The sequence below is a fragment of the Rana temporaria genome, chromosome 1, assembly GCF_905171775.1.
Source record: "Rana temporaria chromosome 1, aRanTem1.1, whole genome shotgun sequence".
NCBI classification, from domain to species: domain Eukaryota; kingdom Metazoa; phylum Chordata; class Amphibia; order Anura; family Ranidae; genus Rana; species Rana temporaria.
Window position 1 is genome coordinate 424,774,749 of NC_053489.1, and position 70,092 is coordinate 424,844,840.

At 43.8% G+C, this 70,092-nt stretch overlaps 1 protein-coding gene and 2 long non-coding RNA genes across 7 annotated transcripts; 2 read left to right on the top strand and 1 right to left on the bottom strand.

Moving 5' to 3' along the window:
- Nucleotides 1–27,908: 27,908 nt before the first annotated feature.
- On the top strand, nucleotides 27,909–32,331 carry LOC120914652. The gene is made up of 5 exons (XM_040325323.1): nucleotides 27,909–28,295; nucleotides 28,528–28,697; nucleotides 28,832–28,900; nucleotides 30,485–30,544; nucleotides 31,663–32,331. Exons 1-5 carry the CDS (start codon nucleotides 28,054–28,056, stop codon nucleotides 32,037–32,039), a joined length of 918 nt encoding a protein of 305 aa, XP_040181257.1. The 5' UTR covers nucleotides 27,909–28,053; the 3' UTR covers nucleotides 32,040–32,331.
- LOC120914668 lies at nucleotides 28,473–35,900 on the bottom strand. Of its 5 annotated transcripts, none has more exons than XR_005743714.1 (6): nucleotides 34,930–35,900; nucleotides 34,733–34,840; nucleotides 34,180–34,337; nucleotides 31,204–31,326; nucleotides 30,451–30,754; nucleotides 28,473–28,691 (listed from the first exon to the last, which is right to left on the bottom strand). It is a non-coding gene; the product is annotated as an uncharacterized LOC120914668 (long non-coding RNA). The 5 variants fall into 5 exon arrangements; XR_005743712.1 differs by having other exon boundaries at nucleotides 30,451–30,557; nucleotides 30,683–30,754; nucleotides 34,733–35,900; XR_005743711.1 differs by having other exon boundaries at nucleotides 34,733–35,900.
- Nucleotides 35,901–42,288: 6,388 nt separating this feature from the next.
- LOC120924960 lies at nucleotides 42,289–43,182 on the top strand. Its single transcript, XR_005746493.1, has 3 exons — nucleotides 42,289–42,472; nucleotides 42,581–42,713; nucleotides 42,920–43,182. It is a non-coding gene; the product is annotated as an uncharacterized LOC120924960 (long non-coding RNA).
- The last annotated feature ends 26,910 nt before the right edge of the window (nucleotides 43,183–70,092 follow it).

Sequence of the window (70,092 nt, forward strand, 5' to 3'; positions counted from 1 at the left end):
GTCAGGATTTGTTTCATATTTATCCCATTGGGGTGATTGCCTCTCACTTTCTGTCCCATAGCCACAACAGAAAGTGAGAGGAAATCCCTTCAAAGTAAGGGAATTCCTGGTGTCACCAGGGCCACCTGAGCTAGTGTCCTCAGCAGTGTTTCCAACTCCCCTTTAATTTACGGGCAGCACAGAAATTTCAGCCCATTTTCAAGCTTTCTGTAAAAGCCTGTAAAAAAGATGGCTGTAGGCCGACAGTGCAACTGCGCATGTGCCTGCCAGGCTCGGGAAAGCTCGCCCTTGCGCAGTGATGCAGTGCCATTTTTTTAAATGGAAGACACTCGCCGCAGCAAACTCCTGTGAGTGTGAAGATGCCAGTAATATAAAGGGGACAGAGGAGGACACTCGCATACACACTGCTTGGGGGGGGGGGGGGGATGGGGACAGAGGATATTGATGTTGAAATTAAGGTGGAGAGTCAGAAAAGGACTCTACTGTGAAGGGGGCAGATGAGGACACTGATGGAGGTGGATGAATGGGGAAGAGGAGGACACTACTGTGAGGAGCCTGAGGGGAGGCAGAAGTAGACACTGATATGAAGGGGAAAAATGAAGGGGGCAGAGAAGGACAGTGCTGTGGGGGGGTATATGAAGGTGTACCATGTCTGCAGCCTCTAACCATCTTTTGTATCATGTCCTTAGTTTCTAACCATCTCTTGTATCATGTCCACAGCCTCTGACCACCTCCTGTACCATGTCTGCAGTCTCTGAACATCTCCTGTACCATGCCTGCATCCTCTGACCACCTCCTGTATGATGTTCCCAGTCTCTAACCATCTCCTGTATGATGCCCGTAGCCTCTAATCATCTCTTCTGTTATGTCATGTTCACAATCTCAGGCCATCTCTTGTCTTTTATCATGTCTGCAGTCTCTAAGGGGGGTCTGGAGAGGAGTCAAGAGTGGGAGCGCCGCCGGGATGGGGGTCACAGGAGGAGTCGGACATGTGTGGACTGTAGAGAGGAGACTATAGGATAAAACCACAGCCACTAATCTGGAGCCATCTGACTGAGCCCTGCATGGTGCACCTGAAAGGAGGTCAGTGACAGTGCCACCAGGCCAGTCTAAGGAGGGGGTCACTGATGTAAGGGGGGGAGTGACTACAATAATGTAAGGGGGCACTAATATAAAAGTTCCCCCTTATAGCAGGGACCCCCCCCACTTACCTTAGTGTATTCACTCTGTGGAAGGTGGTCTCTGATGACCAGACCCCCCCCCCCCCCCACACACACACACACACCAGAGTTCCTGGCATTCCTCTTTACATCAGAGCCTGCAGGATTCCCCCTTACAGTGCAAGGGCAATGCTGCAGACCCTGATGCAAGTGGTAACTCTGATATAAAAGAGAAAGCAGTGGACTCTGATATAAGGTGGTCTCTGGACATTAGAGCCTCCCCCCATACATCAGAGTTCCCCCTTAGATTACGATCTGCAGCGTTCCCCTTTACAAGAGTTCCTCTTGCACTGTAAGGGGGAATCCTGCATACTGATATATGGGGGAACTCTGTGCTGGCTGGGTTATATTAAAGGGGTTGTAAAGGTTTGTTTTTTATTTTCTAAATAGGTACCTTTAAGTTAGTGCATTGTTGGTTCACTAACCTTCGATTTCCCTTCTAAACAGCACAGCGTCTCCCCGCAGGGATGTAGTCACCAAGGAGGGTCTGAGCATGCTGACTAACCCCCAGCCAGAACAGCTCGGATTATGGGGGCAAGCTTACTGAGGAGAAACAGGAAGTGAGACATTCAGACAAAGAAAAAAAACATTTAGAAGGGAAATCGAAGGAAAAGGTTAGTGATCCAACAATGCACTAGCTTAAAGGACCCTATTTAGAAAATAAAAAACAAACCTTTACAACCCCTTTAACCTGACCTTCATATAAATGGAGAAATATGTTTTTTTACTTTTGTTTAACTTAAACACATAGCTAATAGCAGTAGCTATATGTTTATAGTTTAAATATTGATATTTTCACAGTTTAGCATGGAAAACTGTAATGTTAGGTACTTTTTTGCAGTGACAGTAAAAAATGTGGCTCTGTCAGTAAATGTTCATGTTTTTTACAGCAAAAAATGAATGCCGTTTGTAAATTTTGGCGTCCTGCCATTAAATTTCACTTCAGGGGGTTTGGCAACACTGGTCCCCGCTGGAAGATTTCCCCTCAATTATTGTTTTATGTACAGCTCAAAATTTGGGATTTTCTTTCACTTTCAGTCATAAAGGTAAACAGGACAAATTGAGGGGGGCACATCTTCCTAATAGGGATATCGACAACAATAAAAATCGACAGGTGTTCTTATCCCTCTCCACTCTATCCCAAACTAAAAAAGTTTTGCCTTTAGTTATACATATTTACAACTCTGTGGCCACATAGTTTAGTAATCTGATATTTAACTCTACTAAAGCGGTCATATCAAAGCTCAATATCAATATTGCTTTATTTCTTAATATTCCCAGGGTTGTTGTTGACGTTTTAGGACAATGAACCTGTTCCAAAGCAAAGGATGTCAATTTGAATTGGGCAATAGATTTCACGATTAAAAAAATAATTCTGGTGCTTGCTAAAAATAAGCATATAAACAAATGTGAAAGTTAATTTTTTTTTTTTTTATTTTGTTTTAAAGATTTGTCAGGGTTTTATTGCAGAGTGCAAGGGCTTCTTCTGATGAGATTTGTAATAATCAGCTTTTCCAGGATTTCACTAAAAGGTCTGTGACATCATCATCTCCAATGCATATTCTATACATTTTAGTGCAAGGTCTGCTTTAATTATCAATCTGCACAAAAACATCTATTAAAAGTAGAATTCAATAATTAACCGCTTACTCACCGCACTATAGACGTTATACGTCTACAAGGCGGTCGCTTAACTCTGGGAGGACGTCCATGGACGTCCTCCCAGAATCGCGCTCCCGGGCGCCCCATGCGGCGCGCACACGGGAATGTCGGTGACCGACGGGTCCGGAGGACCCGGCGCATCACAGATCACGGTAAATCGCCGCTGATAGCGGCGGTTTACCACGCGATCACTTGTAAACAAACCGGCGTCGTGTGATGATGCCGGTTCCTCCCTCCCCTCTCTGTACCGAACGGTACAGTGTGAGAGGAGAGGGGAGAGAGCGGATGCAGCATGAGTGCTGTGGGCTGGATCTGTGACAAATGCAGTCACAGATCCAGCCATCCATCCCTGCTCAGCCATCCCTGCCCCAAACTAATACTACTCTACTGTGCAATACTCTGCAATACCCCACAATACTCTTCAATACCCCACAATAATCTGCAATACCCCACACTACTCTGCAATACCCCACACTACTCTGCAATACCCCACAATACTCTGCAATACCCCCACAATACCCTGCAATACCCCACAATACCCTGCAACGTTGCCTATGGGGATTTTTAAGTAGCGAAGTTTGGCGCCATTCCACGACCGTGTGCAATTTTGAAGGGTGACATGTTGGGTATCTATTTACTTGGCGTAACTTCATCTTTCACTGCTCACTGACCCAGGGTATTATGTGACCACACTGGAGCAGACTAAAATAGGTAACAAATACAAAGAAAAAGTTTCTCTCACATGAGTAAATGAACAAAAAACTGTGAATCAATTAAAAGTCCAATGTGATGTATCCCAACACCAATGTTGCTTTCAGCATCACATTCCTGAAATCTTCACCACTTATGCCCAAAGTGTGGATGTAAACTCACCAGAGATGTTTGACCCCTTTTTACGTGTAGGTCAAAAAGAGCTTTTGCCATCAAATGCTGCATTTCCCCTGGTGTTATACTCTGATTTGGTCCTCCACTAATAAATTCTGGTCAAATGTATAGTTACCCAACAGGAGACAGGATGAAAGATACCGCACTGGTATGCAGGGCTGGACTGGGACAGAAATTTGGCCCTGGAATTCATCCAGACTGGCCCACCTTGACAGGTCTCTCCCATGGCAACCCCCCCCCCCGGCCACCCAAGCCCCCTCTCCCCCTTCACTAGCCGTTCTACTTTATTAGAGTAGAACGTCTGGTACTGGTACTCTTATAGGCAGTACCAGTAAGGAAGCTAGACATTATTTCACCCGGGGCAAAGAATCAGTTCGGTGCCCCCCCCCCCTTATGGGACAAGATTAGGCAGAAGTGAGAAACTCCCAGGCCATAGCTGTTGAGTCAGCTGTCTGTCCCCTCCCCCATACTCCTCTGTCGCCCCCCCTGCTCCTCTGGTCCTTTGTTCCCCCCAGGTGAGCGCTGCAGGGAGGGAGAGGAGGTGAGCGCTGCGGGAAGGGAGGGACAGAGGAACGGAGGGGGGCGGCGGTCCGCTGTCACTGAAGCCGGCCCACTGAGCCATCGGCCCACCCGGAAACTCCCTGTAGTCCCAATGGCCAGTCCATCCCTGCTGGTATGTACATCATGTGCAGATAAGATCGCTTTGCCGTAACTGCCGTGCATTCCAAGCCTCGCTCTGGATTCCAGCCCAGAAATGTAGTCACATGGGACCCGGACGTGACAGACCTCTGCTTCGACGTACATTTAACCAAGATGGCATCTTCAGGAAGTCCTAAAAATAGGTAAGTATATAGAGTATATGTTTTTTACACAGAGAGGATAGCTAGCAGGAAGGTGGGGGAACATGTTAAAGATATAGTTAGTATTAGACTGTAATAGAAAATATTTGGGACAAGTTATGTCTCAACTGGTGCCACACGGCTTAGAAAAGTACAATGTAACAGAAGATTGGCTGATCTAGGCAAATAATTCAGTTGAGACAAACTTTGTCTCAGACACTTCATACTAATCGCACAAGTATCTTTATCTCTTGCAAAAAAGAGACATTATAGTAGTATCCTCTATTTTTCTTTCTTGCTTACATTTAATATGTACTGTAAATAACAAACAAAAGAGAAGGTTTGGTAGGTGTATAATGACCCGGTCTGTCTAAATTAAACAACAAAGAAAAGAAAACCTGGTGCAAAAGGCACCGTTATACCCCTCAGCATTTTAATAGACAGACCAAGTGTGTATAAAAAGAGTACATTTATTACAAAAATATATTATAAATACAAATAGTATTCATAAAAAATATCTATATATCTATATCTATATCTATATATATATATATATATATATATATATATATATATATATATATATATATAATTACCCAAATATAGTCGTCTATATGTAGAACAAGCTGCCCCTCAAAGTGAAGTGGGCTAGCAAGGTAGCATACTGGCGATGACACCTAACATGTTTCGGACCTTAACAGTCCTTCTTCAGAGGTTTTAATGTCAATCGGTTCATAAAGATTCTACAATGTAGATACATAATAACAAATTAATAAAAAAAAATTTTTTTTAAAGTGTATTTTTGTGCGTGTACTCGAGGAAGGAGCCGGACTGCAGAAGTTGGGAGTAGGCAGGCCTCCCCCAGAGGCAATCTGCCACCTTTCTCCATGCCCCGGGTGGCAATGGCGGGTGTGTGAGGGGGTCCTCCCACACAGCCTGCCCTACCTGCTCCGCTTTGAAGCCCAACGGGGCAGAGGGACTCCCTATAAGGGAGTGAGAGGATCTAGCCCGCTCAACGAGCCCCGTTAGTCCTTCGCCTCTCTTTTTAGAGACCGCGTGGTCAAAGTGCGTGCATGTTAACCCAATTTCGAGTGCGTGTAAGTGTGGTGGTTTTTGTGGGAGGGGGGTGGGCGTACTAAGCGCAGGCTTACCTCGCATAGCACACCCACCGGGAGCCGGGCTGAGACCACCAAACTCAATTCACATGTAGCCGAGACTGGGATCCGAACCCCTAGCTGCAGAGGTGAATGGCTTGTCAGCGCAGTGCCAATCGCGTTGAGCCACCGCAGCTCCCTCCCCAAATTAATGAAATTAAAAACATATGTCAACATTTGAATAGATATACATGTCTAAGTCATATAGCTGGCAACAATTTTCACCATACTTACAAAATGCAGAAAGCAAATGGTATATCAGCCAGAGATGTGGTGGTAAATGCTTTGCAGGTCAGACAATGTGGACCCGGTGGTGGAACAAATGTGACACAGACGAGGGAAGAGGACATCGGATGCCACAGCTACAAGGACCCCAAAGGCGTGGAAAGTGAACACCCAAACACGATCATTAACATGTAGGGGAAACCCAAACAGAAGATTGGTCAGCAATTGTTGTATGTAAAGATAATATATAATAAACTGCATTAAATACCTCAAATGGTTGTGGCATCTGTGTGCGGTACATCCTCCCAGCAACTCCATGCTGTCAAAGTGAAGCGTGGAGTGTTGTTAGATATACCCATGTGGGGCCATACATTGCTCCAATCGCATATATAGCAATTGGAAGCATCTGACTCAGTGAATCCAAGGCATTACAATCTCTCATGCAAAACCAACATACAACAATTAAACCATCTTATACAATCCTGATTGATATCAATTTATACCCAAATCCTTGACAGCCAACTACAGTAGTGAACTGTACTTACTTGTCGTTAAGGCCTACTATTGCAATATTATTGACAAGAACAGATGAGAGTACATAAGAGTTAGTTTCCCACGTGAGGCCACTTTCTACGCCCTTCCAAAGGTGCACAAAAACTCTAAGAAAACTCCAGGCAGGTTCATAGTCTCAGGTAGAGGAAGCCTGACTGAAAACCTCAGCAAGTTCATTGACAGCCAATTATAACCTCTTGTGGAGGAGTTACCATCATATATGAGAGATACCATCCATTTCTTGCAGATGCTGGATGGCCTCAACGTCGATGGCCACGTTGCCTTAGTGATGATCGACTTGGAGGCCCTCTACAGCTCCATACCACATGATAGAAGACTTTCGGCTGTACAGCATGTACACCCCTGGCAGGGCCACTACGATTCTCAATTGGTCTAATTCATTTTGGCAACCCTTAAATTTATATTAAGACATAATTACTTTTCATTTTCTGGTTCCCACTACCTCCAGGTGCAGCGTGTGGCTATGGGAACTTGCTGCCCTTCTTCCTATGCCAACCTGTACCTGGGGGAGTGGGAGCAATTTTTTTTTCTGATGAGACAGCATTTATCTATACTAGACATGCCTTACCGTGGTATTGTTATATCGATGGGATGGCCCTATCACACTTGATCTGATGGGATGGCCCTATCACACTTTTGAATCAATTCCTTGACTTTATTAATCAGGAGAATTCATTCAACTTGAAATTCACCATGACTAACAAGCGTTACATTTTTTGATCTAACAATACTAAAACACCCTGATAGTCATCTTTATAGTGAGTTGTTTCATAAGCCAACAGCTGAGGCTTCTAGTTTTTACCCCAAACCACTACTAGCCTCAATTCTGTACGGGCAATATATTAGGGCTAGATGGAATTGCCCTTATCAAAAAAGAGGCTCAAATCTTGAGAACAAGACTGCATGAAATAACATTCTCAAAAAGGCTTATAAAAAAGCCAAAAGCAAAAGGCACAAGACGGAAGACAACAAAAGATACTACCACCATCAGAGTTATAACACGTTATTGCCGTCAACACAAACAAATCAGTTCCAATCGATAGAAATATTGGTACCTTTTGAGTGTGGATGCTAACTGGGGTCCTTTTGGTCTCCGAACAGCCTCAAATTACATACAAAATGGCCCCTCCCTATGGGATAAACTTGTCCACAGTGAATATAAGGGAGCTATGTCAAAGTGTCTAAGGCCAATAAAATTACGGGAACTTTTCGTTGTGCTCATTGCGGCTATTGCCAATACATGGGCACATGTAAACATATCACATTGTCTAATGGTGATCATTTCAAACCCAAACATTTTGTAAATTTCCGTAATATATCTACTGTCATACGAGTGTGGCTGTTAAAATGTGGGTAAAATTTAACTGGAATTTTGGCATAGAATCAACAGGGGCTGCTTTGGAGCTTTTTGGTCATAGGAGCCACAGGTTTCGGCTGGCTCCCTTCCTATTTGCATCTTATTTTGAGGAGCGGTGGCCACATGCGCCATCATCACACAGCGACACCGTCCTCACCACTCTGACCAGCTGCTTCCAATTGCTATCTATGCGATTGGAGCAATATATGGCCTCACATGGGTGTATATACCAGCACTCCGCTGGGAGGATGTACTGCACACAGATGCCACAACCATTTGAGTTATTTAATGCAGTTTATTATATATTATCTTTACATACAACAATTGCTGACCAGTCTTCTGTTCCCCTACATGTTAATGATCGTGTTTGGGTATGACCAATAAAATATTTTTAGATGCATATATCCATTGGTTATATACATAGCCACACTGCTTGCTACCTCACCATTGTATCCAAATCGTAATTTACTTTTCTGCTCTTGTATATACAGATGAGCATTTAACTACACCGCCTTTCCATCCATTACTCCTTGGGCCCCTGGTCACTCTTTGGCATGAACTCATGTTCCAACGCCTTTGGGGTTCTTGAAGCTACGGCACCTGCTGTCCTCTTCCCCCATCTGTGTCCCTTTTGTTCCACCACCGTGTTCACATTGGCCACACTATCTGACCTGCAGGAGCATTTACCACCACATCTCTGGCTGATATACCATTTGCTTTTTTCATTTTGTAAGTATGATGAAAATTGTTGCCAGCTATATGACTGAGACATGTACAGGTACATCTATTCAAATGTTGACATATGTTGTTATTACTTTCATTAATTCATCATTCTGTATCTACCTTGTAGAATCTTTATGACCCAATTGACATTAAAATCTCTAAAGAAGGACTATTGAGGTCTGAAACATGTTAGGTGTCATCGCCAGTATGCTACCTTGCTAGCCCACTTTATTTAAGGGGCAGCTTGTTCCACATACAGACAGCTATATTTGGGTACTATGTAAATTGATGTATTTTATGATGAATACCATTTGTATTTATAATATATACATAGTAGGTGAGGTTTAAAAAAGACACAAGACCTTGAAGTCCAACCTATGTGTGTGATTTTAGGTCACTATTACATTGTATAACCCTGTATGTTGTGGTCGTTCAGGTGCTTATCTAATAGTTTTTTGAAACTATCGATGCTCCCTACTGAAACCGCCTGTGGAAGGGAATTCCACATCCTTGCCGCTCTTACAGGAAAGAACCTTCTACGCAGTTTAAGTTTAAACCTCTTTTCTTCTAATTTTGATGAGTGGCCACATGTCTTCTTAAACTCCCTTTCGCTGAAAAGTTTTATCCCTATTGTGTGTGGGGCCACCAATATGGCATTTGTACATTGAAATCATATCCCCTCTCAAGTGTCTCTTCTCCAGAGAGAATAAGTCCAGTGCTCGTAACCTTTCTTCATAAATGTCCTCCAGTCCCTTTATTAGTTTTGTTGCCCTTCCCTGTACTTGTTCCGTTTCCAGCACATCCTTCCTGAGGACTGGTGCCCAGAACTAGACAGCATACTCCAGGTGAGACCAGAGCTGAGTCTTGTCGTGTGGGAGAATTGTCGCTTTATCTCTGAAGTTAATCCCCTTTTTAATGCATGCCAATATTCTGTTTGCTTTGTTAGCAGCAGCTTGGCATTGCGGGCCATTGCTGAGCATATTATCTACTAGGACCCCCGGGTCCTTTTCCATCCTTGATTCCCCCAGAGGTTCTCCCCCAGTGAGTAGATTACATTCATATTTTTGCCACCCAAATGCATTATTTTAAATTTTTCCGCATTAAACCTCATTTTCCATGTAGTTGCCCACTCCATTCATTTTTTTAAGATCTACTTGCAAGGTTTCCACATCCTGCAGAGAAGTTATTGTCCTGCTTAGCTTAGTATCGTCTGCAAATGCAGAGATTGAACTGTTTACCCCATCCTCCAGGTCGTTTATGAACAAATTAAATAGGATTGGTCCCAAGACAGAACCCTGGGGTACCCCACTTTCCACCCCTGACCATTACGAGTACTCCCCATTCATTACTACCCTCTGAACTCTCCCTTGTAGCCAGTTTTCAATCCATGTACTCACCCTATGGTCCATGCCAATGGACCTTACTTTGTACAGTAAACGTATATGAAGAACTGTGTCAAATGCTTTTGTAAAATCCAGATACACCACGTCTACGGGCCTTCCTTTATCTAGATGGCAGCTTACCTCGTTATGGAAGGTTAATAGATTGGTTTGGCAAGAACGATTCTTCATGAATTCATTCTGATTACTACTAATGATACAGTTTTCATTACTAAAATCTTATATATATAGTCCATTGTCATCCCCTCCAAGAGCTTGCATACAATTGATGTTAGGCTAACTGGTCTGTAATTCCCAGAGATGTATTTTGACTAAATTAATGTTAAGTTTTTCATGTCTATTTCTAATTCTGTCCTCTAGTAGCCATGACAGTGCTTCCTGTGATGTGTCATGAGGATAAACACTGCAGTTTTGGTTACTGAAGCATCCCTGATTCCCCCGTAAAGACTGAGGAGAAGAATAAAATCAATACTGTTGCCATCTCACCATCCTTTGAAACCAGATTCCCTTCTTCATTCTTAATGGGGCCAATATGGTCTGTCCGCCCTCTTAAAGAATTTCTTGGAATTTTTTTTTGCTCTCCTCCGCTATGTGTCTTTCGTGTTCTATCTAAGCTGCCCTAATTGCACCCTTACATTTCTTGTTGCACTCTTTGGAAAGTTTGAATGCTGCTGATGATCCCTCATCCTTGTAATTTTTGAAGACCTTCTCATTTGCTTGTATATGCATTTTTACATTGGAATTAGGCCACCCAGGACTTTTGTTTGCTCATTTTAAACTTATTTCCCATATTTCCCAATGGGATGCACTGGCTAATGCCCTCATTTAATACGCTCTTAAAGCAAACCCATCTCTCCTCCATGTTCTTTGTTCTTAAGATTGTATCCCAATTAATATATTCTAGCAAGGTTCATAGTTTAGGGAAGTTGGCTCTTTTGAAATTCAGTGTCTTTGTATTTCCCTTTATGTTTCCTATTTGTGTGATTTATACTGAAGCTAATTGACCTGTGATCGCTGTTTTCCTAAATTGCCCCATATTTCCACATCTGTGACCAGGTCTGTATTGTTGGTAATCAGTAGGTCTGGTAACGCTTTGTTTCTAGTTGGCACATCTACCATCTGACCCATGAAATTGTCTTGCAAGACATTTAGGAACTGGCGAGCCTTATGCCCCGTACACACCATCACTTTATGTGATGAAAAAAAATGACGTTTTTAAAAACGTCACTTTAATTGACCGTGTGTGGGGGAAAACGTCGTTTTATGTCTTCTAAAAAACGACCAAAAAAAATTGAAGCATGCTTCAATTTTATGTGTCGTTTTTCAAAACGTCAACTTTTACTTCACAGAAATTGACCGTGTGTAGTAAAAAACGTCGTTTAAAACAAAGTTTTTTCACCCGCGCATGCCCAGAAAGCTACTTATGAAGCGAGCTTCAATGGAAAAAGTGGTGAGAACGTAACCTCGCTTTGCTAGAACATTGTGAGAAAAACAATGGTGTGTAGGCAACTTCGTCTTTGAAAATTGAAGTTTCAAAAACGTCATTTTTTCCTTCACAGAAAATGTCGTTTTTTTTCATCACATAAAGTGATGGTGTGTACGCAGCATTAGACAAATGCGCAGTTCCTTCCGCCCAGTCTGTCTGGATAATTAAAATCTCCCATTATGGTGACACTTCCCATCCTTGCCGCTAATCCAAATTGTGATAGGAGGTCCATCTTCTCCTCCTCCCCAGGTTAGGGGACCTATAGCATTCTCCCAGTATTACTTTCCCCTTAGTTTGATCCCTTTGGCACCCTACCCATAAAGATTCCACCTCCTCCCTAGCTCAATTAGTGATGTCATTTTTCACAATATATATATATATATATATATATATATATATATATATATATATATATATATTAAGGGGTATTACAGGCTTGTACTCATTTGGTTAAAACACAACTCTTCTCTCTCCCTTGAAGCCTGGCTGGCAATATTTTATGCTTTTTTTTTCTTTCGCTTGTAAGTGATTCTCCTTCTCATCTCCTGGCTGTGGGTGCTCCTTGATGATGAATAGTGTGGCGCTGATGTGATGACATTTGCAATAAATATTGGGGTTGATTTACTAAAACTGGAGAGTGCAAAATCAGAGAGGTGCTGACTGTCAGTCAGTAGCTCCCTGCTCTGCCTCCTCCTCGTTTACTGGAGCGCTGAGCTGTGGAGGGGGCGGGGCGGCCAGCTCAGTCTCTCAGTGGCTCTGTGACTGAAGACCTCTAATGGGGTAAGAAAGATACTGAAAGAGACAACTCTAGGTTGATGGTAAGTATCACAGCCAGAGCTGCAGAGCTTCTTTTTTTTTTACCACTGCCTGGGGACATTTAAAAAAAAAATAACCTGTAGCTGGACTTTAATACATGTATTGAACAGAAACGTACAGTAATGAAGACCAGCAGCACATTGTATTATAACAATTATTACTGGTAGTTAATACATAGTATGCTTTTTTAATCTAAATATATCAGAAACATGGCAAGAAAGGTATTGTGTGCTGCCTACAGAGTGGTCCGTAAATGCCAGGCTAATCTACTGTTATTGTTCTGCCTTTTTACTAAAACCCGTCAAGAAGTGTAATTTTTGCACTTAGATTTCATGGAAGCACTTGTAAGACCCTAATTTGTGGACATAAGGCTTTTATTGAAAAACGGCAATGCAAAAAAAGCATGACCTTTTTCTCAAATCATACAAAATTATATAGTTTAATTTTTCTTTTTGTCCATTACTGGTATTGTTGAGAGGTACTCTATGCATTGGATTTTTTTTAAACACAGGAAACTAATTTACTGTACACAGTCTATACACTAGCTTAAAAATACAATGTTTTAATTTGCGTAAGAAATTAAAACAATAGTGCAAAATAAAAGACAATAAGACAAAATAAAAAACAAAGGCATTATGCCCCTGATTGACTACAACATGCCACTTTACAACTATTTGTCTATAGGCCGGGCTTTGTTATCCTGAGTGGACGTCATATGGTGTCCTCTCAGAAAGCACCGATCATGAGGCTGTGGGGCTGGGTAGCGGTGTGATCTGTGATTCACTGGACACAGCCCATGACTGATCACAGTAGCGGCTTCTAAAATGACGTCGGCAGAAACCCTCCCTCCCTCCAGGTGGACGTCCTGGGCTTCCCGGGCGGCTAGGGTACGTGCGCACGCAGCATCACTTGGGACCCGGTGAGCGTGCCCGGCGCCCGCGATGTCCGCCAGGCACCTGCGATCACAGCAGGACCGTGGATCTGTGTGTGTAAGCTCTAATAGGCTCCCAAAAATGTGAACAGCGGTTACAATGCTGGGTGTTCGCTGTTCACTCAGCTGTGTATTACCACAGCAAAATCAAATTTCTAAAGGAAAAAAGTAATTTAAAACTGATCGCTGCTGTAATGAATTGTTGGGTTCCGGCAATATACATAAAACTCATTGAAAAAAACGGCATGGGTCCCCCCCCCCCCCAGGTTATGAATATTAAGGGGAACCCTGAACCAAAAAGTAATAAAAAATGCTATGGGTCTCCCAAAATCCAAACCAGGTCCTTCAGGTCTGGTATGTATATTAAGGGGAACCCTGCGCCAAATTTTTTAAAAATATGGCGTAGGGGTCCCCCCCAAAGTCCATACCAGATCCTTATCCGAGCACGCAACCTGGCAGGCCGCAGGAAAAGATGAGAGCGCCATCACTCCTGAACCATACCAGGCCACATGCCCTCAACATGGGGTGGGTGCTTCGGGGTCTGTTGATGGGGACAAGGGCCTCATCCCCACAACCCTTGCCCAGTGGTTGTGGTGGTCTGCAGGTGGGGGGCTTATCGGAATATGGAAGCCCCTTTAAGGCCCCGTACACACGGTCGGACAAAACCGATGAGAATGGTCCGACGGACCGTTTTCATCGGTTCACCTCTGAAGTGGCCGTACGGCCTGATATGTGTACACACCGTCAGTCCAAAATCCAATCGGGTCAGAACGCGGTGACGTCAAACACACGACGTGCTGAATAAAACGAAGTTCAATGCTTCCAAGCATTCGTCGACTTGATTCTGAGCATGCGCGGGTTTTGAACCGATGCTTTTCTGTACTAACCATCGGTTTGGTCCGATGGGGCAGCGGTCCATCAGTTCGGTTTTGAAGCATGTTTTAAAATTTTGGACCGAAGGAAAACACACCGATAGCCTATACACACGGTCGGTTTGGTCCGATGAAAATTAACTTAGGTTCATTCTCATCGGACCAAACCGACCGGGTGTACGGGGCCTTACAAGGGGACCCCAGATCCCACCCCCCCTATTTGAATTGGAAACGGGGTACATTGTACCCCTACCAATTCACAAAAAAAGTGTAAAAAATTGTAAAAAAGAAAAGAGACAGCTTGGGACAAGTCCTTTATTAAAAAATAAAACAAATTAAATGTCCCGCGATGTAAATCAATGTCGCCCGATGAGCCAGAAAAATAAACAAGCCGCAACAGTTCCACCTCCATGGGAGGCTCCCGCCCACTGACGCTTCTCCCGCCGGTGACAGCTCTTATATAGCTAAGGGCGGGGCCAAACGGTTGACCCTGCCCCCTCTGACGCCAGTGAGGAAGCCCCCGTGGCATCAGAGGGGGTGGGGTCACCGTTTACGTCACCGGGTGGCCCCGCCCTCAGCTGTGTGAGAGCTGTCATCAAGAAGAAGTGTCAGTTGGCGGGAGCCTCCCATGGAGGCGGAACTGTTGCAGCTTTTTTTTTCTTTTTCGGCTCGTCAGGCGACGTGGATTTGCATTGTGGGACATTTTTTTTTGTAAAGGACTTTACAATTTTTTACAACTTTTTTGTCAATTGATAGGGGTAACATGAACCCATTACCAATTTTAATGGGGGGGGGCAGGATCTGGGGGTCCCCTTGTTAAAGGGGGCTTCCAGATTCTGATAGGCCCCCATCCGAAGACCCCCACAACCACCAGGCAAGGGTTGTGGGGATGAGGCCCTTGTCCCCATCAACAGACCCCGAAGCACCCACCCCATATTGAGGGCATATGGCCTTGTACGGTTCAGGAGTGGGGGCGCTCTCATCTTTTCCTGCGGCCTGCCAGGTTGCGTACTCGGATAAGGGTCTGTGAATTTGGCTGCATTGTTAACCACTTAAGGACCGCCTCCTGCACATATACTTAAGCAGAATGGCACGGCTGAGCAAATGTACGTACAGGTACGTCCTGTACATGTACCCAGCCGTGGGTCGCGGGCGTGCGCCTGCGGCGCTTCCGCGACCCGGTCCGAAGCTCGCCGCTGGGGTCCCACGATCGGTCCCCGGAGCTGAAGAACGGGGAGAGCTGCGTGTAAACACGGCTTCCCCGTTCTTCACTGTGGCGGCTGCATCGATTGTGGCATCCCTTTTATAGGGAGACACAATTGATGACGTCACTCCTACAGCCACACCCCCCTACAGTTGTAAACACACACTAGGTGAAACATAACTCCTTTCAGCGCCCCCTGTGGTTAACTCCCAAACTGCAACTGTCATTTCCACAGTAAACAATGCATTTTAAATGCATTTTTTGCTGTGAAAATGACAATGGTCCCAAAAATGTGTCAAAATTGTCCAAAGTGTCCACCATAATGTCGCAGTCACAAAAAAAATCGCTGATCGCCGCCATTAGTAGTAAAAAAAAAAAAAATTAATAAAAATGCAATAAAACTATATCCTATTTTGTAAACGCTATAAATTTTGCGCAAACCAACCGATAAACGCTTATTGCAATTTTTTTTACCAAAAATATGTAGAAGAATACGTATCAGCCTAAACTGAGGAAAAAAATGTTTTTTATATATTTTTGGGGGATATTTATTATAGCAAAAAGTAAAAAATATTGAATTTTTTTCAAAATTGTCGCTTTATTTTTGTTTATAGCGCAAAAAAAAACAAAAACGCAGAGGTGATCAAATACCACCAAAAGAAAGCTCTATTTGTGGGAAAAAAAGGACGCCAATTTTGTTTGGGAGCCACGTCGTACGACCGCGCAATTGTCAGTTAAAGTGACGCAGTGCCGAATCGCAAAAAGGGGCAAGGTCCTTTAGCTGCATTTTGGTCTGGGTCTTAAGTAGGGTTGAGCGAACCCGAACTGTAAAGTTCGGGTTCGGTACGGAAAGGTCTTTCCTCTTCTTGGGCTTACCCAGTGACGTAGCAGAGGGTACGTCATAAGGGGCGGGGTCACGTGACGGGTGGCTCTGCCTCCTCTATATAAGAAATGTCACAGCTTCAGCCGCTCATTCGCTGGGCTGCGCCCAGCGGTGAGAGGAGGTCCGGGATGCTGCTGCGCTGGATGAATGGATGTTCTCATCGCCGGAGCGGAGATCACCCGACGCAGGATCTTCTCATCGCGGGAGATCACCCGCAGCCGTCGCAGGATCAGGACAACGCAGGAAGCCGGGAACGAGTGGATTTCTCACCGCTGGATGTTTTTTTTTTTTTTAATAAAGGACTTTATTCTTTGGTGTCAGTGTGTTTTTTTACAAGACTTTACACTTCCTTCGTGAAATGGTAGAGGTACAGTGTACCCCATTACCATTTCACACAGGGGGGGGTCAGGATCTGGGGGTCCCCTTTGTTAAAGGGGTCTTCCAGATTCTGATAAACCTCCAGCCCGCATACCCCCACAACCACCGGGCAAGGGTTGTGGGGATGAGACCCTTGTCCCCATCAACATGGGGACATCCTCCCCATGTTGAGGGCATGTGGCCTGGTGCGGTTCAGGAGAGGGGGGGGCCGCACTCTGTCCCCCCCTCTTTTCTGTGGCCGGCCAGGTCAACGTGCTCGGATAACGGGTCTGGTTATGGATATTTAGGGGGAACCGCACGTCATTTTTGTTTTAAATTGACGGCGGGGTTCCCCTGAATATCCATACCAGACCTGAAGGGTCTGGTTATGGATATTTAGGGGGAACCGCACGTCATTTTTGTTTTAAATTGACGGCGGGGTTCCCCTGAATATCCATACCAGACCTAAAGGGTCTGGTTATTGAATTTGCGGGGACCTCCGCACATTTTTTTTTCTAAAAGTCCGTGTCCCATTGACTACAATGGGGTTCGGAGTTCGGGTTCGGACCCGAACCCGAACATCCAGGTGTCCGCTCAACTCTAGTCTTAAGTGGTTAAGGGGCACAGCAAGATCTGTGTAATCATGTGACTGCTCAGGTGAAGTGAAAAAAAAGGTAATTTACAAAGAAATATATTGAAAACAGCATCCAGCATGGGTATCAGCAATGGGGAGGCAATCTTTTCAACACTAGGTTAGCCTTTGCTTCTGATTTGGACCCTACACCAAAATTATTTAAATTAACAGACTTCTAACAAATCACATATCGTACAATTGTAGCATTACCCCCGGAGGAGCTGCTGGATGTTTGGGCGGCACATTACCTCATGGCTCCTCCGAAATCCTAGGGGTGAATGATGCGTTTTGCATATAGTAGAAGTAAACGAATGTCCACGACAGGTGCTCTTTGCTGTGCCCTTTATTACCCAGGCGGGTAAAAACAGTAAACTTGTGATGAGGAAAGTAGAGTAGAAGAAGGGAGAATAGCAGATTCAGGCGTGATGATAGGGAAACAGTCCTGCTCCCAAACGTAACACTTCACTGTGCCACTCCAGCCGGAGTGGGTTTAGTGTACCCGGACAGGCCTCGCTCACTGACCTGGCAGCCAGAGTATCACTCGGACAATTGTAGGATAACGTCTCTGCCACAGACCCTCCTTGGTGAACTTGAATATAAGGAAAAGTCTCTGCCACAGACCCTCCTTGGTGAGCCTCAGAAAGATACCTCTGCCACAGGCCCTCTCTGGATTGCATTCTTGGAGATATCCCTCCTTAGATGAGTTACGCCTGGATCTCCTTCAACTTGTCGCCCAGGTACTGACTGACAGGTGATTAATCCCTCAGTGTCCGGCTACCTCGATCCCCGGTGGTTTGTTCAGGCCTTTTGGACCGCCAGCCTCTCAATGGCGCTCCTCAGACCGAACAGCAGCACAGCTTGGGATCCTCAAAGGTGGGAACCCAGTCACTCACTTGGCCCTGTCACTGTTCAGATGCTTCGGGCCAGCGTGGCCCCGGGAACCAGGAACACCGTGTGGCACGCACACCCCAGCCAGGTAGGCCATAACGCCTGGGGCGCCGTGATGTGGCCACCCTAAAGGTGGATGCCACATTGGACAAAGAAGAACCAGAACTAATGGTGTCTGTCTCATAAATACCCCTCCCCAGCATGCACAGCAAGGTCAAAGCCTCCTGATTGGCTGCTGGGAAAGAGCACCCTTACCTCGACTCCATTGCTGCAACACTGGGGCTGGAAGAACACCCCAGTGCAGCAGAATAAGCCCACAACACAGCCAAGCTGAGACAGAGACCCTGTTTGTTTTGCACTTAACAATCTGGATCAGAGTCCAACTACACTCTGAACTACCCTTAAATTTAACTAGCAACGGTATCATAAAGTACACAGGCGCTACACAATATTTAAACAATTATCATAGAAAGAGAAGTTTTCTTTTCCAGGAAAATCAAGCAGAATGCTGCCAGGGTACTTGGTCCACAGAAGACATTAGGTATTTTTTCCCTCAGCCATTTGGTTCATTGACAACAGACCAGTGAACTCCTGGCACTTTGTTTTTGTAGGTGTTAGTATTACAATCTAGTGTAATTGTCTCCAAATGGCCTTGCAGGTTGCTATGACAATGTAGTGTATTGTTGACATTCCAAAGAGGAACTCAAAATGTAGAGAAAGAAATGTCCTGTTCCTAGAAATTTGAAATTGAAAAAACTAAACAAACAATGAGAGGAAAAATAAGAGGATAACCTTTAACTTAACTTTTACGTTTAGCCCAATCCTAAAACCTAACTTAAAACTAGCCCTTAACCTAGGATGACCAGATATCTCTGGTTTCCGGAGTGAGCACACTGTCCCCGGAGGAAGTCTGTCCCCGGATAGCAGGGCCAGGAACGTCTAGTCACCCTACTCTATATTTGCCTGGGCTGTGAAATTTCGATCCAGTGTGGCAGTGCCTCCCCCCCATTCTCCGTTAAGTCCGCTGAGCCCATTGGGTTTAGGGCTGTCTCGAAAGGGGGGGGGGGGGGGGCGAGCACTGCCGGATTGCACAGAACAGGAAACTCCAGCTTACCCGGCTGTCAGACAAAGTCCCACCTCCTGGACTGAACAGGCTGCGTTTATGGGCACTGAACAGGCTGCGTTGATGGGCACTGAACAGGCTGCGTTGATGGGCACTGAACAGGCTGCGTTGATGGCCACTGAACAGACTGCGTTGATGGGCACTGAACAGACTGCGTTGATGGGCACTGAACAGGTTGCGTTAATGGGCACTGGTGAGTATAATACACTCTTCAAATGTGCTTTAAATTGCATGGTTTCCCTTTTATGAACAAGAAAATAGTGACGTTATGTGGTTGGGCTTGTATAATAATGCTATGGAGCTGGCATGAAATGATTTCCAGAAATAACCTATATATCATACAATCATTTCATACACTGCATGTTTACTATTTGCCAATTAAAAAAAAATGTCCCCGGATTTCATTTTAAAAATCTGGTCACCTTACCTTAAAGGGGTTGTAAAGGTTAGTTTTTTTTATTTTCTAAATAGGTTCCTTTAAGCTAATGCATTGTTGGTTCACTTACCTTTTCCTTCCATTTCCCTTCTAAATGTTTTTTTTCCTTTGTCTGAATTTATCACTTCCTGTTCCTCCTCAGTAAGCTGTTCTGGCTGACTAACCCCCATTAATGATGGGGGCAAGCTTACTGAGGAGAAACAGGAAGTGAGAAATTCAGACAAAGAAAAAAAACATTTAGAAGGGAAATCGAAGGAAAAGGTAAGTGAACCAACAATGCACTAGTTTAAAAGGAACCCATTTAGAAAATAAAAAACAAACCTTTACAACCCCCTTAACCTAATCCCTAAACGTACCCTTACCCTAAGTCTAAACCCCAATTTAATCTAAATCTCAAGGTATATAATGGCATCTCTGAGCTGATGGGCACTTTACAGGCTGCATTGATGGGCACTGAACAGGCTGCATTGATGGGCACTGAACAGGCTGCATTTATGCATTGGTGGGCACTGGTGAGGCTGCATTGGTGGGCACTGGTGAGGCTGCATTGATGGACACTGTCGAGGCTACATTAATGGACACTGTCGAGGCTGCATTGATGGACACTGTCGAGGCTACATTGATGGACACTGTCGAGGCTGCATTGATGGACACTGTCGAGGCTGCATTGTTGGACACTGTCGAGGCTGCGCTGATGGACACTGTCGAGGCTGCGCTGATGGGCACTGGTGAGTATAATACACTCTTTAAATGTCCTTTAAAAGGCATGTGTTTCCCTTTTATGAACAAGAATATAGTGACGTTATGCGGTTGGGCTGGTATAATAATGCTATGGAACTGGTATGAAATGATTTCCAGTCATAACATATATATCATACAATCATAACATACACACATCACATACACTGCATATATCATGTGAGGAAAATATGCTTATAAAATAGTTTACTATTTGCCAATAAAAAAAAAAAAAAAAAAAAAAATATATATATATATATATATATATATACATACAGTATGTCCCTGGATTTCATTTAAAAAATCTGGTCACCTTACCTTATCCCTAAACTTACTCCTACCCTAAGTCTAAACCCCAATCTAACGGTATATAATGGCATCACTGACCATATTTGCAACAAAAATGTAGATAAACCTAGTAATAATCATCACACTAATAGAATTAGCTAAACAAACCAATATCATAATATGTAAATGACATTATTTCACTGACTGACAATATGTCAGGGCTGAAATGCCTGTTCTGAATTGCCTGCCCGGAATGTAACTCATCAGTATTTTTCTGATTACCTGGACAAAGGAGGTCATAAAGAAAATGTTGTGATTATTAGCATAACTCCTGAATTTGAGATCATAAAGTGTCAATAAATTATTCTGCTCACAATGTGCATAGGTCAGTTTTGGCTGCATGCAATTTTTATTGTTGCCTAGATACAGGTAGTCCAAGATTAATTACAGGAAAATAATGTTTATAACTTCTGACAATATTCCATGTGGCAGTAAATGATTGTAGCAATGATGAGTGTAAGGCCTATATTGGCTTCTACAACCTGTTTTCTGGTTACTTGGTCACAGGCATCCAAAATAATTTTTTATAAATTAACATGTACTGAAGTAGCCTCTAAACAAATATTATTGTATGTTATGCTCTAAAGAGGACCTGGACTGTGGATGCTGTGCCCAAAAATAGCAAACATAGGGCAAAATGCTAGTTACCAGTATTGCCTATAGGCCAGGGGTCTCAAACTCAAATTACCTGAGGGCCACAAGCATGGGTGTAGGAACCCTTACAAATCTGGGGGGGACAGCATTTTTACTCGCCAGGTATATTCTTATCCAGTAAACTGGGAGTTGCTAGCGGCCGAATAGCGCTGCAAAACGACAGTAAAGCGCCGCTAAAAATAGCGGCGCTTTACTGCTGATGCCTCAGTGTGAAAGTAGCCTTAGGGCCCTTTCACACATACGGACCGTATGTCCGCATTTTCATCCGTCCGTTTGCGGATGAAAACGGGACATACATGGGTCCCTATGTGATTACGGGTGTCAGCGGATGAATATCCGCTGACACCCGTAATTTGTCCGCCTCCGCAAAGATCCGCATTTACAGACGGAAGAAATCCTATTTTTCTTCCGTCTGCCGGATCGGATGAACACGGACATACGGTCCGTGTTCATCCGATCCCCCATAGGGGAGAGCGGAGGAAAGACAGGGCGGTCCCTGCACAGTGTGCGGGGAACGCCCTGTCAGCTGCCAGCTCAGCGGGGATTTTACGGAGGATCCCCGCTGAGCAAAGCGGACACACGGAGCGGATCATTACTGATCCGCCCGTGTGAAAGGGCCCTTAGAGTGCCGCCTAATCAGTGGCAATGAGTGCAGCCTCAACCTCCTTAAAGGGGTGGTTCCCCTAAAAATAAAGTTTTGACATTGCATTTGCTATAATAATTACAGTTAGAATCGGCTGGTTGTATGTAAAAAATACCTCCGTACGTAGCTTTTGTATTATTCGTTCCCACCGTCACTTCCAGGTATGATGCTGGCGGTGGGCGTTCCTTATTGATGGACAGGCATCCGACCGACGCATCCATCGCGTCACGAGATGCCGAAAGAAGCCGAACGTCGTTGCGCATGCGCCGTATAGAGCCGCACCGACGTTCGGCTTCTTTCGGCATCTCGTGACGCTATGGATGCGTCGGTCGGATGCCTGTCCATCAATAAGGAACGCCCACCGCCAGCATCGTACCCGGAAGTGGCGGTGGGAACGAATAATACAAACGCTACGTACGGAGGTATTTTTTACATAAAACCAGCCGATTCTAACTGTAATTATTATAGCAAATGCAATGTCAAAACTTTATTTTTAGGGGAACCACCGCTTTAATGAGTTTGCATTGATTTCAGCATGCATTGCATGGAACACTTTGCACATGCTGAAATCAATACAAACTCGTTAAACAGACCACATTCATTGAAAGTTGATTAATATACAGATCATGATTTTGCAATAAAGTGATCCATGCTGCAAACTCATTAAACAGTCTCCACCTTCAGTGAAATTCCATGTACTGCAAAGTTTGCAAAACTTGAACTGTCACTGAAGGGAGAATGTTGAGTTTGCAGCATGGATCACTTTATTGCAAAATCATGATCTGTATATCATGATAAGAGTATTTTATTAATTTGTACCTGCTATCCTTTGCAGGGGGTTCCCCTCGTGCTTCTCTCTCTCCTCCTGTCATCAGACAGCCTCCCCCTCCCAAGAGAGGACCCAGTGAACAACAGCCGCACTGAGGGGGTGGGCGGAGCTTTAGGCTCCGCCTCCGCCAGTCATTTTTTTAATCCATTAGTCATCAGCCGCTCCGTACTATCCCCCGCCCTCCACCCCTCTACATTGAACTCTGCCTCTCCAGCCCTCTACGTTGCCGCTCCCTCCTACTACCCTCAGCATTCGTGAGTATAGCGGCAAAGCAGAGGGCTGGAGAGGCGGGCGGTATTAGCATTCGTGAGGAGAATAGTAGGAAGGGGCGGCAATGTAGAGGGCTGGGCCTCCGCGCTGCACACAGACAAAAAAAAAAAGCAAAAAACAGGCTGAGACAGCGCCGCGGCCGTTTTACCTGGGGGGGATTTTACAATACCTGTCCCCCCCGCATTATTTCCTGGGGGGGATGCGTCCCCCCCATCCCCCCCGGTTCCTACGCCCATGGCCACAAGACAAGTTTTCATATGCCATGGGGGGCCGCATGCAAACTTTCAAACTTCAAAAACAACAGCACTGGTGTCAGCGAGCACATTATTACCACCAGCACTGGTGTAAGTCAGGGGTTGACAAATTTTCTTGGAACCTAGGAGCCAGCTAAAAAAGTTAGGAGCCAGAAAACGCGCCCCGTCCCGACGAGCTTGCGCGCAGAAGCAAACACATACGTGAGCAGCGCCCGCATATGTAAACGGTGTTCAAACCACACATGTGAGGTATCGCCGCGATTGGTAGAGTGAGAGCAATAATTCTAGCCCTAGTCCTCCTCTGTAACTTAAAACATGCAACCTGTAGATTTTTTTAAACGTCGCCTATGAAGATTTTAAAGGGTAAAAAAGTTTGTCGGCATTCCACGAGCGGATACAATTTTGAAGCGTGACATGTTGGGTATCAATTTACTCGGCGTAACATTATCTTTCATAATATAAAAAAAAATGGGGATAACTTTACTGTTGTCTTATTTTTTAATTAATAAAAGTGTAATTTTTTCCCAAAAAAGTGTGCTTGTAAGACCGCTGTGCAAATACGGCGTAACAGAAAGTATTGCAACGATCGCTATTTTATTCTCTGGGGTGTTAGGATAAAAAATATATATAATGTTTGGGGGTTCTAATTAGAGGGAAGAAGATGGCAGTGAAAATAGTGTAAAATGACATTAGAATTGCTGTTTAACTTGTAATGCTTAACTTGTAAAACCAATGGCCACCACCAGATGGCGCCAGCTCAAAAAAAAAAAAAAAAAAAACATTTTCTTTTTTTGCTCCCCTCACTTCCACCCTGCCTGCGGGCCATTTATAACTGGTCCGCGGGCCGCAAATGGCCCGCGGGCCGGTACTTTGAGACCACTGCTATAGGCTCTCTTTAGATAATCCTTGACTAATGTATAACAGATGGACTTATTCTATTAACCAAATACCACACCCCCATTAACCTTACTATAGTAACTGAGACCACACCAGTGTTGGAGTTAAAACAAGGCCGTAGCAGCCTAATTTATTAAATATATATAAATAACATAATAATAACATAATACTATGAAATACCATAATAACATAAACTCTGTTAACACAAACCATAATTTAACTAGTGTTGGTCTCGGCAGGCACTCAGTACCCTTATTAGGGGAAAACCATAATGCACTGCGGTACCTAACAGTGTATAGATAGGCCTCCTGCCAACAAACTGGCCCGGAGACAGCCACTGACCCCAGTGCCCCATTACCACTTCCCAGCTAACCTCCGTTAGCTGGAAACCATTATCGGGATCCATAGCAACGATGGGTCCCCAAGACTCCTCCTTCTACCATATGTTCTCTCTCCTGCCAAGACCAACGCCCGCCACTGCCACGACATCCAATGAATCAGATCTCCTGTTAAAACAAAGCAAAAAGAAAACACAAAGCAAAACGCCATAGGAAAACAAAGACCCCTCACCATAAAAATTAGGGAGGGTGGGTGGGAACTTTTCCCCGCGCTGTGCTTGCCTCTGATGGGATGGGCCAACCTTTTTTTGTGCCTTTCAACCCCTCCCCTAGGCAATTCCCACATGAAAATCCTACCAACTTTACTTCCCCTGTTAACCCTGTCATGTCCGCCCTGCGCATATGCCATTGCATTCTATTGCTCCGGGCTTCTCTTTCCCAATTACTGACTTACCATACCTGGTTCCAAACTGTGTCTCTTTGTGGAGACGGCCATCTTGGCAGAAGATCAGGTCTTTGCTTCCTCATGTCAGTATTACCTCCCTAATGACTGGTCAACTGATAACTGGCAGGAAAACATTCAAGAAGTAAGAGAATGAGCACATCCACACAAAAAAATAATTAAGCAGAAAGTGAGTATTGAGATAGCTGTAATGGCCAATGCTTTGTCGCAGATCCTGTGAGCAACACTGTTCCCACTGATCCCCAACAAAACAGGGGTGTACTGAGCAGCAATGAGGGGCACATTGACCAGTAAACAGCAAGTACACAGAGGGTACACCAACCACAAATGTAAGGGGGCACAGAGACCGAACACCAATGTAAGCAGGGAGCACACACTGGCCCAGATTCAGGTAGATCCGCGCAATATTTGTGTGGGCAAAGGGCAAAGATTTTTCTCTGCGCCCACGCAAATATTTCGATTTGCCCGCGATTCACGGAGCAGTAGCTCTGTAAATTGCGCGGGCGCTATGCTAATTAGCCCTGCGTAAGGGCGCCTAATGTAAATGATCCCGCCGGAGGCGGGAATCATTTAAATTAGGCGCGCTCCCGCGCCGAGTGAACAGCGCATGCTCCGTCGGGAAACTTTCCCGACGTGCATTGCGGCAAATGACGTCGCAAGGACGTCATTTGCTTCTAAGTGAACGTGAATGGCGTCCAGCGCCATTCACGAATCACTTACGTAAACGACGTGAAATTTAAATTTCACGAGCGGGAAGGGCGGCTATACTTTAGCATTGGCTGCTCCTACTATGAGAAGGAGCAGCCTTACGCTAAAGTCGCCGTACGGAAACTCCGTACCTTGCGTGCGCAGGGCCCGCGCAACTTTTGTGAATCGGTGGTAGTATGCAATTTGCATACTATACGCCGATCACAATGGCCGCGCCACCTAGCGGCCAACGCAAGAATGCAGCCTGAGATATGAAGGCATAAGGAGACTTATGTCTGTCATATCCTAGGCTGCAGTCCGCGTAGCGATGTTCCTGAATCAGGGGCATTCGCTACGCGGGAGCAAAACAGCTATTGCGCCGCGCAACCTATGGTTGCGCGGGCACAATAGCTTCTTGAATCTGGGCCACTGATCACTAAAGTAAGGGGGCACAAACACTGATCACCAATGTAGGAGGGCACATATACTGACCACCAACATAAGGGGATACAGACATTAACCACCAGTTTTTGTCGGAGACAAAATAGGCAGACAGCTATACAGGTTGAGGTCCTTTAAGCTGGTTGCATCACTGTATTTGTAAAACTACTGCCTCCTATGGCAACTGAACTTTTAGGTTGACGTCAATGCAGTTCTGTACACATACCAAACTTGGTATCCCCGTTAGACATGTGCACAGCAAAAATTTTCGTTTATTTCTGTTTCGTTTCTGTTCGTTTATCGTGATTCGTAACGAGTCGTAATTTCGTAAGACGTTAGTTATCGTATTCGTACTCTTTAGTATTTTCGTAACACTCTTTTTTCCGTTTCCGTTTTTTTTTGTTAGTTTATTTTTCGTTGAATCGAGATTCGTATTTTCGTTATGTTTTGTATTCTGCTTCGTTCGTATTTTTTGAATGAATTTATTTGTTTATTCGTTTTTACGTTGGTATATTTTTCGTTTTTTTAGATTCGTATTTACATTATATTTACCATCGTGCCGCATTCGTATTTTCGTAGGAAATAGATCTTCGTTGTTTTATCATCATTCGTATTTTCGTGTCTTGTTTCATTCGATTGTAAAAACGTGCTTTAGTAGATCTTAGTGCATTCGTAATTCAGTTAAAATACATTTTACGTTGATTCAACACACTACTCATTGTAATTTTGTAAATCTAACTTGGCTGCGATAGACTACTTGACGGTCTTACTGATACTGACTGATTATTACTTTCGTAAGATTGTTTTAGTAAATTTGTAATCGGGCCTTAATTCGTTATTTTACGCAATGTGTCAGAATTGCTCCGCTAACGCTGCTAATGTGTGTTGTAAATCATTCGTACTTTCGTAAGTACATCGCAGCAAATCTTAACCATTCGAAAATCTCATACTTTACTTTCGTTTTCGATGCGCGGCTTATAGCCTCCGCCCCTGGACTCCATTTTGAGACGGTGTATGAGTGCGTGGTTTGGCGAGGGAGGAACAGAGAGCAGGGCAGAGGTGGGCTTGTCGAATTTCGACTTGTTTTTGTGTGGTGGTTTCACTGGTTTGCTATCTTTTGGGCAATTAAAATCATGTATAGGAGTGAGAATGGACATGTGAGTGTTGAGACTGAGAGTGAGAATGTTGGTGTTAGTCAGTGTGTTGATGTGAGACTTGTTGGTGTGACTGAGAGTGAAGTGGAGGAGAGGTGTGGAGCAGATGAGATGAGTGTGGTGGAGGAGAGGCATGGAGGGGAGAAGAGGCATGGAGGGAAGAGGAGGCGTGGAGGGGAAGAGAGGAGTGGAGTGGAGGACAGGTGTGGAGGAGAGGAGAGGAGTAGAGTCGAGGAGAGGCATGGAGGGGAGAGTAGGCATGGGGGGAAGAGGAGGCATGGAGAGAAGAGGAGGCATGGAGAGAAGAGGAGGCATGGAGGGGAAGAGAGGAGTGGCGTGGAGGAGAGTAGTGGAGTGGAGGAGAGGAGCGTAGTGGAGGAAAGGCGTGGAGGAGAGAGGAGGCGTGAAAGGGAGGAGAGGAGGGTAGTGGAGGAAAGGCGTGGAGGAGAGAGGAGGCGTGAAAGGGAGGAGAGGAGGGTAGTGGAGGAAAGGCGTGGAGGAGAGAAGAGGCGTGAAAGGGAGGAGAGGAGGGTAGTGGAGGAAAGGCATGGAGGGGAGAGGAGGCGGGGAGGGGAGGATTGGTGTGGAGTGAAGCCGAGGCATGGAAGGGAATGTGGAGGTGTAGTGGAGCGGGAGCATGGCAAAGAAAGGAGACATGTGGCCCCTCCTATGTCAGATAGTGCGGACTCAGATGTGCAGCAGAACAAGCGAACCAAGAGACAGAAATCAAGGGGACCCATATATACCAAAGAGGAGAATGCTGCATTGGTTGCTGCAGTATCAAAAGAAAAAGTGACACTCTTCTGCCAATCCGTGCCAGCATCTGAGAAGTCAGCAGCCTGGGAACGAGTCCGGGACTCCGTGAATGCGGTCTCCAAGTTTCACAGGCCCACCAATGGCGTCAGACACAGGTAATTAATATTAAAATATTCTTTCACTCTTGTGTAAAAAATACACAGTTTTGTAGTCAATAACAAAAAAGTAACAGTTCAACGTAACCAAAAAATGTATTTGTCACAGCCACATGCTGAACAGTATACATATAACCATCACAATGTGAAAAGAAATGTGGTTTTCAAAAAACATTAATCTAAGTATTTGTTTTTTTATTAATGTAATTGTAATGTTTATGTACATTTGCAGGTTCTATGATTGTCGGGCAACGGTTACAAAGAAGATGCAGAGGCTTCGACTAGGACAAAACCGAGGAAAGCCTATCAAGTTGCGAGAGTGGGAGGCGGAGCTAAGAGATGTCCTTCTGGCAGAGGATGTCCCTGGATTCAGCAGCAGGGGTCAAAATCATAGAGCTGGTGGTGAGGAAAATTAAATATATCATTATAATTTATATATATTGCAGTTATAATATATTTGTAAAGCTATCTTATTGTTTATGATGACTACACATGTATGACTTTTATTTTTATTTTTTTACATTCATGTTTTCCAGATCAAGAAACATCATCCTTGGAAGGATCAGCTCCAACTCCAAGTACATCCTATCAACAACATTCTGGTGGTGAGTACCCAACACAAAGGATATATAATGAACTGCTATTTACTACTTGGACCAAGTCACTGTGCCATGCAGACCGTCACAGTTGAGACAATTAGGTGCCGTTTCTGTCTCCCTGGCTACTCAGCTTTCACTATCACAGTCGAGAGCAGAAGGCTCGTTATGCACAGTGAGCCGAAAAAATAGCAATGCAAAATAGTGGGCAGCAATAGAGCAGCTGAAGAGAACTTTTTAAAATTAACCAGCAGGTGATTGGTTGGTTGCTATGCGGCCCTAACAAACAACATTATGCTGGATAACTTCAGCAACTTCTGCTCCACCCACTATAGTATTTATTGTGTCTACGGTTCTGTGTGCCCAAGCAAGGTAGCAAGGTCAGAGCTGTGGATGCTGAATTGTGACGGGGGCAGAGCTGCGGGGGGCTGTTAGGTGAAGGTGGGTCAAGTTGCAGGGTGGGACAGAGAACACAGCTGTTCACATGTGCTGTGAAGGTGGGTGAAATTTACCACTGTGAAGGGGGTTCAGATCAGAACATAATTGTGAAGGGGAAACTGTCATGTGAAGGTTCTGATCAGGTTCTGAAGGTTCTGAAGGTTACATCAGCTTCTGAGGAAGCTGATGTAAGAAATGTGATTTTTAAATCAAAAGGTGGGTATAGTAGTAGTATGTATGCACCCTTCCAAATTCAAACTTGCCTGCTTTCATTTTGTGACTAGATTTTGAGGGATGCCGAGAAAGGGGTGAGAGCTCCGCCAACAGCATAGTTTGAAAGGGAGTCCTTCTCTCATCGATCACAGGGGGGGAAGAGAGAGGAGAACACATCGATAACAGCTTTGATTTGACATTGCCGTGTTCCCCGCCGCTTGCTGCCACATACATCCCCTCCTCCGGGACTTTTATCCTGTCCAATCCCAGGACGGGCGATCTGTAAATTAAAGTTTCCTGGCCATGGGGCAGGGCTGTTTAGTAGCGGGAAAACATCAATTGAAATGAAAGTGTTTATCGCTCTTTACCTGCAGCACATGTAGGCTGCATGGTGGGCACAGGGTGCATTGGTGGGCACAGGCTACATAGGTGGGCACAGGCAGGCTTCATTGGTGGTTTTGGATAAAGTTGGTGTTAATATTTTTTTTTAATATTTTATTCTGCATAAAACAATTTTGTGTCATTTAATGAGATAATTTATGAGGGCGTGTTTAGGGGTTGAATTAGGGGTGGGGCAAGCTAAGGGTTGGGTGTGGCAACTAACTGTTGGCTAGTAACCCTTGAGGCCTGGCTAGTAGCTAATTTAGCCCTGGTACTATGTATATGGGGGTTGTAGTAAATGATATGTAGATACTTGATAGCATATTTTACATATATTTTGTTAATCTTAAAAATTGCCAGAAATGTAACATCTGTTTTAACACATCAGCAACTTCTGATTATATTTTACATTTCCTCAGTCCATTTTTGGTTGAATATTTGATTTCATAGTAGAAAATATTGTAGTTATACGACATATCTCAGGCAAAAATTGTAAATACAGCTGTTGACTTTTTCATGAACATTACCTTGACTCTTCACTCTTTCTTCCGTCTTTAACAGAAAGCTGCATTCAAGACCCTCCAGCATCGGCTTCTGGCAGGACCATTGCTCCTCCTCAGGGTAAGTGCATGATCTGGGAAGAAACAGGACACAGCACTAACTCCATTATCATCATGTACCCTATTTACACATAGGCATTTTCATGTAATACACCTAAAAGTTCAATTTAAAAATTCGTACAAAAATGACACCTCATACCTTTAGAACGTGACTGTGAAAGGGACACTGTGATTTGAAGGGGGATTGATATATCAAGGAGGACTGCGCAAACTGTGGAAATAAATGAGAGTGGCTGTGATGTCAGAGATTCATTCCTATCACAAAGATTTTTTGCTGAACTCCACCGTGTTGAAATTTTTTTTCTGCCTTTGGTTCTTTTAATGATTTTGAATTTAGTAGCCCTTATTGAAAGGTGTTCAACAGCTCTTTTGCGCTTTTTTTTTAAACTACCGTTAAGCCTATAATATCTATACATAATATCTCTATAACCTGTATGGTTTAGAAGATATTCGCCCTGCAAACCTAGCACGGCACACTAAATTACTTACAAGGTTATTAGCTCATAATGAGCTAGTATGCTGTGCATACTAGCTCATTATGCCTTTGCTTTACAGGTATTTTTTTATCTTTTAGTGGGTATAAAAGCGCTACAAAGGTTTTTGCAGTAGGATATCAAAAATACTACGATAATAAATTTAGAAGACATATGCCCTTTTTACCTGCAACCTACTGGGACCCTTTAAGAACTTTATCTTCAACATTATCTTCACTCTTTCTTCCGTCTTTAACAGAAAGCTTTTCAGGAGTTAAATGTGCGTGTCATATGCTGATAAATATGTTATCTAATAAAGAAAAAAGATTTTCTGTTTAAGGCATTTTCTGTTTCTGCAATTTTTATATTGTATTTATTTACTTCTATAAAGGTTATTTTATTAAATAACCTTTTAAATTTTTTTAACTTTAGGATATAAATGCAATGTGTAGATTTACCTAAATAAGTTTAAATTGATTTTTTGTTTTCTCTCAATCATTAATACAACTTATCCCCCCTCCCCAACTCAATCTTTCATTTGCTCCATTATTCATTATTACTACTACATAAAAGTCTAATCTGAATAAATTCATTACTATGAACGCTTTCATCATTCATCAAACTTTGCCTATCTTATCTATTTCAGATCAGCAATACCACCCTGAGAGGAGAGTACAGTGCAGCCCGCACTCTCCTGTTCTTCTTTTGGAGAGGCTGGAGATTCAGCCAGAGATTACCCCTATCATTCCCCAGACTCCTGATTTCTCCCCCGGCCCAGAGGAGGAGCACAGAGGACAAGGTTCATTCATTCAGCCACCCCATGCCCTGATGCCACCTACTGCTGTACCGCCTTTCCCAACTGTGCAGGAGATCATTCTGAGGGAGCTTATAGAATTAAGGTGTGACAACCGAAAACTACAACGAAAGGTCAAAAGGCTTACCCGGCTTACCCATCAGTTGAGCAGGCAGCAAACTGAGAGTTTTGAAATAATTTTGGCCCGGGCAAGCCAACAACACAATTAGGCATTGGACAGAGTATATTTTGTTTACTTGAAGATATTTCCAGACACATTGCTCCAATGCCTGGGAGCTACGATGAACATATAACCAACAAAGACGTTTTGAAAAATGAAGGCTAGACCTTCCTCTGCCCATCTCATCGCAAATTATTATGCAGAATCGATCTTTTTACTGTTCCTTGATTTTGGTAGAAACGTTTTCTTATGCTGCCAAGTTACACCTACCCAGCATGTGTGTTTGTAATTTCTATGAAAATATTTTTTTTTTTGTGAATATAAAACTATTTTTGGTCTAATATTATTATTATTATTATTTATTTATATACATCATCACATTATCTGCTAAATTATTATGTATTCATTTCCCACACACAATAGTATTTTATTCCGAACTTCAAACTCTAAGGGCCAGATTCACAGAGTAGATACGACGGCGTATCTGCTGATTCGCCGTTGTATCTGTTGTTCTATCTATGCTATAGATAGCCATAAGATCCGACAGCTGTAATTGTTTTACACTGTCGGATCTTAAGATGCAATACCGCGGCCGCCGCTGGGGGGGAGTTTGCGTCGTAAACCAGCGCCGGGTATGCAAATTAGGAGTTACGGCGATCGACGGCGGTTTTTCGCGTTACATAGTTACATAGTTACATAGTTACATAGTTAGTCAGGTTGAAAAAAGACACAAGTCCATCCAGTTCAACCACAAAAAATAAAAAAACAAAAATAAAAAACACAGTAAAATCCTATACACCCAACTCCATTCCCACAGTTGATCCAGCGTTCGCTACGTCGCCGCTAGTCTAGTTTCACGTCGCAAAGTTAGTCTTTTTTTTTTGGTGCCCTAACTTTAGTCAGCAAGCGTATTGCTGTCTAAAAGTATGGCCGTCGTTCCCGAGTTGAAATTTTAAAAATAACGTCGTTTGCGTAAGCCGTCCAGTAATACGGAATTACGCTACGCGCGTCGCCGTTCGAAAAAATGACGTCACGGCGCGCAATGCACGACGGGAGTTCGGAAACGGAGCATGCGCGGTAGGTCCGGCGCGGGAGCGCGCCTAATTTAAATGGCACACGCCCATTTAAATTGTCCCGCCTTGCGCCGGAGGCCGCCGGCGTAGGTTTGCATCGCAAGTGCAAGTACTTGCGATGAAAAATTGCGGCGGTGTAACGTATCTATGATACGTTACGCCGCCGCTCTTCTATGTGAATCTGGCCCACACAGTCTACCTTAAACTATTCATTTATATTTTAATGTTTCCCCACTGTTAGTGGACACTGGACAGTAAAACAACACAGGAAGCAGGGGGGGGGGGGGATACTAACAGCAGTGGGAGTGTGGATACTGGAATAAGATAGCCAGGGTGAAAAATTATAGACCGAGGGGCTAGGGAGGTAGCGGAGGACAATATAAGTAGACATTAGGGAAAAACATGTATCCCACTATCACATCTTGTAAAGACACGTGGAGGCATTTTGCAATTTTGTATCTTCAAATGGTATGCAGCAGAGCTGAGTTAGGCAGAGAATGTACCCGATCGGCAGGGATGGACTGGGACAAAAATTTGGCCCTGGACTTCATCCAGACTGGCCCACTTTGACAGGACAACTCCCGCACCCCCCCCCCGGCCACCCAAGCCCCCTCTCCCCCTTCACTAGCCCCTAGCCGTTCTACTTTATTAGAGTAGAACGGCTGGTACTGGTACTCTTATAGGCAGTACCACTGGGGAAGCTAGACATTATTTCACCCGGGGCAAAGAATCAGTTTGGTGCCCCCCCCCTTATGGGACAAGATTAGGCAGAAGTGAGAAACTCCCAGGCCATAGTTGTTAAATCAGCTGTCCGTCCCCTCCCCCATGCTCCTCTGTCGTCCCCCCTTGCTCCTCTGGTCCTCCCTCTGCTTCTTTGTTCCCCCCCAGGTGAGCGCTGTGGGTAGGGAGAGACAGAGGAGCTGAGGGGGGCGGCGGTCTGCTGTCACTGAAGCCGGCCCACTGAGCCATCGGTCCACCGGGAAACTCCCTGTAGTCCCAATGGCCAGTCCATCCCTGCCGATCGGTAAACTAATGAGAAAATATCTGCTTTCGCTGCAATGGAATTTTAATCACTATTCCAAAAGATAATACAGTTCCCAGTCTCCCTGTTCTTACCTTGCATGGAGCTGAGCAGCATTCAGATCCCTGGTGGTCAGAATGGAATCAAAATACCAGGGCCAAGATAAAGCATGAGTTTAGATTTGTAGCTCTGGGAAGTGTGGAGGTGATACACTGACAATGGCATAGAAGAAATTATTTCGATGTCAAAAAACCTAAAATAAGTAACACAACTGTATTCCATATATACATCAAAATAACATTTTTGCACATTATGCATTCCATGACACACACCAATATACTTACTCACACCCACTTAAAATATACATATACACAGTGACACACACTGACCCATAAAGACGACACACACTTTAACTGACAGACACACTGGCCAATAAATGAAGTGCCTTGTAAACAAAGCCAGACTGACCCAGACACTTAATCACAGAAAAACACAGACATACTCACATTGACCCTTAAACACACAGACTAACCCCATACTCACTCACACACAATGACAAATAAATGTGATTTATTTAAAAAAAAAAGTCATACAAGTATATCATTATAACATCCTAAGTGGGGTTTACTCTCTAGTCTTAATACTTACTATGAAGTGCTGAAAAAACCTCATGTGTTTTTCTATTTGCTTCCTCCTCATCCACATCCAGGTCCAATGTTAGGCATGCATGTGAGACATGACGTCAGTAAATTGCAACTGCAAAAAAAGAGAGAGGGATATAAATTAGAAGAAATAATTAATGGAATGATGGAAGGTGAGTAGGGGAAAATTGATAAGCCACTCACGTGTTTAAGGGTGCCACAGGCAACATACTTAACCAGGATTAAATCCATAGTGTGGTGAGATGTCTTCCAAACGTGAACTGTAATATTTCTTCTTTGAGGGCAGGTGGCAGCAGTCTGCACTGCAGCAAGAGCACAGTAGGAGGAGAGCCCCAGTGTTTGTGGGAGTATTGCGAGCCGTGGAATTGTGGAGTAGGTTTCTTTATGGAATGGTAGCTTTTTTTTTTTGTGGCTTAATTTCAGAGCCAAGGAGTCAAAACATTACTCCAAAAACGAATGAAAAATAAACAAACTAACCCCAGCTTGGGTTGATAACATTCTTGCAAACGGTGGTAGTAGATATTGGATTTGTGAATGTAAACAAAAACTATTATTATTTATTAATTATTATTATTATTATTATTATTATTATTACCCTTATGCATAGATCTACTTCAATTCAAACGTTTGCAAGTTGTAAGATGTGATGGGAAATAATAAAATCAACAAAAACAAACATAGTGCATGTCAGGATTCAAAATAGATATATCAACAGAAATGAATAAATATATAGTACTTTTAGCTACCTGGAAGACTATATTAATGCTTACCTGTATGTAGGTGCTTGAAATACCTCCATTCATGGTTTAGGGGATAATTTAGAACGATCGTGCATTTTCTTAAGGTGGTCATGCCAGGACTGGCAGACCTGCGTGCATAGCATAGAAGCTGATTATGTAATACTCACCTGCGATCAAAGCCCCCGCTGCAGTGGCCGACACATCATCGGGCAGCAGCATGTAGGCCCGGAGTTACTTCCGGGTTTTGCGCTGTGATTGCCCAGAGACGCTAAACCTGCACGTTTAACAGCGGGATTACATGTCGCCAGCCGTTGTGTCGGCCACCGCAGCGAGGTTTTCGCCGATCAGTGGTATTACATAATGAGCTAGTATGCTATGCATACTAGCTCATTATGATATAGTATGCAGGTATTTGCCTTTGTCTTGCACGTATTTTATTTTTGTATTTTATTTAAAGTGGGCTTGCAACCACATTATTAAATATTTGTATTTCAAAAGCTAAAATCTCAAAGTTAGAGATTGAGAGCCTAACAAGCTAGGATCACCCTTACAGTATAAACTCTTTTTTCATGTTTACAACCTCTGAATTATTTGGGGGGGGGGGCCTGGGGTCAGGAAATTATAAAAAAAAATAGTAAATAAAATGTTGAGGTAATCAATGTTGCCCACCCAACAAAAAATAAATCTTTGAATTATATAGACTGTGGCTGATCACAGCTTCTCATGCTTGCTGTATCTACATTGTGATTGATACTTTATCGTATATTGTATTCATGTAACATTACTTTTGGTACATACAGTATATCATGACATGCACTATATTTGGTTTTGTTGTATTTATTTTTTGGCATCGCCATCTATACTTGGAACAGGTAAATTATTAACAATATCTTTATCGATTTGATAAACATAAGAACTTAAGAAGTAGTATAATTAGAATTATTCTGTTGTAAAGCTTAGTTCTGGGTAGCCCAGCTTTGGAAGATTGACTTTCAGAAATGCCATCTGCTCCATCAGCTGTGGGGCCAGCTGGGACCTCTGTGGGCACAGAATATTTCCTGTGATAGAAAATACACGCTCACTTTGCACAGAGGTCGGGGGGCAAGAAAGTAGCTCTTGTGCCACCACAGAAAGAGCAGGCCAAATACCCCTTTTCTCATCCCAATACTCTAATGGATCTGTAGTGGAGGCCAAATGGGGTTCAGACAAGTATAATTTAACATGATCTGACACAATGCTTCTTTTCATGGTGGGCATTTTTGTGGGTCCAACTAAAGTATGTAATGCCAAACTCCAAACGTCAGGTCTTCTAGTGGAATGCTCAGCAGTGGTTGTACTAATAACAGTAGGTGATGGTGGCACAATGTCACTATCAGGCTCCTCCTGATCTTCTTCCTCTTCACCCTCTGCCGGCCTAAACAATTTTCGGTGACTGTCAAACACCCTCTGAATTAATAGATCCCTATAGGTGGTAAGGGAACTCTGAATTATTGCCATTTTTCCTTTAATGCGTGGATCGCACATAGAGGCAAGCATTAGCTCAGGGCATGCCTCTATGAGCTCGTTCATCCTTCTATTCAATTGTCCCCTCAGTCTCTTTATAATTGCAGCTACATCTTGAACTATGCCGCCAGGCAAGGGCTCGCTTTTGTTTAGAAAGCCATCCATCTTAGTGATAAGATAGATGTAGAGAGGGATTACTTGAGCCAGACTTGCATTCTCTAGGCTCAATTTTTCTGTTACATCTCGGAAGTGGCTAAGCACAGCCACCACCTGACTAATTATTTTCCACTCCTCCCTGCTTATTGGCCTTGCTACACCAATAACATGTTCATTTGACATGGCGTGTATTGGCTTTTGCTGTTCCATGATACGTTCGAGCATCTCCAAAGTGGAGTTCCAACGGGTGGCTACATCTACCTTCAAGCGGTGCTGTGGAACGCAAGCCTTACTCTGCTCAAGTCTGAGTATGTGACTGTCTTTCACACTACGATGAAAATGGGCTGCTATTTTTCTACAACTGTCTAAGATAGCAGACAATTTTGATGTTTCACTTTCATCGTCCAAAGCAGACTTCACAACGAGATGCAGGGCGTGTGCAGAGCAACGAATGCCAACAAATCTGCCATCTCGCACTGCCTTGAGCATGTTTGCTGCAGCATCAGTGACTATAAAGCCCATCTTTGCCCGTGTGCCTGACTCCTCCCCAAGCCACTGCGCCACCATTTTCTGAAGTGCACGTAAAATATTTACAGCAGTGTGCTGGTCGTCCATGACTTCAGCATGCAACAAGAATGTGCGTTGCCCATGCTCAGGAGGTTCTGCTGCCTTAGCACCTGTGCTTCTCATTCCTGCTTTTGGTTTGTTTGGTTGTGACTCCTTGGGCTGCCACCAGTGAGCCGTCAATGACAAAAAGGCATGTTGCCCACTGGGAGCGCTCCACAAGTCTGTAGTAAAATGGACAGACTGGCCAGCTGCTCTGCCCAGCTCCTCTTTCAGTAATCCAACACAGGAATTATATAAAGAGGGTACAATTTTCCTACTAAAGGTAGTACGGCAGGGGAGAACATAGTGAGGTGCAACCACCTTCATGAGGTTTTTAAATGTATGTCCTTCAACTATATTAAAGGGTGCTCCCCCAACTGCTATAAGTTCCCCTATCAGACGGGTGATTTTAAGGGACTGTTGACGAGACATACCCCTTGATTGGAAACTGGGAAATTGTTGCAGCGTGGGCTGCTGTAAAGGAATGGGGCGACATGTGTCAACTACACAAGAAGTCCCTTCATCTTCCTGCCCCTTGTTGAGCCTTTTGGGGTTAATGGCAGCAGTAGTGTTGCTGCTTCCTCTCTTTTTACTAGGTGGAGCTGCAACTCCACTTTCTTCTCTCAGCAGCACCGGTGTATGGTGTGCACGGAAATGGTAATTCATCCCGGCATTGGTTAAATGGGCTATGTCTCTCCCACGGCTCACTTCCCTGCCACATAATTTGCATTTCACCATGCGCCCGTCACCAACAGTAACAAAATGTTCCCATATTTTTGATCTGCGGTTCCCAGTGGCCGGTGAGGATTGTTTTACAATTGCCTCTGGCTGATGGGTATGTGCAGCTTCCGTGTCTTTGGAGGAATTTGGTGGGCTAACAATGGTGGCAGTTGCACTACTTGGATATGAAAGACATTTAGGCAAAACAACTAAGCCTGAAGAGGTTTGTAATGGTGCAGGCAATTTTTTTTTTGAAGGTGAGGAGTCGGGAAATAACAGAGGGGACTCAGGGGCAGAGGAGTAAGGACTCATAGATATAATATCCTCATGAATTTGGTTTACAAGTTGTGCATTATCCTCTATATTAAAATCTAAATCAATTCCTTCAAGGGTCAGACTCTCAGGTAATTCTACTTTAGCAGCATCCTGTTCTGCCAGGTGCCTACTTGGATTAGGATTAGATACTGAACTATGAGAATGAAAAAAGATGCTGCTATTATCTGTTTCCAATATATTGTGTGCTGTTTTTACATCTGGAGGCTGAGCAATTTGCTCCTCCTCAAGCTGTAAAATTTCAAGTTTTGGCTGCCTAAAATTATGGACACTAGCAACAACCTTTGCAGGAACTGCCCGTGACCGGCATGTCTTGTAAAAAACATCTGGGGTTACAGTTGGCCTATATTCAGAAGTTGTTGTTGCTGTGTCACACTCAACTTTTTCCTCTGTTGCTTTCCTCATGGTGAGAATGTGAGAATAAGTGGGAAAAGTACAAATTTTTTTTATATTAGAAATATTATTATTGTGTTTTTTTTCAGAAAAAAATACAAATGATAATGTATTCTGAAAAATAAAGGTATTGAGGACGGAGTATGATTGTTGATTTATCAGGCCTTACACAATTGGTCAGGATTAAAATGCAACAAAGCTCTACTAATCAACTTCTACCACCACCATTTATATCTTAGTAGAGTACTGGCTGCTGCCTGGGCTGGCCTAGTACTAGACTATAATGGCACTGGTGGCTATGCTAAAGTAAAAAAAATATATAGGCAAGATAATAAAACACAGTCCTACACTGTCTCACAAAAGGGGAAAAAATAACTGCAGAAAATATGAGAAAAAATGAATAGTAATCAGTGAGCACTGCATAATAAGTATAAATGTATAATTTCTAAGTGTCACCAATGAGTGAGTCACTGAGTCACAAATCCAACACCACACACACCCTGTCTAGAATGCAGTCTGACGTAGGAGAAAACTAAAATATGTCAGAGATATTACAATTACAAATCTAGGAATGAGAATCAAGAGTATGCTTAAGAAGTTCTCTATAACAACTACAAATTAGCTCTAAGATCCACAAAACCGGTGCAACCTACCCAAAGACACCCTATCTGGACTCTGGATGGAATGAAATGCAGTCTAGCCTAGAAAAAGACACAAGGTCAAGGAGCCACTAGATAATGAGAAAGAAGCTCATTGGGGGAAGGAACAAACCTCTTCAGGGGAAGGGACAGGGCTGAGTGGCTATTGGTCAATGTCCAGAAGTATTTTAGGAGAAACGAAACTGAAATTACCTTATTTATTAAAATTCGTTGTTTTCATTTACGTTTTACGAAGATTCGTAAGTTATTTTTCGTTAGATTCGATTTTCGTATTTTATTCTTTGTTCGGCATTTTAGTTGTTTTCATTTCGTTATTCGACTATTAGTAATAGTAAGTTTGCATTTTCGTTTATTTTTTCGTAATTATGATTTTATGGGGGGTGTTCGGTGTTTTCGTTAATTCTGTGTTTTCGTTCATTTTTTCTTTCGTTGTTTCTGCTTTTTTACATTTAACAGTTTCGTATATTCGTTGTTTTCCATATTCGTTAACTAGGGAAATATCGTTATTCGTTATAATTTTAGCTAAGCCGTTCGTTCATTCGTTGGTTACCGAATCAACGAAAATAACGAAAAATAACGGAAAACGTATTCGTAACTTAAAAAACTGCACATGTCTAATCCCCGTTGTGTAGGGCCTGGCCTCCATCTCAAAGCCTCCCACTATAGCTTCCAGTCTTCTCACCAGACCTTCAGATCCAGACACACTGTACTCCAAGCGTCACCCACGCTAACCCACTGGGTCCCTGGCTTGGCTCTCAGCTAACCCGCCAAATAAAATTGTTCACTGTCCCCGGCTAGTGAAAAAGGCTACTCTGGTACTTCTTTAGACATCACAAACCTGGCCTCTGATAACAGGTGTAGTTGTTCCTTACTGGCGACGGTGCTACATAACCACATTTCTTTAGGCCCAGCCCAATATCCAGCGCAATTTAGCCACACTTAGGGCCAGATTCATAAAGAATTACTCTGGCGTATCTATAGATACGCAGCATAAGTGTCCAGATGCGCCGTCGTATCTATGCGTGCTATTCTCAAAACTAGATACGCCTGAATTCTGGCTTAATACGACCGACGTAAGTCTCCTACGCCATCGTATCTTGGGTGCATATTTACGCTGGCCGCTAGGGTCGCTTACGTCCCTATGTGATGCGCTACGCCGGCACAAAAATACGCCGCTGTCTATGAATCTGGCCCAAAGTCTTTATTGTGGGGAGCTCTGTGCACTGTATGTTTTATCCTTTCTAGGTGCCAAGGTTAGTATTATGTCTGTAAGACTCTATTACAATTACATCACTGCATACTAGGGAGTGCACTGCTATTTTGATGAGAAAATCAAGAAAGAGACATTTTTATTTTTTTTAAACTCAATTCTACCTTCAGTAAAACTGCATTTTCGTGAATTTAGCCATATGCAAAATATACATTTGTGATTTTGCAGCATGTTAAATCAACATGATGAATCAATGTCAAGATATTCTATATATCGCGGGCATGAGGCAGAAAGAAGCATTACCGCTGTATGCAGTACATTTACTCAGAAGTACATATGTTGTAGCCGACATCCCAGTGTATGGATAGAAAGAAGCAGGGTTCCCCCTTATGGGACTTTTTATAGGCCCTGGTGGGACTTTTTATAGGCACACAGCACGTGACGTAACAGATGTGCGAGGACTCTTTTTGAGCTTGTCGCATTTGTTATCTCGGTGGCCTTTCGGTGTCTTTGGGGGGTGGGGGGTGGCGTGGCGTGCCATTACACCCAAAGGGGCGGTTTTTTTTTTTTTTTTTGGATGCAGCTGTATGACGTAAGTCTCCTTCCACACATGAGCTGGTTCCCACTCACACCTGGTCTGCATACAATTGACAACTCCACAGCCCTATTTAAAGCAAGGTACTTTTTACTTAAAAGCTATCTGACGCTGCAGTCAGGGTACGCCTGTGACTATCGGTCGGCGGGTAAGTTTTCTCGTACTTTTAAAGGAGCTTCAATAATGGGATTGGTGGATTTTCATTATTCACCATACAGGAGAGCTTCTAATATTTATTTGGTTCTCTTTTCTGTATTCACAGTCTTATGCCAGCAATCCCCTCCTAGATATATCTTCTAGTCAGCGGATTCTGTGTTTCAGCTGTATATCTGCTGATCGCTCCCCTTCTTTTCTGTATTGGTTCATACAGACAAGGTCAGTTACTTTTAACTTTCCCTTTCTCCCAGTACATTGATACCTAGTACAAATCTTATTTTTCTGATGCTTGGATACAATTTATTTATTCATATATATTCTCTTATGTGATTCAGGGTCTTTCCTTCTCCCCTTCTAAAGAGCTAAAAGAGAAAAGAAAAAAGAACCAATCGTGTAAAATTAGGCGGGTGTAGCTCTGAGCACGATAACGAGGTCTCAGATGAACTACCTTCCCTCTTCCATCTGCTCAGTAATATTTTAGGTATATATATTCTTTTTCTCACAACTGGGTGCAAATTATGGAAATCATATCTTAGTTGAACTTTGGGTGACCCCACATGTCCATCTTTGTTGATAGGTACTACAGTAGCCAGCTGTAGGGGACTGCGTCATCATGCATGCCACCTGATGCGCTTAACCATCTGCGCACACAGAGGTATGTTCCTGCGTTCTTGCCGCCCTCTATGCTTTTGTCCTCCAGTTGTTGTGTCATGCGATTTTAGCGACTTTGATTAAAGCAGTTCTTTCTATCCCAATTTTTCAGGTTACATGGTCGAGTGGAGGTCCAGGTTCCTTGGTTTAATCCTTTGTGTGAGCCCGGACGCCTCTGCTTTTTAATCAGCAACTTATTATCATATATTTTTCCCACTTGAGAATACGCATAAATACATAAAACGGTCAGTATTTGCTATTCACGTGACAATATTATATATCCTTACTTGTACTCAGTGCTTGGCTGTGGATCACCTTTCCCCCCATATGTATGGTCATGTTGCATTCTGTGCATAGAGAGCAATAGGTTGTTAAACTTTATACCGTGTATGCATTTTTACGATCATTTTTTTCTGTTCTTTCTTGTCTGTATTTTGTTCTTTATATATAGATCTTGCTGTCAGTGTACACCACAATCCCTCACCCCTGAAGAAGAGGTCCTATTAAGACGCCTCAAAATGTTAAAACGTTGGGTTATCTATCTTCACCCTATAGACAGAACTGGGCTGTGCATCATCTTTTTTGTCTGTTTATGTGTTGTCAGTGTTCTCAACATAACAATTGTTTGCCTCCCACTTTGTGCTGTCCCTTCCTGTTATGCCCTTTGATCTCTTGGATGTGTTCCAATGTGTAGTGTAGCCTTTACTACCAATAATGTAACATATATATATATATATATATATATATATATATATATATATATATATATATATATATATAAATTTATTTATTTTTGTCAATAAAACCAATTTATATTTTTTTAATACCTTGTGACTTGTTTCGTCACTTAATTAACCAAGTCCTCCCAATTTAAAGTCCCACTGAGGAAACACACTCCTTGGAGTGTATACAGATTATCACAGGGCGCTCGTCGCTGGGCTCGCAGCGTTCAGTACGGTATGTGTGTCGGTTCCGGTCAGTCCACCCCTGCAAGTGCCGCTATATCGAGCTGGCCGACGGGTACTGCATTTGTGCGGGTGGGGGGCATGACTTTTTCCCTTTCCATAGCCCATAACACAGCACTGAGCTGGGGGAGTTGCTAGCAGTGGCGGGGGCATTGACAGCGGCGGCAGGGGGCGGTGCCTGATGCACATTCGCTCCATAATACGCAGGTACTTTTCCCCCCATATTTTTTGGGGGAAAAAGTGCGTCTTATGGTCCGAAAAATACGGTATATACTATTTTTGTGCGTGTTTGCAAAATTAAAGTGGGCCGGTCTGGATGAAGTCCAGGGCCAAATTTTTGTCCCAGTCCAGCTCTGCCGCCTGGTAATACTAGCCCGAGATGACAAGCAGTGCCGCCCTCTGCAGTCGCAAGGGGGCATGGCCACATACACGGAGCAGCCTGCCCAGCCCCTATTCTGTTGGCTGGTGTTTGATAGGCTAGCTGTTCGGTCCCTCCCACCCCCAACATCAGCACTGAGTTTTGACAGCTCCTCTCTGCAAGCAGTGACATTACATTACAGTTTCACACACTGAGCTACTCTTACATGCCTAGCTGACTGCTCAATGTGAAACTCCCCCGCTCCTAGATCAGTGCCAATTGGTGCAATTCCCATCAGTGTAAACCAATGGCACCTATCAGTGCCGCCGATCAGTACCACCTGTCAGTGCCCATCAGTGTCACCTGTCAGTGCCCATCAGCACCAATCATTTACCAACAGTGCTTCCAATCAGTGCCACCTATCAGTGCCAATCAGTGCTGCCTATCGGTGCTGCCAATCAGTTTTGCCTATCAGTGCCAATCATTGCTGCCATCAGCAACAATCAGTGCCCATCAGTGCTGCCTATCAGTGCCCATCAGTGCTGCATATCAGTGCCGATCAGTGCTGCCTATTAGTGCCAGTGACACCTATCAGTGCCACCACACAGTGCCTATTAGTGTCAATCAGTGCTGCCAATCAGTACCGCCTATCAGTGACCATCAGTGCTGCCAATCAGTGCTGCCTATCAGTACCCATGAGTGCTGCCAATTAGTGTCACCTATCAGTGCTGCCAATCAGTGCTTCCAATCAGTGCCTATAAGTGAACTGAATGCAGGGATGGGGAGAACTCAGCAGACAGGCTCATTGTCCATGGTGGCTGGCCTGGTGGGGCACAACTGAAATCTGTGTTTATAAATGCCACATGCTGATCTTCAGTATAATAAGTAATCACTACACTTCTATTTACAATAAACTACTGGAGGTAAATTAAAAAAGTGTCAGTAAAAGACCTGCCACTAAGCACTGTTATGTGTTCCCACACCACAAAAAAATAAAAAGTGCAGCTTTAACTTACTAATCAATAACTTAACAACAATGGTGGAACCCTCTAATGTATGTAAATCTCAATAAACGTCAATATACCACAATACCAGTCTCTGTGATATGTAACGTCACATATAATATACATCAAACTGAAAAAATAAATAAAAAGATGAAACTTAGCAGGGACGGTGGACACCTCTCCTATCGATATTTGCCAAACATATTAATTTCAAGTGCAATAATTCTAGTGATATGTGATTTCATGTGTAATACACATCAATAAGACATTATTTTTTTAAACTTAGCAATGATGGTGGAAACCCCTCTACAGATAATTGCAATACAAATTAACTTCAAGTGCAACAACTTTTTAGTTGGGAGGTTCACACCATTATAAAACTTTAAAATTTGCATTTTTTAAATTGTTACACTTCATTTTATGTTTTAGTTAATGTGAATTTTTGCAGTTTAAGTTAATTTTTCACCACCCTTGCTAAGTCCATATCTTTATGTACCTTGCTTTGTGCACTTGTTTGCAGTCATGTTGGAACAGGAAGGGGCCATCCCCAAACTGTTCCCACAAAGTTGGGAGCATGATTGTCCAAAATGTCTTGGTATTCTGACGCCTTAAGAGTTCCCTTCACTGGAACTAAGGGGCCAAGCCCAACCCTGAAAAATAACCCTGCACCATAATCCCTGCTCCACCAAAATGATTTGGACCAATGCACAAAGGAAGGTCCATAAAGACATGGATGAGCGAGTTTGGGGTGGAGGAACTTGACTGGCCTCACAAATGTGCTTCTGGAGGAATGGTCAAACATTCCCATAGACACACTCCTAAAACTTGTGGACAGCCTTCCCAGAAGAAGCATATACACAAAGTTCCTGTTGGCGCTACAAACTTCCAGACTTGCATGTGTATATATTAGACCTGGGATAATTCAAAAACAGCTAAAAACCAGAGCAGCTACCAACCACTGGAAAATGGACATTAGAAAACAATAAACACAAGGGCAGCGCTCAATGGGGTCAGAAGAGTTGTAGCTGTATTAGCTATAAAGGGTGGGCCAACGCAATATTAAACACTACGGACTAAGACTGGGATACCATTAAAGTTCATGTGCGTGTAAATGCAGGCGTCCCAATACTTCTGGTAATTTAGTGTGTGTATATATATATATATATATATATATATATATATATATATGTGTGTGTAGCGCCCATGTACTTTATAGTACTGGTGCTAGTTAAATTTAAATATAGATCAGAGTATAGTTAGACTCTGATCCTGATTGTTAGTGGCAAATTGCGGGCCTCTGTCTCAGCTTGGCTGTGCTGTGAGCCCATTCTGCTGTGCTGGGGTGTTCTTCCAAACCCAGTGCTGCAGGTGGCAGCAGTGAAGTCAAGGTTTGGGAGCTCTTCCCAGCGGCCTTGCTGTGCATGCTGGGGAGGGGTATTTATGGGATAGACGCCATTGGTTCTGGGTCTTTCTTTGTCCAGTGTGGCACCCACCTTTAGGGGGGCCACATCACGCCGCCCCGGCACTATGGCCTACCTGGCCAGGGCGTGCGTGCCACGCGGTGTTCCTGGTTCCGGGACCATGTTGGCCCGGAGCATCTGAACCAGCGATGGGGATCCAGTGAGCGGCTAGGTTCCCCCTTTGAAGATCCCAAGCTGGGTGCTGTTCGGTGGGGAGTCGGTCTGAGGAGCGCCATTGGGATGCTGGCTCATTGAGAGGAGTCTGTGGCAGAGACTTTCTCCCAAGTTCAAGTTCACCAAGGAGGGTCTGTGGCAGAGACTTATTCCTATAATTGTCCGAGTGATACTCCAGCTGCCAGGTCAGTGAGAGAGACCTGTCCGGGTACACTAAACCCAATCCGGCGGGAGTTGTGAAGAGAAGTGTTACGTTTGGGAGCAGGACTGTTTCCTATCATTATGCCTGAATCTACTAATCTTCCTCCTGAAATTGCGGCCCTTCACTTCTGAAAAACGGACGGTATCATGTGGAGTCCCTCAGGGATCCCCTTTGTCGCCGGTTCTGTTGAATATTTATCTCCGCCCTCTTTTTGAAATCATCAGTAACCAGAAGTTACTTTATCACTCTTATGCAGATGATACACAGTTGTATTTTCGCATATGGAACAAAAAGGATCATTCTCTTGGACTAGAGGAATGCCTTTCTTTAATAGAAAACTGGATGACAAAGAATTATCTTAAACTCAACGGTTCAAAAACAGAACTTCTTCTGTTTCACGCCAACCGCAAAAATCATCCCGCAACGACATGGACCCTCCCGTCCATTCTGGGTCAATCTATCACCCCTAGCGCCAAAGTCAAAAGTCTCGGAGTCATCTTTGACACCAACATGACAATGGATGCACAAATAGGGTCAGTAGTCAGCGGATTCCACCATCTGCTGCGCCTACTACGCAGACTCACCCCCTTTATTCCGAAAGAAGACGTTGCAGTCGTGGTGGGAACAATTATCAATTTCAGACTGGACTATGCAAACGCCCTCTATCTTGCACTCCCCCAAATACCAAATCGCTCGTCTGCAAGTCGTTCAAAATACGGCCGCTCGACTAGTGACTGGCAAAAAAACATGGGAATCAATCTCACCTTCACTGAGAGCCCTCCATTGGTTGCCAGTAAAAGATAGGATGTCTTTCAAGGCACTCTGTCTAATGCATAAGTGCATTCATGGACACGCCCCCCAATACCTATGCGAAAAAATAAAAGCTCACAACCCCAATCGTATTCTACGATCCACCAATCAAAACCTTGTCCAGATACCCAATGCCAGATACAAGTCCAAGGTTTGCAGTCCAGGGACCACAACTGTGGAACGCTCTGCCTACCACCACTCGATTGGAGCCGGACCACTTGGCCTTCAGGAGAAAGATTAAAACCCATCTCTTCTGAGGTCAAGGGGTTTCACTCAGAGAATGGATACAGCGCCCAGAGGCGATTCAGTTCGCATGTGTTGCGCTATATAAGTTTTTCACTCACTCACTCCTTTCAACTTTACTTTAGTCACCGCAAGTTTTATTGTTTTTACCTGGCTGGGTAATAAAGAGCACAGCAAAAGAGCACCTGTCGTGGACATTCCTTTACTTCTGTTTATAGACATAGGCATCACTCACCCCTAGAAAATTCGGACGAGCCACGAGGTAAAACGCCGCCCAAAAATCCAGCAGCTCCACTGGGGGTATTGCTATATATATATATATTATATATTTATTTATTTTTTACACACATGTGTGTTTGAGCTTTGGGATGCACACCATAATACAATAGGCTGTGCATGACTATAGCAAGTACAAATGGGGGTATTTCTTAATAGGAGAAACATATGAGGTTTAAATCAACTCATCCTCTTGTGAAACTATTGAAAAGGTCATCTAAGAAAAATATAGAAGAGGTTTGCAGACTACAATTATCTCTGCATGCCTCCTTTATCAGAATGTCCTTCTTTGCTAAGTAACTGAACAGTTAGGAAATCATAACACTACAGGATAAATTCAGCCTCTGTGGAGATCTATGAACCCATTAAACATTCACAAGAAATTCCATTACAATAGAGACCTTTTCCCTAGTGTTGTAGCACCAGCTCGTGGTGGCTTGGGAAATGTCTGCTGCTTTACAAAAAATGTCAACAGGTACATCTCAGCCATCATGTTAGGGAACAATTGCAAGGGAAAAAACAACACAGATCAGTTTTAAATAAAAGGTGTTTCAAAATGCTCTGCACATGTCAAAATGTAAACTAACCAAGTCATCAAAAATGCAATTTTGTGTTCTCTAGAACATACCTTCTTATTATTCATAATACAGTAACACCTTGGTTTGAGAGCAACTTGGTTTGAGAGCGTTTTGCAAGACAAGCAACATTGTTAAATACATTGGCCCGGATTCAGGTAGAGCGGCGTACGCTACGCCGACGTAACATAGAGAGGCAAGAGCAGTATTCACAAAGCACTTGCTCCCTACGTTGCGCCGGCGTAGCGTAAATTGGTCGGCGTAAGCCCGCCTAATTCAAAGTAGAAAGGAAGTGGGCGTGATACATTTTAATAAAGCGTGACACCATGCAAATGAATGGCCGAACGAACGGCGAATCACGTCGAATATACTCCCTAAGATACGACGGCTCAATGCCTACGACGTGAACGTAACCTACGCCCAGCCCCATTCACGTACGACTTACGTAAACGACGTAAAATACGACGGCTGTTCCGTCGTCCATACCTTTGCATGGGATGCACCTCCTATAGGTGGAATTACTTTACGCCGGACGTACGCCTTACGTAAGCGGCGTATACTACTGCGACAGGCGCAAGTACGTTCGTGAATCGGCGTATCTCGTTCATTTGCATATTCGACGCGTTAAATCAATAGAAGCGCCCCTTGCGGCCAGCGTAAATATGCGCCCAGGCTCCGACGGCGTACACACGAGTACACACGAGAGGATCGATCCGCGGAAACGGTCCGGAGGACCGTTTCCACGGATAAATCCTCTGGCGGATTTTGATCTCATGGTTGTACTAACCATGAGATCAAAATCCGCGCGGAATTCCCTCCGCGGTGACGTGTTGCGCCGTCGCCGCGATGATGACGCGGCGACGCTGTAATATAAGGACTTCCACGCATGCGTCGAATCATTACGACGCATGCGAGGGATGGATTCGGGCGGATTGATCCGGTGAATCTGTACAGACCATCAGATCAATCCGCTGGACTGGATTCCAGCGGATCGATTTCTTAGCATGCTATGAAATTTTTATCCGCTGGAAATCCATCGCCCGGAAAAATATCCGCGGATAAATATCCGCTGGATCGTACACACCAGCGGATCTATCCGCTGAAACCGGTCCGCGGATAAATTTCAGCGGATCGATCCTCTCGTGTGTACGGGGCCTTAGAGGCGCCTCTCTTCTCTTTTATACTCTGTAGCTCCTGCTGGATTTTGCTTCTAATACCCTTGTGGATGGACATTGTATGGTTACACAACCTATACATTGCTATAATCTTTTTTATATGGACTATAAACTGAAGAACTTATGAATAAATGATCGTGGAATGAATCATTTGAGTTTCCATAATTTTTTATGGGAAAATTTGATTTGATATAAGAGTGCTTTGGATAACAAGTATGTTTCTGGAACAAATTATGCTTGCAGTACAAGGTTTTACTGTAGTGTAGTTATATAAGCTTTAAAAGTGGACCTAGTATTACTATATAGAAAGCACAAAATATAATGAAAACAATAATATTAATAATAATAATAACAATAATAGTAGTTTATGCCTTTCCTGTTCAGCTTACTGTTTGAAAAGATAACATTCTCATAGAAGAGGTAAACAAATTAGTATACTAAGTTGTCAGTACCTTGAAGAGTAGAGGAGAAAGTAATTGTGGATAAGTGAGATGATTTAATGGCTTTTAAGGTGACATTTAGGCCCCTTTCAGACGGACGGATAGAATGGTGCTTTTAGCTGCGGATTTTCTATTTTTGTACCGCAGGAGATACGCCGTCGTATCTCTTTTGTGAATCTGGCCCTTAGTGGTCAGACTTGATCAAAGTGTGGTAATCCAGAGGCCTACTCTCCCAACACCTACCTCCCTTTTCTAACATTTTTAACTCATCATTTCTCTTGGGATGTTACTTCCTAGCTGCTTTTAAGCACTGGATTGACTCTGGAGTGACCAGATTCCACCGCCTGCTCACCCCAAAAGGCATGAAACTTTTTTTTTTAAAGTGGTTTGGCACCCATAGTTGATTGTTTGCTTCAGTTGCATTACCAGGAACCGAATTGCTCCAGGACAGCTATTCTGAGCTAATCAAAATGACCACAGCTGATCACAATTGAAGGTCAAATAGCTTTGTGTGCCATTGAGAAGGTTTTTAGCTACACATGATTGAATTTACAGTAAGTAATTTTTAAGGTTTTTACAACTCAATGATTCTGTTTTTGTACTTTGGCGCGGGCTTGGAGGCAGACAAGTGGAACTTCCCCTTTTGGTTGAAGCTCAATTTTCATACACTTGTTTAGCTGTTTATATTTCAAGTGTTTTAAAGCCCCCCAACTCTGGTCACAAATAAAAAACACTCCCCACCCCCCAATACAAGTGTTAAATGCTTATCTAAGAAGTTGCAGAAGAGGGTTTATTGCTTACCTGACTTACCTGATGGCGTGCTCTGTAATCAGATTACAGCTGATCACGGATGTAAATAGAAGCCGGTTATCGGCATTCCTTTCCTCATGCTGACAAAGCCAGTAACTGGATTTTCTAAAAGGGACATTTACACTGATAATCAGGGCACTGATTATCAGTGTCCTTGTTATTAGTGCAGTCCCAACAGTGCCCACCAGTGCTGGCAATGTGTGTCCACCAGTGCTGCCAATAAGTACCCATCAGGGTTGCCAATAAGTGCCCACCAGTGCTGCCAATAAAGGCCCACCAGTGCCTCCTCATCAGTGTCACATATCAGTGCTGCCTACTAGTGCCTATCAGTGCCCCATCAGTGCCACCTATCAGTACCCATCAGTGCTGCCTTTTAGTGCAGCCTCATCAATGCCCACCAGTGTTGCCTCATCAGTGCAGCCTATCGGTGCCCATTAAAGGGGTCTATTAGTGCCCATCAGTGCAGTCTCATCAGCGCACATCAGTGAAAGAGAAAAATTACCTGTTTGCATTTTTTTTTTTACAAACCTTGAAAGTTTTTAAAAAAAATAAAAATTTGGTCTTTATTCATTGATTTAGCAAAACATTTAAAACCCAGTGGTGATTATTTACCAGCAAAAGAAAGCTCTATTTGTGTGAAAAAATATATATAAAATCTTTGTTTAGATACAGTGTTGCATGACCGTGCAATTTTCATTCAAAGCATGACAGCGCTGAAAGCTAAACATTGCCCAGTAGGCAAGTGGTTAACCCTTGCTGTCTATAGTGCTAGTTAATTGGGATGTTCCTTAGTTTTACAGTCATTAGTAGTCTCGAGTGCTATTTAGTCGGGGTGTGCAGTCAGTGCAGACATTGAAAGCGGGATTAGGATTAGTAAATCTTTAAAAAAAAAATTCAGAGACTGAATATGGGGAAACAGTGAAATCTTTTAGGGTTTCTGATCACTGATAACAGTACTAAAACTGATTAATAGGAAAGCGGATACATGAAAATCAGAATGCATACAGCATATTTTAAAACAACCTGAAACATTATAATATTAATCATATACAGTACAGTTTTTTTGGCATTTACCTCAAATATTGAGCAGGATCATTAGTTGAGTTTGCCATGTGCCTCACTGTAAAGCCTTGCAGGAATGAAACATACATGAGTAAAGTAAATGCATTTATCACTTTTACAACACCAGAATTCACCAGAATCCATCAGCAGTAATGCTTTCACTGGCACTATACCAAGCAGCCGCTTGCCAACTGTGACAAATAAATTAAGTAAAAGCATAAATTTAGATTTTATAATGCAGCATTAACACATGTTCCAGCAATGGCATTAAAGATCTAGAAGTAGGGTCTGCAAAAAAATTTGCAGTTGTGGTATGAAGGAAGACTGATAGGACAAGTTATTTTTTCAGTAAATACCACATCAATCTAACAACAATTTCTTCCAGCATGTCAAATGCAGCAAATATGCATAAAAAAAAACCACATACTTTACGCAAACAGGCCAGCATTTTCAGTTATGACTATTTCTATTCTTAATAGTCATTTACAAAAAAACATAAATGAGTCTAATTTTTGCATTTGTTAAAACCTTATTTTAGTGTGTGAGATACACAAGACACGAAGAAAGCTCATTTAGGAAACATATTTTTATTTTAAACTGTACAGCATTTATACAGCTTTTTTAACCCTCTCACTTACTGGACAATGCTGTTGCTTACCCATGAAAAAATGGGCAAGAATACCTAGAGGCTTTAAAGTGGTATAAACTGACAACATAGTGCAGGGGAAAATAAAGGCAATGGAACAGGCAAAAGAACAGAATCCAGCTGGATGTATGTGTAGCACTACCCCCGGAGGAGCTGCTGGATTGTTTTGGGTGGCATGTTACAGGTGGAAGAGTAATAGGTAATAGGTTCAGGTGCACAATTTCTGTCCGAAAAAAACGTATGCTTCCAGCAACACAGCTTTCATCGCCACTCTAGCCAGAGTGGGTTTTAGCGCACCCGGATAGGCCTCTCTCACAAGCCTAGCAGCCGAGATGGCGCATGGAAAATGGTACAGTCTCTGCCACAGACCTTCCCAAAGATGGAGGTATGTTCGGTCCAAAATCCTCTCAACACAGGATTCAGCACCCGGATCTCTCCCGATTAACTTCTTATGAACTTAGAACTGATAGTCGACCATCATTCGGCCTTTCAGTAATGGTGCGTCCTTCGATGAAGTTCAAGGCCTCTCCTGAGATACCAGCCTCGTGTTCAGTGCTCTCCAAGATAGGTTCTTCATCGAGTGGCTTCCTCCCTCCAGGACGGACAGCACAGGACCACTCTGGAAACGTAGACCCAGTCTGACTACTGGGCCTACTTAGTAGATCACAACCCCGGACCAACGTGGTCCCGGAGCCAGGAACACTTTAACATACACCCCCGGCCAGGAGGGCCACTCATGGGGGGTGGTGGGACGACAGACCAGGATCGACGACCCCGGTCCAATGGCGTCTGTCCCTTAGGAAAAGAAAATCACTGCTCCTGGTGGGTCAACTAAATGAAGGCAGACTGACTCAGGATCCCGTGGGTGCTGGCAATGCACTAACCATGCATAGGATACAAAGAAAGGATTGGATGGTCGCACTCCAATGACCAAAAAGGTTGTCTTTTATTCAAACAAACAGCAAATACATCACTTCACAGGGTAACAGCAAAGGAACAGGGGAACAGCCGACGCGTTTTGCACTGGACTAGTGCTTATTCACGGCGTCTGTCCCTTAAGTAATCCTCCCCAGCATGCACAGCAGGACGATCAACTCCCACTGATTGGCTTCCGAAGGGGAACACCCAAACACCTTGACCTGACTTTTGCCACCCTTGGCCTGGGGTGGTAATGGCACTCCAGACAACAATAATGATCACTCACAGTACAGCCATGGCTGGAACAGAGGCCCCAAATTTGGAAAAAATCATACGGCCTGAGTCAACTAACTCTCAGACTACCCTCTAAATTTAAAGCAGTCCCGGCTAAAAAGTAGCAGGTTGCTACATATGATATAAAAAAAAGCAAATACATGTAATTACCTTGCAAGCAGAATTTACCAAAACACTTAATGAATTGTTTATATGATACTTCATAACTCTTTTGTCCACCACTCAATCTCCCTTGATGTCTAATGTCTATCTTTTGGTGTTTCCAGAGTTAGGAAAAATGATTTGCTACCCTTCTGTGTATGCCATTGCTGTTGTTGAAGGAGGGGGGTCTACAATTTTCCAAATTTTACTCTGGGACAGACCTTTAATGGTCCAGGATGAAAGGATATGTATAGTTTTATTAAAGCGGAAGTAAACCCGCTGAACTTTTTTTTTAACCCTGTCTGTATCAAAAGGCATAATGAGCTAGTATGCACCACATCATAATGAGCTAGTATGCATTCAGCGGCTCATTGCGAGGGGAATATCTCCTAAATCGTAAAGGTTTATAACAATGCAACAGCTTTAAGTAGGCATGTGTATTAATCTTTCCCTTATGCTTTGATCCAAAGATGATGTTGAGCAACCAACCATTTCCTGTTTTAGCACAATCCTTCTGGTGACAGCTGGTCATCATATGTTGCATAGTCATGGAAAGGCATCCAATTTCCATTCATCTGTAAAGTTCATTTTCAAATGCCCACCCTGTTCTAATGTTCTCAATGCACTTCATTATTGTCTGTGTTCAGCACATACATACAGTACTTCAAACCAATTCCATATCCTTTTTCATTTTTTCAAATGTTTGGGTAGGCTGGCTTTATTTTGAATGCACATTGCCTATGTAGCACGACCCTCGTAGGAGCTGCTGGTTTAGATTTTGGGTCTTGCACGTTACCTCTCACTTTGTTGTCTAGGGAAGAAAGTCTGTAGGAATTGGAATGTCCACACAAGATGTAAAACCTTCAACTGCAGGCTTTATTTTCGCTGTATAAACTTGTGAAGGAAATAGAGAGGAAAGAGAGAAGATGAAGGTTCAGGTACGCGGTACAGAATGCACAATGATATTCACAGCTTCAATATTCACCACTCACTCCTGAGTGAGTATTGCTCACCCCGATAGACCCCTCTCACATGGCCTAGCAGCCGGAGTGATGCACGGACAGTTTAGGAAACAGTCTCTGCCACAGACCGTCTGAGAACACAGAATGTATTTTCAGGAACCCTCTGCCACAGGATTTTAAAGTCCTGACTTCCTGCCTTACAGCCAAAGAGCCTTTAAGCCAATCCGGCGGATTGTAAGGTGTTGTAGGCCTCTCCCAATGTACCAGCCTTCCGCTTCCAGAGGGCTTTCACACTGGAGCGGTGCACTGGCAGGGCATCAGAAAAAGTCTTGCCAGCAGCTTCTTTGTAGCGCATTAGAAGCGGTGAACTCACCGCTCCTAATGCGCTCCTGCCTATTGAAATCAATGGGCAGCGCCATTGTACCACCGGCAATACGCTGCTGTAGCTGCTCATTGTGGGTGAACCATTTCTCAGCCGCTAGCGGGGGTTAAAAGCCCCCAGCTATCGGGCGAAATGCGCTGCAAATCCAACGGTAAAATAACGGCATTGCGCTATGGGCGGCACCAGTGTGAAAGGAGTCTAAGTATCTGTGCCACAGGTGGCATTTTAGTCAGCATTACCTAAATCTCAGAGCAGGCATCTGCTTGCATGACAGGAGGTGAGCCCAATAAATTTAAACCCGGGCCAGCCAATTGGGGAGTGGGCAGAAGTTGACCACAACACATCCACAGCTCAAGTCAGCCAAAAAGGGGGAAACAGGACACCTCAATACATCCATAGACCTGCTCAAGCAGTCAGGGAGACATGTAAAGCAAACCCTGTTCAGCCATCAGCCAGGAGGAGCCCAGGAGGTGATCCTACTACCTATCCAGAGCCCAAGCCAGCCAGAAAGGGGGCACTGACAAAAAGTTCTCCACATCCACTTACTTCTTTGAAATTGAACAGTTGCACAAAAATGATTAATATAGTTTGTAAACTTGTTGTTCATTGTATCACACAGCATTGTCTTAAAAGTTTTGCAAATGTCAAATACACAAAAATACATCAAAAACCACAATTCCGCATTCCCCAACCCCCTGCCATTCCTGAATCCCAATTTTTTCACCAAATATTTAAAAGACCTGAGGTATGTGTTTGGTAGAAATTGGCTAGTGTCATAAATGTATGCAAGCAGTCATATATGCAGAAAATTGAAAGAGCTATTCAATGTGTGCCTTTTTAACATATCTTCTGCCAACAACACAGAGTTCAGCGGGAGCAGCAAATCCATGAGACAAGATAGCAGCAAAAGGCCCCCACTCCTCTTCCTTCCTCACTTTCTGCTTCTTCCCCCTTCACAACTTACTCCTGCTGCACCCACTTCAACATATGATGACAAAGAGAAAAGTCTTACTGCCACAATCAGGGGTCAGGCTCGAAGACCACTTGCTATAGCATTAGCCGAACGACCACGACCAGCAGGTTAGGTACACAGGCAGTTACCCTTGCAGGTGACGTGGGCTCATCTGTTGTGCTGAGTCTAAGTAATAACCGGTGTTCACCAGTGCTCCTGATGGTGGAGATGACCTTTGCTGCATGTTAGTACTAGGCTGCGGTCCTCAGGATCGCCCCACCAGGATTTGAGAAACCTGGGGTCCAGAAGCAGATAAGCAGGTAAAGATCAAACAGAAGCGTATTCAGTAAAACAGGACAAAGATCAGTAACGAGTAGTTGCAGGTTGGAAAGGCAGCAGGGAAGACGAGAGCAAGATACTGGCTAAAGAGAGCACAATAATCTGGCAAACAGGAAGTACAGAGACATGGCTTAAATAAGGAAGTTCATGGGAGGAGCAAAGAGCTCAAGGTTCAGCAGAAGCCAATGTACATGGTGCGGTTGTCCGATGGATCAGACATCGCAGCATCTCAGGTAGCTCAGAGAGAAAAGTAATTACCGGAAACAGCAGATTCCGAGCTGCAGAGTCTGCTTTGTTTCTCTCCTCATACCTCCTGTTTCCCTCACTTTATTGAAGAGCCCATTGAGGTCTGGGCTGTAATCTATGCCTAGCTGACCATCTACATCCTGTGTGGACACTTTCGGTACATATAAGCATGCATGGCCTCGGTTGGTAGGGGTCATGTACTGTATTTCTGGTAAGAGGTTCTTGTCGCTTAATGGTGCACTGGAGTTTGTAATCTGGATATTGATTTGCACATGCAATTGTTCATTTGACAAATTTCCTTATTGAAGTTTCAGGAAGTTTTTTACTTATTTTACTGCCTTTTGCATTATTGACATTTACTGTATCTCAGAGCACAAATTGTTTGTTTTAGGTTAAAAATGTACGTGAAATGCAGATTTTGTTTTCTACAAGGGTCTATAATGACGATCTCAACAAGCCTCGGTCTACTGAAGGATGTCTAAAAAAAGGGAAAAGCCAAGGGAAAATCCAAGGAGAAATCCAAGCTCTACTTAAAAACAGGGTTTAGTCTGCACACATTTGAAAATAAATGCGTAAGCTATAGGCCCTGGCAAGGCATCCTGTAGCTTAGGCACAAATTTGCAAATGTGTGCAGACTAAACCCCTGTTTTTCACGTATACTGTTAGACAGGCAAATTTGGTTCGTCCCAAGCTGGTCGGTAAGTAGAGCTTGGATTTCTCCTTGGATTTTTTCCTTGGCTGTTTTTTGTCATTTGTTGCCCTCCAACGCTCCATGATGTATAGGCCAGTTATAGATGGGGCAGTAGCTCACTTTTTATATATTGCGGGATGTCTGCAGATGGTGACAGTCTGCAGTTTCTGACTTCAGTAGCATGCAGTGGCGGCTGGGGTGCAAACGAAAAAAAACAAACAATTGCAGCCTCACTGTGCCCATCAAATACAGCCACTGTGCCCATCAAATGCAGCCACTGGGCCCATCAAATGCAGCCACTGGGCCATCAATTGTCACCACTGTGCCATGCCATCAAACGCAGCCACTGTGCCATCAATTGTCACCACTGTGCCATGCCATTAAACGCAGCCACTGTGTCATCAATTGTCACCACTGTGCCATGCCATCAAACGCAGCCACTGTGCCATGCCATCAAACGCAGCCACTGTGCCATCAATTGTCACCACTGTGCCATGCCATTAAACGCAGCCACTGTGCCATCAATTGTCACCACTGTGTCATGCCATCAAACGCAGCCACTGTGCCATCAATTGTCACCACTGTGCCATGCCATCAAATGCAGTCACTGTGCCATGCCATCAAACACAGCCACTGTGCCATCAATTGTCACCACTGTGCCATGCCATCAAACGTAGCCACTGTGCCATCAATTGTCACCACTGTGCCATGCCATAAAACGCAGTCAACTGTGCCATGCCATCAAACACAGCCACTGTGCCATCAATTGTCACCACTGTGCCATGCCATCAAACGCAGTCACTGTGCCATGCCATCAAACACAGCCACTGTGCCATCAATTGTCACCACTGTGCCATGCCATCAAACGCAGCCACTGTGCCAATTGTCGCCACTGTGCCCTTTGTCGCCACTGTGCCCTTTAATTGTCGCCACTGTGCCCATTGATGCCACTGTGCCCATTGTCATCACTGTGCCCATTGTCGCCACTGTGCCCTGAAAAATGCCCCTCCCCCGCCGGCACTTACCTTTCTGGGGGTCAGCCATCCTCCTTCCACGTCCCTCTTTGTCTTCTCCCGCCCTCGATGACGCTTCAGCCAATCAGGTTACCGGTAATCAGAACCAGTGAACCTGATTGGCTGAGACTCCTGTCAGTCTTATCTAAGGAACGCACCACCCGTACGTCTCTTAGATAAGTTTCCTGGAAGCCGACTACAGCCTGAGAGCCGCTGGCTCTGATAGGCACTTTCACACAGCCAACCAGCTGCCGTTATTCAGGTGGCCGGCGCTCACCATCCGGCCATCTGAATAATCCACTTACTTCTTTGAAATTGAACAGTTGCACAAAAATGATTAATATAGTTTGTAAACGTGTTGTTCATTGTATCACACAGCATTGTCTTAAAAGTTTTGCAAATGTCGAATACACAAAAATACATCAAAAACCACAATTCCGCATTCCCCAACCCCCTGAAATTCCTGAATCCCAATTTTTTCAACAAATATTTAAAAGACCTGAGGTATGTGTTTGGTAGAAATTGGCTAGTGTCATAAATGTATGCAAGCAATCATATATGCAGAAAATTGAAAGAGCTATTCAATGTGTGCCTTTTTAACATATCTTCTACCAACAACACTGTCGTGGTCAAGATCCTCTGCCTGCAGCATATAAACCATGGTAAAAGTACCAGTTGTTTGGGTACCACATGCATGAGGTAACATGTCTCTGCACCACAGAGTTCAGTGGGAGCAGCAAATCCATGAGACAAGATGGCAGCAAAAGGCCCCCACTCCTCTTCCTTCCTCACTTTCTGCTTCTTCCCCCTTCACAACTTACTCCTGCTGCACCCACTTCAACATATGATGACAAATAGAAAAGTCTTACTGCCACAATCAGGGGTCAGGCTCGAAGACCAATTGCTATAGCAGTAGCCGAACGACCACGACCAGCAGGTTAGGTACACAGGCAGTTACCCATGCAGGTGACGTGGGCTCATCTGTTGTGCTGAGTCTAAGTACTAACCGGTGTTCACCAGTGCTCCTGATGGTGGAGATGACCTTTGCTGCATGTTAGTACTAGGCTGCGGTCCTCAGGATCGCCCCACCAGGATTTGAGAAAGCTGGGGTCCAGAAGCAGATAAGCAGGTAAAGATCAAACAGAAGCGTATTCAGTAAAACAGGACAAAGGTCAGTAACGAGTAGTTGCAGGTTGGAAAGGCAGCAGGGAAGACGAGAGCAAGATACTGGCTAAAGAGAGCGCAATAATCTGGCAAACAGGAAGTACAGAGACATGGCTTAAATAAGGAAGTTCATGGGAGGAGCAAAGAGCTCAAGGTTCAGCAGAAGCCAATGTACATGGTGCGGTTGTCCAATGGATCAGACATCGCAGCATCTCAGGTAGCTCAGAGAGAAAAGTAATTACCGGAAACAGCAGATTCCGAGCTTCAGAGTCTGCTTTGTTTTTCTCCTCATACCTCCTGTTGCCCTCACTTTATTGAAGAGCCCATTGAGGTCTGGGCTGTAATCTATGCCTAGCTGGCCATCTACATCCTGTGTGGACACTTTCGGTACATGTAAGCATGCATGGCCTCGGTTGGAAGGGGTCATGTACTGTATTTCTGGTTCGTCCCAAGCTGGTCGGTAAGTAGAGCTTGGATTTCGCCTTGGATTTTTTCCTTGGCTGTTTTTTGTCATTTGTTGCCCTCCAACGCTCCATGATGTATAGGCCAGTTATAGATGGGGCAGTAGCTCACTTTTTATATATTGCGGGATGTCTGCAGATGGTGACAGTCTGCAGTTTCTGACTTCTGTAGCATGCAGTGGCGGCTGGGGTGCAAACTCACTGTGCCCATCAAATACAGCCACTGTGCCCATCAAATGCAGCCACTGGGCCCATCAAATGCAGCCACTGGGCCATCAATTGTCACCACTGTGCCATGCCATCAAACGCAGCCACTGTGCCATCAATTGTCACCACTGTGCCATGCCATTAAACGCAGCCACTGTGTCATCAATTGTCACCACTGTGCCATGCCATCAAACGCCATCATTGTCGTCACTGTGCCCATTGTCGCCACTGTGCCCTGTAAAATACCCCTCCTCCCACCGGCACTTACCTTTCTGGGGGTCAGCCATCCTCCTTCCACGTCCCTCTTTGCCTTCTCCCGCCCTCGATGACGCTTCAGCCAATCAGGTTACCGGTAACCAGAACCAGTGAACCTGATTGGCTGAGACTCCTGTCAGTCTTATCTAAGGAACGCACCACCCGTACGTCCCTTAGATAAGTTTCCTGGAAGCCGACTACAGCCTGAGGGCCGCTGGCTCTGATAGGCACTTTCACACAGCCAACCAGCTGCCGTTATTCAGGTGGCCGGCGCTCACCATCCGGCCATCTGAATAATCGGCGGCAGCAGGAACAATAACATAGATTCATGCAATGCATGAATCTATGTTATTGTAATCAGTGGCGGTGCGAGAGCCAGATGGGGCGGCGCTCCGGCGCCCTCTATAGACGCACCGCCACTGGTAGCATGTCTATAATCTCAGATCATCTTCTGGCTGTAAAATGTGTTTTTTAACCAACTCCTGTAAAAAGTTCACCCTCTGACAATATCATATCGGCACGTAATTTGTCTTCAGTTTTTGATTGTCTTCTGTAGCATGTCTTTAGTCTCCTAAGCCCTGTACACATGATCTGAATATCAGCCGAAGTCAACCATTACAGTAGAAATTGGCCAACTTTTGGCCCATGTGTACAGCTGCTTGTCTGACAGATACTGATCTCACGACCAACTTGAGTTGAACGAGCATGCTGGAAAATGAACATTTGATCAGTGCTTATCAATTATGGCTGTGAGCGCTGACTGGTGTTCTCTGGCAGGGAGGCGGCCCCCCTGTCAGAACACAATAGCACAGCTGGGGTGATCGCTGTACTACATTGCATAGTTAATACAGTGACCTCATCAGGCCCTGAACCGTTCATCTAAGCACCGAAAACGTAATTTTGATTATGGCTGTTCACATATGATGCTCCAAAAACTACATGACCTACTTTTAGGAAGAATTGGGTGTTTTTGGCCTAATAGATTTTAATGAGACTGTCTCAAAATGAATAGACTTCTCCAATCTGCGCTCAGGATTCTCACAAAATCGGTGCTACACTATATACGTGTTAAAGTGGAAGTTCAGACAAAACCTATTGCTAAACCTAATCTCAGCCACATTCTAAACCTGTAGAATAGAAAATTCCGCGCCAAATATAAATAAGTACTAAATTAAACTAAATAAGCTGCTCCTCAAAGAACAATACTGAATTGTGATAATGAAAATGGAAGGTAGAGGGCGCTCAACCACACAATAGTGATTGTGAAATGTGGAATACCACACAACACCGTGCAACAATTAATAATAAAAATAAGTTTCCAAAAGCATATGTGAACAGTGATTGCTGAAACAATATAAATCAATATACAGCAGAAATGTCCCACACAGATGTGCATGAATACGCAGATTCCTCTGCAGTGTAAGCAAAAAACACTGAAGTTCACTATGTTAAACACCAAAAAAATAAAAAAATAGAGTCCCAATAGCATGCATAGAAAGCCAAACGAATCTTGACAATTGCTGTGATCTTCCTAGTGGAGAAAAGTAGAAAATGCCACCACCATACTTTTCAAATTTCACTTGTTTCCACCCAAGGTGCTTTGTATATAAAGTGCTCTTACCAGAGCCTGTTGACCACTTTACTTAAAAAGATGGTCATACGGGCTAGTGCAGGATTGTGCCTACACACACATGGATATGGACTATTGAATCTCGTTTCCAGGCGTTCCAGATAAGGATGATATGCAAAAAGAGAGAGAGAACCGGTAGACGCCGATAGCGTAATAACGTTTTAATAATAAAAACAACTAAAAACAACGGAAAGCCAAATGGCCTCTTACTTTAAAAGTGCCTACCCGGCACTGGGACTGCAGGCCTGTCACCGCCAATCTGCGGTTCAAAACTTGGTTTATCAGGATCGGATACCACCGCCGTAGTTCCACCATAAACTCCTTCCTGTCAGCTTCACCAGAGCGGGGGGGCGTCTCGTGACCAGGACTGCCTCCAACGTCCGTTTCGATTACTCGTCTTCAGGGGGGTGCCCAGGAAGGAGTTTATGGTGGAACTACGGCGGTGGTATCCGATCCTGATAAACCAAGTTTTGAACCGCAGATTGGCGGTGACAGGCCTGCAGTCCCAGTGCCGGGTAGGCACTTTTAAAGTAAGAGGCCATTTGGCTTTCCGTTGTTTTTAGTTGTTTTTATTATTAAAACGTTATTACGCTATCGGCGTCTACCGGTTCTCTTTTTTTGCATATCATCCTTATCTGGAACGCCTGGAAACGAGATTCAATAGTCCATATCCATGTGTGTGTAGGCACAATCCTGCACTAGCCCGTATGACCATCTTTTTAAGTAAAGTGGTCAACAGGCTCTGGTAAGAGCACTTTATATACAAAGCACCTTGGGTGGAAACAAGTGAAATTTGAAAAGTATGGTGGTGGCATTTTCTACTTTTCTCCACTAGGAAGATCACAGCAATTGTCAAGATTCGTTTGGCTTTCTATGCATGCTATTGGGACTCTATTTTTTTATTTTTTTGGTGTTTAACACAGTGAACTTCAGTGTTTTTTGCTTACACTGCAGAGGAATCTGCGTATTCATGCACATCTGTGTGGGACATTTCTGCTGTATATTGATTTATATTGTTTCAGCAATCACTGTTCACATATGCTTTTGGAAACTTATTTTTATTATTAATTGTTGCACGGTGTTGTGTGGTATTCCACATTTCACAATCACTATTGTGTGGTTGAGCGCCCTCTACCTTCCATTTTCACATTCTAAACCTAATCTATCTGACCCTGTAAAACATTTTTTGTTATACTTACCTTTTCTGAAGCCAATTCGGTCTAGCCTCCAGTGGCAGCTGCTGTGTACAGAGAAAAAGCAGACAACAGATGAGAAATGCCTGGGAAGTGACACCACCCATAGACCTACTATGGGGCTTCCATTGTCGGCTGCCTCTCCTACACTCTAAGGTCGCCACTGACAGCTCTGCCTGGGACTGGACCAAAGCAGCTGCAGAATAGGTAAGTATAGCAGTTTTTTCTTTACAGAGCTAGATAGATTAGGTTTAGAATGTGGCAGACAGTAGGTTTTGGCTGAACTTCCACTTTAACCAATATGTAAATATAATAACTGGTGAAAATGTTGTGCAAAAAAACACCATAAATGGTTAAAAAAAGTGAATGCTCCGCTGATGTGATTAATACATACCTCAATGTCTAAAATGGGGTAACTGACGCCTCCAAGAGTCCAGCGCTGAGCTAGGCCTATTCAATCTTAGGCTCGGTTCACACTGCTGCAATGGGAGAACCCGTGCAAACCCAGTACGGGTTCCCGCATCACATACAATTTATAGGCGGTTTACACTGCCCTATGCGAACCACTGCAGGGGTGTAAATACAAGGTTATGGACACCCCCAGATCGGTTTGCATATCGCTCTGCGAATTGTTCATTCGGACAGGAATGGATCTCATGGGTGTGAACACCCATGAGATCCGGTTCTGGTGCAGACCAAAAAAAGGGTCCTGCACGACTTTGGTCCGAATGCAATAAAAATTAAGCCATACAATCTGTATGGCTGAATTTGCATCGCACAGACATTGCATTTGATTTACACTGCAGTGCGGTGCGAATCACATGCGATGCCTGACATTGCAGTAGTGTGAACCCAGTCTTACTCAACAAAGGCAAATTATATTTGCGTAGCAAAGTGTTTACTAAGTAAAACAAAATTGTAACAAAATAAAAGTCCAGATGCAAGGGTCCTTGCAAAGGTAAACAAAGTAGTATACATGATTATATAAAACCACCAACCGTTGTAGGAAGAGGGACAATATCCATCCACTGAAGTGATAAATATAGAGCAGTGCTGTCCCTTCACCTGTGAAGGGACCCACAAGACCATGATGTTGCAATAAGCCCCTACCTGAGTCCATCTGGGTTAAAAGGTTCGGTGATCCGCCATGTCCTTGCAGGGGCGGATCTATAGTCTAGTCTAGGGAGGGGCACTACCAGAATTTTTTTTTGGGGGGGGGGGCAATTTATCAGGGAAATGACTGGTGTTAGCGCTTTAATGATCACTGCACCATGGTTGTTATGGTGTTGTGGATTGTCACTTGCCTCGTCACCTGCCACATGTTGCGGATTCTCACTTGCCACGTCACCTGCCACAAGTTGCGGATTGTCACATTACCTGCCACATGTTGCGAATTGTCACTTGCCACAAGTTGCAGAAAGTCACTTGCCTTCCACCAGATGCAGATTGTCACTTGCCACGTCACCTGCCACCACCACTTGCAGATTGTCACTTGCCACGTCACCTGCCACACGTTCCGGATTGTCACTTGCCTCATGTTATGGATTGTCACTTGCCACGTCAGCTGCCACAAGTTGCGGAATGCCACTTGCCTGCCACCAGATGCAGATTGTCACTTGCCACGTCACCTGCCACCACCACTTGCAGATTGTCACTTGCCACGTCACCTGCCACAAGTTCCGGATTGTCACTTGCCACATGTTGCGGATTGTCACTTGTCACGTCACCTGCCACAAGTTGCGGAATGCCACTTGCCTGCCACCAGATGCAGATTGTCACTTGCCACCTCTCCTGCTACACCTTTCGGATTGTCACGTACTAAGGTGGTGTTTTGCTTCTCAGAGTCAAGCAGTAGAGAGATTATGTAATCTCTCTGCTGCCTGTACAGTGAGGGCGGAAGTTACTGCAGGGATGTGGGTCGGTGAGAGATGATGTAATCTCTCTGCTCCTCCGGCCGCCGGCTTGTTGATTGTACATCCTCCTAGAACAAGGAGGCTCCAGTCTGGCTGTTTATCTACATTGGATAAGCTGGAAGTGGTTAATTGTAATGTCTGATTGCAGCAGTGATCATGCATGCTTCAAATAAAATTATGGGATATACTGCGCTACTAGAACACGTGAAAATGAAAATTGTATATGCTGCCGCTCGTAATGTGAGACCACACATTCAAACAATTACAAAAAAAGGGGGAAGGAGCTGCGCAACAAAGAAAGGTGTGATATAGTTAATGAACTACGAATGATGAAACTGACAAGTTAATGTATAGCAGTCCTCTATCAATCACAGATGAAATGTGAAAAATAATAAAAGGTACATAAATAGTCCATAAATGAAGCCAGGAAATAACATAAAAAATGTCCAATCGATAATGAATCGATGTGACAGTCCAGTTGTAAATTGCACAGTGCGGGAACCAGTGAATAAAAAACTTGTGTGAAGAAACAGTAGAAAACCACAGTGTATTACCAATAACACGTGTGCACCACCACCTATAAAGTTATGTGCTTACCAGAGGTAAGCTGTACCGAGCCAAAGGTATTGATCATAATCCTGGTTGGTAGCAATCTCCAATGACAGGGAAAGCAGACGATCAGGTGAAATGAACTCAATAGACCCAACGGCCATGGAACTCGGCGTCAATAACCCAGAATGGAGAAAAACTCACATAGTGTGTATCGCTTAATAAAAATAATTTAATAGCCAAAAGTAGCAACTTAAGGGCCGTACACACGACCGAGTTTCTCGGCAGAATTCAGCGAGAAACTCGGTCGTGTGTACACTTTTGGCCCGATGGAGCCGCCGAGGAACTCGTCGAGAAAATAGAGAACATGTTCTCTATTTTCTCGTTGTTCTATGGGAGAACTCGGCCCGCCGAGCTCCTCGAGGCTCCAGGACTGAACACGCCGAGGAACTCGATGTGTTTGGCACGTCGAGTTCCTCGGCCGTGTGTACGGGGCCTTACAGTTAGGCAATATAAAAACAACCGCGTAGGACACTGGAGAGCCGGCCGGCATGCAGTCTCCCGTTCAGAGCGATGACGTCAGCGTGTATGGCTCCCACATATATGCAGTGGCATCACACATATATGCAGTGTCAGGTAGGTGGGCAATTTTCCAAGGCACTGCATACATGGTTACTAGCATTTGAGCTAGAAGGGCATACCCAGAATGAAGAATAAGCTGTTATCAACTTACCAGCAATTCCTGGTCACATTCTAACCATCAGGAGCTGGGATGACATAACAGCATTACAGCATAACGTCAATCACAGCTATCGTTCTCTGTAAAATTCAGTCCTGTTCTTTCCTTCTCCTTCTGAATGGAGAAAAAAGAAGAAACAATTGTATCTTTTCTCCCAGTCACAGGAGAGGAAGCAAACTATTAAGTCTGTATGTAACAAAAAAACAAAAAATATCATCATCATCATAATAATAATTACGGTAAATAAAGATAAAACAGTTCATGGCACGTGAATTGTGCGAAACGCGTCTACCCAGCATTCTGATTCCTGTCGTTTTCGAGATGTCCAAATAAAAAGGATTTTGATCCACAGTGGTTTGTGGCCATTTCTTCTAATTTCATTGTGTGCGGAGGCGAGCCAAGGTGAGCACCTACTGGATCATTAGGCTTCCTGGTCTCACCTGGAGCACCGTGTGTTTCTCTTTCTATTGACCTATATTAGTGCCAAGGCCAGGGACAAGGTCAGGATCAAAAGTCAGGGTTGAGGTGAAAGACCAGGGTCGCACTGCATGGGTTAACTACTCATTTTGTTCAGGGGAGAGGAGAAAGTTGTATACTCACCTGTCCCTCCACTCCAGCGGCAAACAGTGCTCCCCCACAATCCAGTGGTGGACTGTTGTCCTATGTCCTGATGTCCTCATGTGCAGAGCAGGTCCATGGGCTTGATGACATCATTAAGTTGCGATTCACACAGGGGCTGCTTCAAAATTCTCTGACTCTGAAGCTGCCCCGTGCAGCACGACCTCAGCGTGGCTTGCAAAATGACTTCTGCATAGAAGTCCATGCAAGCCACTCCGAAGTTCCCCCAAAGTAGTACAGAAACCTTTTTCTACGTCAAAGTGATGAGTCACTCCTATTAAAATGGTTCAATTACAATGCATGGAGCATGACTTGTCAGGCGGCTAAGTCATCTGACAGGTTGACCCTGTGTGAACCAGCATTTATGCTCCACTGCATTGCACAAGGCCTCTATACTGGGATCAAGTGTAGAGGCCACAGGGGCTGGTCTTGTACAGGGAGGATAGGAGCATTAGACCTTATACACACGATACGAAAATCAGAAGGGAAAATTCATAAGACGAGCTGTCTGTCGATTTTTTGGATGGTTAGTAGGGTGCTTTCGACAGCAGATTTGACTTTTTCGTCAGACAAAAGCTGGATGTGCAGACTTTCAAATTTTTGTCGGATGTGAACTCAACGTCTGATTTTCAGATGGTCATTACAGAAATCGTCATACATAAGTCGAAAGTACAAACATGCATGCTCAGAATCAAGGAACGACTGGGAAGAGTTTGGTCTTGTAAACTACTGTTCGTAATCTATAAAATAACATTCGTGATGCGGCAATTGATGAAATGTCGAAATTTTCATCTTCTTTAACCACTTAACCCCTGGACCATATTGCTGGTCAAAGACCAGAGCACTTTTTGCGATTCAGCACTGCGTCGATTTAACAGACAATTGCGCGGTCGTGCGACGTGGCTCCCAAACAAAATTGGCATCCTTTTTCCCCACAAATAGAGCTTTCTTTTGGTGGCATTTGATCACCTCTGCGGTTTTTAGTTTTTGCGCTATAAACAAAAATAGAGCGACAATTTAAAAAAAAAAAAGAATATTTTTTTACTTTTTTCTATAATAAATATCCCCCAAAAATATATAAAAAATATGTTTTTTTCCTCAGTTTAGGCCGATACGTATTCTTCTACATATTTTTCGTAAAAAAAAAACGCAATAAGCGTTTATTTATTTTCCCAAAAGTTAGAGCGTTTACAAAATAGGGGGTATTTTTTTGGCACTTCTCTCCTTCATGTAAAAATCACAATTGTTTTGCTAGAAAATTAATCAGAACCCCCAAACATTATATATATATTTTTTAGCAGACACCCTAGGGAATAAAATGACGGTCATTGCAACTTTTGTTTCCCGCACGGTATTTGCACAATCATTTTTCATGAATAAAAAAAATAACAAAACAGCAAGTTAGCCCAATTTTTTTCTATAATGTGAAAGATGATGTTATGCCAAGTAAATAGATACCTAACATGTCACGCTTTAAAATTGCGCACACTCATGGAATGGTGCCAAACTTCGGTACCTAAAAATTTCCATAGGCGACGCTTTAAATTTTTTTTTTACAGGTTACTATTTTCGAGTTACAGAGGAAGTCTAGTGGTAGAACTGTTGCACACGCTCTAACGCACGCGACGATACCTCACATGTGGGGTTTGAACGGCGTTTACATATGTGGGCGGGACTTGCATGCGTGTTTATTTATTTTATTTTTTACACTTTTTTTTTACATTTTTTATTTATTTTTTATCACTTTTATTCCTATTACAAGGAATGTAAACATCCCTTGTAATAGGAATCACTGTGACAGGTCCTCTTTATGGAGAGATGTGGGGTCAATAATTGACCCCACATCTCTCTAGGCTTACAAGCATGAAATCGGTGAAAAAAAATTCACCGATTGCCGACAGCCGCAATTGCGGCTTTGTTTACATCCGGGTACTGGACGCGCCCGGGCCTCCGACGGTCATCTCTATGCTTAGGTAAAAGATGGAGTTGCGCTAGTGAAATTAAGTCTCAGTAAAGCATAAATATTCAGAAAAAATGTCCAATAGTGAATGTAGGTACGTCTTCCCAAAATATTAAAAAATGGTGAAACAAAAAATGTGGTGCAATTCAGTGAAGAATCAGCTTCATAAAGGTGTCCCAACAGTGAGTATTGAAAACTGGATCACAGCTGTCTGATATAACAGACCCTTACCGGAATTAGCGATCCCAAAAGGATCAAATCAAGCAGGTAGCCGTAACCTGGGCTGTACAGGGGATCAAATCCAGGACAAAACTTCCCGACAGTCCAGCAGCGATGAGCCAGAAAACAAACAAACAATAGAACTCCAATAGTGTGATATTGTATAAAACACTACTACATAACATCACCAAGTGACTGGCAAAAGGACAGTGTGACATAAACCACCACAGAACACACTGGTCCTTACCAGATCCTTAAATGAGAAAGGCAAAAAACAAACGTGAGAAGTGTGTGTGCAGCCAACACACACTTCTCACGTTTGTTTTTTGCCTTTCTCATTTAAGGATCTGGTAAGGACCAGTGTGTTCTGTGGTGGTTTATGTCACACTGTCCTTTTGCCAGTCACTTGGTGATGTTATTTAAGGATCTGGTAAGGACCAGTGTGTTCTGTGGTGGTGGTGGTTTATGTCACACTGTCCTTTTGCCAGTCACTTGGTGATGTTATTTAAGGATCTGGTAAGGACCAGTGTGTTCTGTGGTGGTGGTGGTTTATGTCACACTGTCCTTTTGCCAGTCAC

Excerpts from the sequence above, each read along its gene's own strand:
- LOC120914652 (XM_040325323.1), top strand. The coding sequence starts at position 28,054 with ATGTCAGATAGTGCGGACTCAGATGTGCAGCAGAACAAGCGAACCAAG. Across the intron at positions 28,698-28,831 it reads TCAAAATCATAGAGCTGGTG|ATCAAGAAACATCATCCTTG; the intron begins GTGAGGAAAATT and ends CATGTTTTCCAG. Across the intron at positions 28,901-30,484 it reads CTATCAACAACATTCTGGTG|AAAGCTGCATTCAAGACCCT; the intron begins GTGAGTACCCAA and ends CGTCTTTAACAG.